The 67,375-nt window shown below is 42.9% G+C and overlaps 2 protein-coding genes across 2 annotated transcripts in view; one reads left to right on the plus strand and one right to left on the minus strand.

Moving 5' to 3' along the window:
• cunh5orf63 (chromosome unknown C5orf63 homolog) overlaps positions 1-22,307 on the plus strand; it is a 23,180-nt gene extending 873 nt beyond the window's left edge. The window contains exons 2-4 of the mRNA XM_056265547.1: positions 84-157; positions 21,924-21,980; positions 22,083-22,307. Of these exons, the coding sequence (XP_056121522.1) occupies positions 86-157; positions 21,924-21,980; positions 22,083-22,253 (300 nt within the window). The 5' untranslated portion in view covers positions 84-85 and the 3' untranslated portion in view covers positions 22,254-22,307. The remainder of the gene's footprint in view (positions 1-83; positions 158-21,923; positions 21,981-22,082) is intronic.
• Positions 22,308-35,067: 12,760 nt separating this feature from the next.
• Positions 35,068-56,849, minus strand: lmnb1 (lamin B1). The gene is made up of 12 exons (XM_056265546.1): positions 56,761-56,849; positions 56,088-56,456; positions 47,527-47,683; positions 43,094-43,219; positions 41,099-41,269; positions 40,821-40,946; positions 39,895-40,115; positions 35,933-36,158; positions 35,715-35,819; positions 35,483-35,602; positions 35,278-35,379; positions 35,068-35,172 (listed from the first exon to the last, which is right to left on the minus strand). The coding sequence occupies exons 2-12, from the start codon at positions 56,447-56,449 to the stop codon at positions 35,131-35,133; spliced, it is 1,758 nt and encodes a 585-aa protein (XP_056121521.1). The 5' UTR covers positions 56,450-56,456; positions 56,761-56,849; the 3' UTR covers positions 35,068-35,130.
• Positions 56,850-67,375: the final 10,526 nt, after the last annotated feature.

Raw genomic sequence — 67,375 nt, forward strand, 5'->3', positions numbered from 1 at the left:
ACCTTTCACCGTTGATGATGAAGCATGCATGTTCTCAGTGATCTCGGGCTGATGATAACACTGTTGATGGGTGTCGTTCACAGTCATGCTGCCCTCCAGTGTCTTCAGACGGCTCTGCACCAGCACTCAGCGGCCCGTCCTCCTGCTCTTCACCAAGGTACAGGTGCTGTCCATCACACACACACACACACACACACATCTGTCACGCTCACACACTGCTCAGAGAAGGTACAGGTGCTGTCCATCACACACACACACACACACACACACATCTGTCACGCTCACACACTGCTCAGAGAAGGTACAGGTGCTGTCCATCACACACACACAAACACATCTGTCACGCTCACACACTGCTCAGAGAAGGTACAGGTGCTGTCCATCACACACACACACACATCTGTCACACACTGCTTAGAGAAGGTACAGGTGCTGTCCATCACACACACACACACACACATCTGTCACGCTCACACACTGCTCAGAGAAGGTACAGGTGCTGTCCATCACACACACACACACACACACACACACATCTGTCACGCTCACACACTGCTCAGAGAAGGTACAGGTGCTGTCCATCACACACACACACACACACACACATCTGTCACGCTCACACACTGCTCAGAGAAGGTACAGGTGCTGTCCATCACACACACACACACACACACACACATCTGTCACGCTCACACACTGCTCAGAGAAGGTACAGGTGCTGTCCATCACACACACACACACACACACACACATCTGTCACGCTCACACACTGCTCAGAGAAGGTACAGGTGCTGTCCATCACACACACACACACACACACACACATCTGTCACGCTCACACACTGCTCAGAGAAGGTACAGGTGCTGTCCATCACACACACACACACACACACACACATCTGTCACGCTCACACACTGCTCAGAGAAGGTACAGGTGCTGTCCATCACACACACACACACACACACACACATCTGTCACGCTCACACACTGCTCAGAGAAGGTACAGGTGCTGTCCATCACACACACACACACACACACACACATCTGTCACGCTCACACACTGCTCAGAGAAGGTACAGGTGCTGTCCATCACACACACACACACATCTGTCACACACTGCTCAGAGAAGGGGTTCGTCCACTCTAATGGCCAACTTTGTTCATGATAACTTGAAAGGAGCATTAAAGCAGAGTTCAGCTCCAGCCCTGATCACACACACCTGACAGATGCCGTCAGTCTTCAGGATTACGAGCACACACTCCTGGCGAGCTGGACTCCAGATGAAGCGGTGCTGCAGTACCAACATGACATCATGACTTTGCGTAAACATACACGCCACTTTCAAGTCAAGTGGCGTGTTATCTATATGCATTTTGAGCTATCCGCGTGTATGTCCACGCCGTTAAACGTCCGAGCGAAACAAAGCAAAATGTAGATCTACATCTGGGGAGCGATATTTTTTTCCTAGGATGGTAGGGGAAGACTCATAAATGAGGTATTAACCCCAGTGACGGGTAGGTTTAGGGACGGGGTTGGGGTAGGTCATATATTTATATATACAGGAATGTAACGTTAAGTCCACGGCGTTGATAAACACGCTGAAAAGCGATTATGCGTGTTGATACCACGCCAAAAATGGAAATACGAATTGGCGTATCATACATACGCCATTTCATGAAATCAGTCTGGCAGGACGGCTTACGCAGGATAACACACCTCAATGCAGAGAACACACTGCTGTCTTTTCAAAGCTGAAGGGAGAGATACAACATTCCCCAGACTCACTTTTTTAAATAACTTCAGATCCAAAAATCATTTGTATCAGTAGAAGAAATGGCAGAAGAGAGACCAGATAATTAAAGGAACAGAAGCAGATATTTAGGATGTCTGTAACCAGAGAGTTGATGGATGGACCCCATCGACAGTATTGCTTTCCTCCTGTGGAAGTCAATGGTTTATTCCAACATTATTCCAGATATCTTCTATTGTGTTCATCAGAAGAGAGAAACTCATACAGGCTTGAAACAACTTGAGGGCGAGTAAATGAAGACAATTTCATTTTGAAGTGTTCTCCAGATGCACGAGAAACCTCCATGGCAGTGTGTTTGAGCAGCAGTTCCTCATCTGCAGTCCTCGGGACCCTCCTCCTGAAGGCTTTAGATGTCCGACTCGTGTGTGTGTGTGTGTGTGTGTGTGTGTGTGTGTGTGAGTGAGTGTGTGCTGCATAGGAGACACGTAGAGCGCTCTGGGGGACCGCAGTGTAGGAACCCTGCTGACAACGCTCACGTAGAGTGGATCGGATGGAGGATCTTGAACCTACTGCGTTTTGGAAGGAAGAGATTGGTACAATATCCAGAATGAATGGTAAAGAAACGTGCGTCCAGGACTTGTCTCTGTTGTTCTCCCGCCTGCATGTTTGAGGATCCAGCAGAAGCCGGGAGTTCAGACAGGCTGTGAGGGACAGAGATACAGCAAGCTCATCGGATCATACTGTTGTTTTGAAACTTATTGTTCAATTGTCTTTCCGAAAAGAAAAAGAAAACTTTCTGTATAAGTTAAAAATGACGTGCATAAAAAACTGCTGGATGGAAATGGCAAGATCCACAAAAATCCTTAAAATTTGCATAGAAAAACTTTGATGAATTTCACAGACATTCACAGAATAAACTCCTCTGGGCATAAGACTGACCGCGGGCCGATCTCAGCACCTGAAATGCCTGAGCGAAGTGTGTGTCAGTGTTTGAGTGTAGTGTAGTGTGAAGTGTGTGTCAGTGTTTGAGTGTAATGTGAAGTGTGTGTCAGTGTTTGAGTGTAATGTGAAGTGTGTGTCAGTGATTGAGTGTAATGTGAAGTGTGTGTCAGTGTTTGAGTGTAATGTGAAGTGTGTGTCAGTGTTTGAGTGTAATGTGAAGTGTGTGTCAGTGTTTGAGTGTAGTGTGAAGTGTGTGTCAGTGTTTGAGTGTAATGTGAAGTGTGTGTCAGTGTTTGAGTGTAGTGTGAAGTGTGTGTCAGTGTTTGAGTGTAATGTGAAGTGTGTGTCAGTGTTTGAGTGTAGTGTGAAGTGTGTGTCAGTGTTTGAGTGTAATGTGAAGTGTGTGTCAGTGTTTGAGTGTAATGTGAAGTGTGTGTCAGTGTTTGAGTGTAATGTGAAGTGTGTGTCAGTGATTGAGTGTAATGTGAAGTGTGTGTCAGTGTTTGAGTGTAATGTGAAGTGTGTGTCAGTGTTTGAGTGTAATGTGAAGTGTGTGTCGGTGTTTGAGTGTAGTGTGAAGTGTTTGTCAGTGTTTGAGTGTAGTGTGAAGTGTGTGTCAGTGTTTGAGTGTAGTGTGAAGTGTGTGTCAGTGTTTGAGTGTAGTGTGAAGTGTGTGTCAGTGTTTGAGTGTAGTGTGAGGTGTGTGTCAGTGTTTGAGTGTAGTGTGAAGTGTGTGTCAGTGTTTGAGTGTAGTGTACTGTGTGTCAGTGTTTGAGTGTAATGTGAAGTGTGTGTCAGTGTTTGAGTGTAATGTGAAGTGTGTGTCAGTGTTTGAGTGTAGTGTGAAGTGTGTGTCAGTGTTTGAGTGTAGTGTGAAGTGTGTGTCAGTGTTTGAGTGTAATGTGAAGTGTGTGTCAGTGTTGTGTCGGTGTTTGAGTGTAGTGTGAAGTGTGTGTCGGTGTTTGAGTGTAATGTGAAGTGTGTGTCAGTGTTTGAGTCTAATGTGAAGTGTGTGTCAGTGTTTGAGTCTAGTGTAGTGTGAAGTGTGTGTCAGTGTTTGAGTAGTGTGAGGTGTGTGTCAGTGTTTGAGTGTAGTGTGTGTCAGTGTTTGAGTGTAGTGTGAAGTGTGTGTCAGTGTTTGAGTAGTGTGAGGTGTGTGTCAGTGTTTGAGTGTAATGTGAAGTGTGTGTCAGTGTTTGAGTGTAGTGTGAAGTGTTTGTCAGTGTTTGAGTGTAGTGTGAAGTGTGTGTCAGTGTTTGAGTGTAGTGTGAAGTGTGTGTCAGTGTTTGAGTGTAGTGTGAAGTGTGTGTCAGTGTTTGAGTGTAGTGTGAGGTGTGTGTCAGTGTTTGAGTGTAGTGTGAATTGTGTGTCAGTGTTTGAGTGTAGTGTGAAGTGTGTGTCAGTGTTTGAGTGTAGTGTGAGGTGTTTGTCAGTGTTTGAGTGTAGTGTGAAGTGTGTGTCAGTGTTTGAGTGTAGTGTGAGGTGTGTGTCAGTGTTTGAGTGTAGTGTGAGGTGTGTGTCAGTGTTTGAGTGTAGTGTGAGGTGTGTGTCAGTGTTTGAGTGTAGTGTGAAGTGTGTGTCAGTGTTTGAGTGTAGTGTGAAGTGTGTGTCAGTGTTTGAGTGTAGTGTGAAGTGTGTGTCAGTGTTTGAGTGTAGTGTGAGGTGTGTGTCAGTGTTTGAGTGTAGTGTGAAGTGTGTGCCGGTGTTTGAGTGTAATGTGAAGTGTGTGTCAGTGTTTGAGTGTAATGTAAAGTGTGTGTCAGTGTTTGAGTGTAGTGTGAGGTGTGTGACGGTGTTTGAGTGTAGTTTGAAGTGTGTGTCAGTGTTTGAGTAGTTTGAAGTGTGTGTCAGTGTTTGAGTCTAGTGTAGTGTGAAGTGTGTGTCAGTGTTTGAGTGTAATGTGAGGTGTGTGTCAGTGTTTGAGTGTAATGTGAAGTGTGTGTCAGTGTTTGAGTGTAGTGTGAAGTGTGTGTCAGTGTTTGAGTGTAGTGTGAGGTGTGTGTCAGTGTTTGAGTGTAATGTGAAGTGTGTGTCAGTGTTTGAGTGTAGTGTGAAGTGTGTGTCAGTGTTTGAGTGTAGTGTGAGGTGTGTGTCAGTGTTTGAGTGTAGTGTAGTGTGAAGTGTGTGTCGGTGTTTGAGTGTAGTGTAGTGTGAAGTGTGTGTCGGTGTTTGAGTGTAATGTGAAGTGTGTGTCAGTGTTTGAGTGTAGTTTGAAGTGTGTGTCAGTGTTTGAGTGTAGTGTGAGGTGTGTGTCAGTGTTTGAGTGTAGTGTAGTGTGAAGTGTGTGTCGGTGTTTGAGTGTAGTGTGAAGTGTGTGTCGGTGTTTGAGTGTAATGTGAAGTGTGTGTCAGTGTTTGAGTGTAGTTTGAAGTGTGTGTCAGTGTTTGAGTGTAATGTGAGGTGTGTGACGGTGTTTGAGTGTAGTTTGAAGTGTGTGTCAGTGTTTGAGTAGTTTGAAGTGTGTGTCAGTGTTTGAGTGTAATGTGAGGTGTGTGTCAGTGTTTGAGTGTAATGTGAGGTGTGTGACGGTGTTTGAGTGTAGTTTGAAGTGTCAAGTCAAGTCAAGTCACATTTATTTATATAGCGCTTTTCACAATACAGATTGCATCAAAGCAGCTTCACAGTGATAACATGAAAGTAGTACAACACAGTTCAATAATATTGTTGAATATTAAATATCCCCAACTAAGCAAGCCAAAAGCAAGGCGACAGTGGCAAGGAACCAAAACTCCATCAGATTGGATGGAGAAAAAAACCTTGGGAGAACCCAGGCTAGTCAGGGGCCAGTTCTCCTCTGGCTAACAATCATAGGGTTTTAAAGAAGCTTTACAGTAAGTCCATATCAGAGAGTACCTGGAAAAAATACATTTAGTTAATCATGTAATATTTAGGGGATAACATATCGCCGGCGTTGAGTCGTCTCTTCGCAGGCGTTGAGTCGTCTCTTCACAGGCGTTGGTCTTCTCATCACAGGCGTTGAGGCATCCGAAATCCCCGTGAGAGGCAGGATACCAAACTGGAGCCTACGAACGCCATTTTTCTCGGGACAAGCGTCCCGAGATAACAGCAGAAAGGCAGATGGGAAATAATTAGCATAGCTGATGTTCATAATGATTTCCATTACACGGGAGTAGGTGTTAGAAAACCATAATCTCACAACTCTCCGTAACCCAAACTCTCCGCAACCATACGGACCGACCCGTTTGTCTATAAGGCTGTCGAGCCCCACTGGTGCGTTAAGCAGTTTCAGTGGCAAACGGTTCCGTATGGCATAGCAGAGGACTAAAAGGTAAGCATTATGTGAATTAAGTGTGTGTCAGTGTTTGAGTAGTTTGAAGTGTGTGTCAGTGTTTGAGTGTAATGTGAGGTGTGTGTCAGTGTTTGAGTGTAGTGTGAGGTGTGTGACGGTGTTTGAGTCTAATGTGAGGTGTGTGTCAGTGTTTGAGTGTAGTGTGAGGTGTGTGTCAGTGTTTGAGTGTAGTGTGAAGTGTGTGTCAGTGTTTGAGTGTAGTGTGAAGTCGGTGTTTGAGTGTAATGTGAAGTGTGTGTCAGTGTTTGAGTGTAATGTGAAGTGTGTGTCAGTGTTTGACTGTAATGTGAAGTGTGTGTCAGTGTTTGAGTGTAGTGTGAGGTGTGTGTCGGTGTTTGAGTGTAATGTGAAGTGTGTGTCAGTGTGTAGTGTGAAGTGTGTGTCAGTGTTTGAGTGTAGTGTGAAGTGTGTGTCAGTGTTTGAGTGTATTGTGAGGTGTGTGTCAGTGTTTGAGTGTAATGTGAAGTGTGTGTCAGTGTTTGAGTCTAATGTGAAGTGTGTGTCAGTGTTTGAGTCTAGTGTAGTGTGAAGTGTGTGTCAGTGTTTGAGTGTAGTGTGAGGTGTGTGTCAGTGTTTGAGTGTAGTGTGAAGTGTGTGTCTGTGTTTGAGTGTAATGTGAAGTGTGTGTCAGTGTTTGAGTGTAGTTTGAAGTGTGTGTCAATGTTTGAGTAGTTTGAAGTGTGTGTCAGTGTTTGAGTGTAATGTGAAGTGTGTGTCAGTGTTTGAGTGTAGTGTGAAGTGTGTGTCAGTGTTTGAGTGTAATGTGAAGTGTGTGACAGTGTTTGAGTGTAATGTGAAGTGTGTGTCAGTGTTTGAGTGTAGTGTGAGGTGTGTGTCAGTGTTTGAGTGTAATGTGAAGTGTGTGTCAGTGTTTGAGTGTAGTGTGAAGTGTGTGTCAGTGTTTGAGTGTAGTGTGAGGTGTGTGTCAGTGTTTGAGTGTAGTGTAGTGTGAAGTGTGTGTCAGTGTTTGAGTGTAGTGTGAGGTGTGTGTCAGTGTTTGAGTGTAGTGTGAAGTGTGTGTCAGTGTTTGAGTGTAGTGTGAGGTGTGTGTCAGTGTTTGAGTGTAGTGTGAAGTGTGTGTCAGTGTTTGAGTGTAGTGTGAGGTGTGTGACGGTGTTTGAGTGTAGTGTGAAGTGTGTGTCAGTGTCTGAGGTGTGTGTCAGTGTTTGAGTGTAGTGTGTGTCAGTGTTTGAGTGTAGTGTGAAGTGTGTGTCAGTGTTTGAGTGTAGTTTGAAGTGTGTGTCAGTGTTTGGGTAGTTTGAAGTGTGTGTCAGTGTTTGAGTGTAATGTGAGGTGTGTGTCAGTGTTTGAGTGTAGTGTGAGGTGTGTGACGTGTTTGAGTCTAATGTGAGGTGTGTGTCAGTGTTTGAGTGTAGTGTGAGGTGTGTGACGGTGTTTGAGTGTAGTTTGAAGTGTGTGTCAGTGTTTGAGTAGTTTGAAGTGTGTGTCAGTGTTTGAGTCTAGTGTGAGGTGTGTGTCAGTGTTTGAGTGTAGTGTGAAGTGTGTGTCGGTGTTTGAGTGTAATGTGAAGTGTGTGTTAGTGTTTGAGTCTAATGTGAAGTGTGTGTCAGTGTTTGAGTAGTGTGAAGTGTGTGTCAGTGTTTGAGTGTAGTGTGAGGTGTGTGTCAGTGTTTGAGTGTAGTGTGAGGTGTGTGACGTGTTTGAGTCTAATGTGAAGTGTGTGTCAGTGTTTGAGTGTAGTGTGAAGTGTGTGTCAGTGTTTGAGTGTAGTGTGAAGTGTGTGTCAGTGTTTGAGTGTAGTGTGAGGTGTGTGTCAGTGTTTGAGTGTAGTGTGAGGTGTGTGTCAGTGTTTGAGTGTAGTGTGAAGTGTGTGTCAGTGTTTGAGTGTAGTGTGAGGTGTGTGTCAGTGTTTGAGTGTAGTGTGAGGTGTGTGACGTGTTTGAGTCTAATGTGAGGTGTGTGTCAGTGTTTGAGTGTAGTGTGAGGTGTGTGACGGTGTTTGAGTGTAGTGTGAGGTGTGTGACGTGTTTGAGTCTAATGTGAAGTGTGTGTCAGTGTTTGAGTCTAATGTGAAGTGTGTGTCAGTGTTTGAGTGTAGTGTGAAGTGTGTGTCAGTGTTTGAGTGTAGTGTGAGGTGTGTGTCAGTGTTTGAGTGTAGTGTGAAGTGTGTGTCAGTGTTTGAGTGTAGTGTGAGGTGTGTGTCAGTGTTTGAGTGTAGTGTGAGGTGTGTGACGTGTTTGAGTCTAATGTGAGGTGTGTGTCAGTGTTTGAGTGTAGTGTGAGGTGTGTGACGGTGTTTGAGTGTAGTGTGAAGTGTGTCGGTGTTTGAGTGTAGTGTGAAGTGTGTGTCAGTGTTTGAGTGTAGTGTGAAGTGTGTCAGTGAGTGTAGTGTGAAGTGTGTGTCAGTGTTTGAGTGTAGTGTGAAGTGTGGTGTGTGTTTTTTTAGTGTAGTGTGAGGTGTGTGACGGTGTTTGAGTGTAGTGTGAGGTGTGTGTCGGTGTTTGAGTGTAGTGTGAAGTGTGTGTCGGTGTTTGAGTGTAGTGTGAAGTGTTTGAGTGTAGTGTGAAGTGTGTGTCGGTGTTTGAGTGTAGTGTGAAGTGTGTGTCAGTGTTTGAGTGTAGTGTGAGGTGTGTGACGGTGTTTGATTGTAATGTGAAGTGTGTGTCAGTGTTTGAGTGTAGTGTGTGTCAGTGTTTGAGTGTAGTGTGAGGTGTGTGTCAGTGTTTGAGTGTAGTGTGAGGTGTGTGTCAGTGTTTGAGTGTAGTGTGAAGTGTGTGTCAGTGTTTGAGTGTAGTGTGAGGTGTGTGTCAGTGTTTGAGTGTAGTGTGAAGTGTGTGTCAGTGTTTGAGTGTAGTGTGAGGTGTGTGTCAGTGTTTGAGTGTAGTGTGAGGTGTGTGTCAGTGTTTGAGTGTAGTGTGAAGTGTGTGTCAGTGTTTGAGTGTAGTGTGAGGTGTGTGTCAGTGTTTGAGTGTAGTGTGAGGTGTGTGACGGTGTTTGAGTGTAGTGTGAGGTGTGTGTCGGTGTTTGAGTGAAGTGTGTGTCAGTGTTTGAGTGTAGTGTGAAGTGTGTGTCAGTGTTTGAGTGTAGTGTGAAGTGTGTGTCAGTGTTTGAGTGTAGTGTGAGGTGTGTGTCAGTGTTTGAGTGTAGTGTGAGGTGTGTGACGTGTTTGAGTCTAATGTGAGGTGTGTGTCAGTGTTTGAGTGTAGTGTGAGGTGTGTGTCAGTGTTTGAGTGTAGTGTGAGGTGTGTGACGTGTTTGAGTCTAATGTGAAGTGTGTGTCAGTGTTTGAGTCTAATGTGAAGTGTGTGTCAGTGTTTGAGTGTAGTGTGAAGTGTGTGTCAGTGTTTGAGTGTAGTGTGAGGTGTGTGTCAGTGTTTGAGTGTAGTGTGAAGTGTGTGTCAGTGTTTGAGTGTAGTGTGAGGTGTGTGTCAGTGTTTGAGTGTAGTGTGAGGTGTGTGACGTGTTTGAGTCTAATGTGAGGTGTGTGTCAGTGTTTGAGTGTAGTGTGAGGTGTGTGACGGTGTTTGAGTGTAGTGTGAAGTGTGTGTCGGTGTTTGAGTGTAGTGTGAAGTGTGTGTCAGTGTTTGAGTGTAGTGTGAAGTGTGTCAGTGAGTGTAGTGTGAAGTGTGTGTCAGTGTTTGAGTGTAGTGTGAAGTGTGGTGTGTGTTTTTTTAGTGTAGTGTGAGGTGTGTGACGGTGTTTGAGTGTAGTGTGAGGTGTGTGTCGGTGTTTGAGTGTAGTGTGAAGTGTGTGTCGGTGTTTGAGTGTAGTGTGAAGTGTTTGAGTGTAGTGTGAAGTGTGTGTCGGTGTTTGAGTGTAGTGTGAAGTGTGTGTCAGTGTTTGAGTGTAGTGTGAGGTGTGTGACGGTGTTTGATTGTAATGTGAAGTGTGTGTCAGTGTTTGAGTGTAGTGTGTGTCAGTGTTTGAGTGTAGTGTGAGGTGTGTGTCAGTGTTTGAGTGTAGTGTGAGGTGTGTGTCAGTGTTTGAGTGTAGTGTGAAGTGTGTGTCAGTGTTTGAGTGTAGTGTGAGGTGTGTGTCAGTGTTTGAGTGTAGTGTGAAGTGTGTGTCAGTGTTTGAGTGTAGTGTGAGGTGTGTGTCAGTGTTTGAGTGTAGTGTGAGGTGTGTGACGGTGTTTGAGTGTAGTGTGAGGTGTGTGTCGGTGTTTGAGTGAAGTGTGTGTCAGTGTTTGAGTGTAGTGTGAAGTGTGTGTCAGTGTTTGAGTGTAGTGTGAGGTGTGTGACGGTGTTTGATTGTAATGTGAAGTGTGTGTCAGTGTTTGAGTGTAGTGTGTGTCAGTGTTTGAGTGTAGTGTGAGGTGTGTGTCAGTGTTTGAGTGTAGTGTGAGGTGTGTGTCAGTGTTTGAGTGTAGTGTGAAGTGTGTGTCAGTGTTTGAGTGTAGTGTGAGGTGTGTGTCAGTGTTTGAGTGTAGTGTGAAGTGTGTGTCAGTGTTTGAGTGTAGTGTGAGGTGTGTGTCAGTGTTTGAGTGTAGTGTGAGGTGTGTGTCAGTGTTTGAGTGTAGTGTGAAGTGTGTGTCAGTGTTTGAGTGTAGTGTGAGGTGTGTGTCAGTGTTTGAGTGTAGTGTGAGGTGTGTGACGGTGTTTGAGTGTAGTGTGAGGTGTGTGTCGGTGTTTGAGTGAAGTGTGTGTCAGTGTTTGAGTGTAGTGTGAAGTGTGTGTCAGTGTTTGAGTGTAGTGTGAAGTGTGTGTCAGTGTTTGAGTGTAGTGTGAGGTGTGTGTCAGTGTTTGAGTGTAGTGTGAGGTGTGTGACGTGTTTGAGTCTAATGTGAGGTGTGTGTCAGTGTTTGAGTGTAGTGTGAGGTGTGTGTCAGTGTTTGAGTGTAGTGTGAGGTGTGTGACGTGTTTGAGTCTAATGTGAAGTGTGTGTCAGTGTTTGAGTCTAATGTGAAGTGTGTGTCAGTGTTTGAGTGTAGTGTGAAGTGTGTGTCAGTGTTTGAGTGTAGTGTGAGGTGTGTGTCAGTGTTTGAGTGTAGTGTGAAGTGTGTGTCAGTGTTTGAGTGTAGTGTGAGGTGTGTGTCAGTGTTTGAGTGTAGTGTGAGGTGTGTGACGTGTTTGAGTCTAATGTGAGGTGTGTGTCAGTGTTTGAGTGTAGTGTGAGGTGTGTGACGGTGTTTGAGTGTAGTGTGAAGTGTGTGTCGGTGTTTGAGTGTAGTGTGAAGTGTGTGTCAGTGTTTGAGTGTAGTGTGAAGTGTGTCAGTGAGTGTAGTGTGAAGTGTGTGTCAGTGTTTGAGTTTAGTGTGAAGTGTGGTGTGTGTTTTTTTAGTGTAGTGTGAGGTGTGTGACGGTGTTTGAGTGTAGTGTGAGGTGTGTGTCGGTGTTTGAGTGTAGTGTGAAGTGTGTGTCGGTGTTTGAGTGTAGTGTGAAGTGTTTGAGTGTAGTGTGAAGTGTGTGTCGGTGTTTGAGTGTAGTGTGAAGTGTGTGTCAGTGTTTGAGTGTAGTGTGAGGTGTGTGACGGTGTTTGATTGTAATGTGAAGTGTGTGTCAGTGTTTGAGTGTAGTGTGTGTCAGTGTTTGAGTGTAGTGTGAGGTGTGTGTCAGTGTTTGAGTGTAGTGTGAGGTGTGTGTCAGTGTTTGAGTGTAGTGTGAAGTGTGTGTCAGTGTTTGAGTGTAGTGTGAGGTGTGTGTCAGTGTTTGAGTGTAGTGTGAAGTGTGTGTCAGTGTTTGAGTGTAGTGTGAGGTGTGTGTCAGTGTTTGAGTGTAGTGTGAGGTGTGTGACGGTGTTTGAGTGTAGTGTGAGGTGTGTGTCGGTGTTTGAGTGAAGTGTGTGTCAGTGTTTGAGTGTAGTGTGAAGTGTGTGTCAGTGTTTGAGTGTAGTGTGAAGTGTGTGTCAGTGTTTGAGTGTAGTGTGAAGTGTGTGTCAGTGTTTGAGTGTAGTGTGAGGTGTGTGTCAGTGTTTGAGTGTAGTGTGAAGTGTGTGCCGGTGTTTGAGTGTAATGTGAAGTGTGTGTCAGTGTTTGAGTGTAATGTAAAGTGTGTGTCAGTGTTTGAGTGTAGTGTGAGGTGTGTGACGGTGTTTGAGTGTAGTTTGAAGTGTGTGTCAGTGTTTGAGTAGTTTGAAGTGTGTGTCAGTGTTTGAGTCTAGTGTAGTGTGAAGTGTGTGTCAGTGTTTGAGTGTAATGTGAGGTGTGTGTCAGTGTTTGAGTGTAATGTGAAGTGTGTGTCAGTGTTTGAGTGTAGTGTGAAGTGTGTGTCAGTGTTTGAGTGTAGTGTGAGGTGTGTGTCAGTGTTTGAGTGTAATGTGAAGTGTGTGTCAGTGTTTGAGTGTAGTGTGAAGTGTGTGTCAGTGTTTGAGTGTAGTGTGAGGTGTGTGTCAGTGTTTGAGTGTAGTGTAGTGTGAAGTGTGTGTCGGTGTTTGAGTGTAGTGTAGTGTGAAGTGTGTGTCGGTGTTTGAGTGTAATGTGAAGTGTGTGTCAGTGTTTGAGTGTAGTTTGAAGTGTGTGTCAGTGTTTGAGTGTAGTGTGAGGTGTGTGTCAGTGTTTGAGTGTAGTGTAGTGTGAAGTGTGTGTCGGTGTTTGAGTGTAGTGTGAAGTGTGTGTCGGTGTTTGAGTGTAATGTGAAGTGTGTGTCAGTGTTTGAGTGTAGTTTGAAGTGTGTGTCAGTGTTTGAGTGTAATGTGAGGTGTGTGACGGTGTTTGAGTGTAGTTTGAAGTGTGTGTCAGTGTTTGAGTAGTTTGAAGTGTGTGTCAGTGTTTGAGTGTAATGTGAGGTGTGTGTCAGTGTTTGAGTAGTTTGAAGTGTGTGTCAGTGTTTGAGTGTAATGTGAGGTGTGTGACGGTGTTTGAGTGTAGTTTGAAGTGTCAAGTCAAGTCAAGTCACATTTATTTATATAGCGCTTTTCACAATACAGATTGCATCAAAGCAGCTTCACAGTGATAACATGAAAGTAGTACAACACAGTTCAATAATATTGTTGAATATTAAATATCCCCAACTAAGCAAGCCAAAAGCAAGGCGACAGTGGCAAGGAACCAAAACTCCATCAGATTGGATGGAGAAAAAAACCTTGGGAGAACCCAGGCTAGTCAGGGGCCAGTTCTCCTCTGGCTAACAATCATAGGGTTTTAAAGAAGCTTTACAGTAAGTCCATATCAGAGAGTACCTGGAAAAAATACATTTAGTTAATCATGTAATATTTAGGGGATAACATATCGCCGGCGTTGAGTCGTCTCTTCGCAGGCGTTGAGTCGTCTCTTCACAGGCGTTGGTCTTCTCATCACAGGCGTTGAGGCATCCGAAATCCCCGTGAGAGGCAGGATACCAAACTGGAGCCTACGAACGCCATTTTTCTCGGGACAAGCGTCCCGAGATAACAGCAGAAAGGCAGATGGGAAATAATTAGCATAGCTGATGTTCATAATGATTTCCATTACACGGGAGTAGGTGTTAGAAAACCATAATCTCACAACTCTCCGTAACCCAAACTCTCCGCAACCATACGGACCGACCCGTTTGTCTATAAGGCTGTCGAGCCCCACTGGTGCGTTAAGCAGTTTCAGTGGCAAACGGTTCCGTATGGCATAGCAGAGGACTAAAAGGTAAGCATTATGTGAATTAAGTGTGTGTCAGTGTTTGAGTAGTTTGAAGTGTGTGTCAGTGTTTGAGTGTAATGTGAGGTGTGTGTCAGTGTTTGAGTGTAGTGTGAGGTGTGTGACGGTGTTTGAGTCTAATGTGAGGTGTGTGTCAGTGTTTGAGTGTAGTGTGAGGTGTGTGTCAGTGTTTGAGTGTAGTGTGAAGTGTGTGTCAGTGTTTGAGTGTAGTGTGAAGTCGGTGTTTGAGTGTAATGTGAAGTGTGTGTCAGTGTTTGAGTGTAATGTGAAGTGTGTGTCAGTGTTTGACTGTAATGTGAAGTGTGTGTCAGTGTTTGAGTGTAGTGTGAGGTGTGTGTCGGTGTTTGAGTGTAATGTGAAGTGTGTGTCAGTGTGTAGTGTGAAGTGTGTGTCAGTGTTTGAGTGTAGTGTGAAGTGTGTGTCAGTGTTTGAGTGTATTGTGAGGTGTGTGTCAGTGTTTGAGTGTAATGTGAAGTGTGTGTCAGTGTTTGAGTCTAATGTGAAGTGTGTGTCAGTGTTTGAGTCTAGTGTAGTGTGAAGTGTGTGTCAGTGTTTGAGTGTAGTGTGAGGTGTGTGTCAGTGTTTGAGTGTAGTGTGAAGTGTGTGTCTGTGTTTGAGTGTAATGTGAAGTGTGTGTCAGTGTTTGAGTGTAGTTTGAAGTGTGTGTCAATGTTTGAGTAGTTTGAAGTGTGTGTCAGTGTTTGAGTGTAATGTGAAGTGTGTGTCAGTGTTTGAGTGTAGTGTGAAGTGTGTGTCAGTGTTTGAGTGTAATGTGAAGTGTGTGACAGTGTTTGAGTGTAATGTGAAGTGTGTGTCAGTGTTTGAGTGTAGTGTGAGGTGTGTGTCAGTGTTTGAGTGTAATGTGAAGTGTGTGTCAGTGTTTGAGTGTAGTGTGAAGTGTGTGTCAGTGTTTGAGTGTAGTGTGAGGTGTGTGTCAGTGTTTGAGTGTAGTGTAGTGTGAAGTGTGTGTCAGTGTTTGAGTGTAGTGTGAGGTGTGTGTCAGTGTTTGAGTGTAGTGTGAAGTGTGTGTCAGTGTTTGAGTGTAGTGTGAGGTGTGTGTCAGTGTTTGAGTGTAGTGTGAAGTGTGTGTCAGTGTTTGAGTGTAGTGTGAGGTGTGTGACGGTGTTTGAGTGTAGTGTGAAGTGTGTGTCAGTGTCTGAGGTGTGTGTCAGTGTTTGAGTGTAGTGTGTGTCAGTGTTTGAGTGTAGTGTGAAGTGTGTGTCAGTGTTTGAGTGTAGTTTGAAGTGTGTGTCAGTGTTTGGGTAGTTTGAAGTGTGTGTCAGTGTTTGAGTGTAATGTGAGGTGTGTGTCAGTGTTTGAGTGTAGTGTGAGGTGTGTGACGTGTTTGAGTCTAATGTGAGGTGTGTGTCAGTGTTTGAGTGTAGTGTGAGGTGTGTGACGGTGTTTGAGTGTAGTGTGAAGTGTGTGTCAGTGTCTGAGGTGTGTGTCAGTGTTTGAGTGTAGTGTGTGTCAGTGTTTGAGTGTAGTGTGAAGTGTGTGTCAGTGTTTGAGTGTAGTTTGAAGTGTGTGTCAGTGTTTGGGTAGTTTGAAGTGTGTGTCAGTGTTTGAGTGTAATGTGAGGTGTGTGTCAGTGTTTGAGTGTAGTGTGAGGTGTGTGACGTGTTTGAGTCTAATGTGAGGTGTGTGTCAGTGTTTGAGTGTAGTGTGAGGTGTGTGACGGTGTTTGAGTGTAGTGTGAAGTGTGTGTCGGTGTTTGAGTGTAGTGTGAAGTGTGTGTCAGTGTTTGAGTGTAGTGTGAAGTGTGTCAGTGAGTGTAGTGTGAAGTGTGTGTCAGTGTTTGAGTGTAGTGTGAAGTGTGGTGTGTGTTTTTTTAGTGTAGTGTGAGGTGTGTGACGGTGTTTGAGTGTAGTGTGAGGTGTGTGTCGGTGTTTGAGTGTAGTGTGAAGTGTGTGTCGGTGTTTGAGTGTAGTGTGAAGTGTTTGAGTGTAGTGTGAAGTGTGTGTCGGTGTTTGAGTGTAGTGTGAAGTGTGTGTCAGTGTTTGAGTGTAGTGTGAGGTGTGTGACGGTGTTTGATTGTAATGTGAAGTGTGTGTCAGTGTTTGAGTGTAGTGTGTGTCAGTGTTTGAGTGTAGTGTGAGGTGTGTGTCAGTGTTTGAGTGTAGTGTGAGGTGTGTGTCAGTGTTTGAGTGTAGTGTGAAGTGTGTGTCAGTGTTTGAGTGTAGTGTGAGGTGTGTGTCAGTGTTTGAGTGTAGTGTGAAGTGTGTGTCAGTGTTTGAGTGTAGTGTGAGGTGTGTGTCAGTGTTTGAGTGTAGTGTGAGGTGTGTGTCAGTGTTTGAGTGTAGTGTGAAGTGTGTGTCAGTGTTTGAGTGTAGTGTGAGGTGTGTGTCAGTGTTTGAGTGTAGTGTGAGGTGTGTGACGGTGTTTGAGTGTAGTGTGAGGTGTGTGTCGGTGTTTGAGTGAAGTGTGTGTCAGTGTTTGAGTGTAGTGTGAAGTGTGTGTCAGTGTTTGAGTGTAGTGTGAAGTGTGTGTCAGTGTTTGAGTGTAGTGTGAGGTGTGTGTCAGTGTTTGAGTGTAGTGTGAGGTGTGTGACGTGTTTGAGTCTAATGTGAGGTGTGTGTCAGTGTTTGAGTGTAGTGTGAGGTGTGTGTCAGTGTTTGAGTGTAGTGTGAGGTGTGTGACGTGTTTGAGTCTAATGTGAAGTGTGTGTCAGTGTTTGAGTCTAATGTGAAGTGTGTGTCAGTGTTTGAGTGTAGTGTGAAGTGTGTGTCAGTGTTTGAGTGTAGTGTGAGGTGTGTGTCAGTGTTTGAGTGTAGTGTGAAGTGTGTGTCAGTGTTTGAGTGTAGTGTGAGGTGTGTGTCAGTGTTTGAGTGTAGTGTGAGGTGTGTGACGTGTTTGAGTCTAATGTGAGGTGTGTGTCAGTGTTTGAGTGTAGTGTGAGGTGTGTGACGGTGTTTGAGTGTAGTGTGAAGTGTGTGTCGGTGTTTGAGTGTAGTGTGAAGTGTGTGTCAGTGTTTGAGTGTAGTGTGAAGTGTGTCAGTGAGTGTAGTGTGAAGTGTGTGTCAGTGTTTGAGTGTAGTGTGAAGTGTGGTGTGTGTTTTTTTAGTGTAGTGTGAGGTGTGTGACGGTGTTTGAGTGTAGTGTGAGGTGTGTGTCGGTGTTTGAGTGTAGTGTGAAGTGTGTGTCGGTGTTTGAGTGTAGTGTGAAGTGTTTGAGTGTAGTGTGAAGTGTGTGTCGGTGTTTGAGTGTAGTGTGAAGTGTGTGTCAGTGTTTGAGTGTAGTGTGAGGTGTGTGACGGTGTTTGATTGTAATGTGAAGTGTGTGTCAGTGTTTGAGTGTAGTGTGTGTCAGTGTTTGAGTGTAGTGTGAGGTGTGTGTCAGTGTTTGAGTGTAGTGTGAGGTGTGTGTCAGTGTTTGAGTGTAGTGTGAAGTGTGTGTCAGTGTTTGAGTGTAGTGTGAGGTGTGTGTCAGTGTTTGAGTGTAGTGTGAAGTGTGTGTCAGTGTTTGAGTGTAGTGTGAGGTGTGTGTCAGTGTTTGAGTGTAGTGTGAGGTGTGTGACGGTGTTTGAGTGTAGTGTGAGGTGTGTGTCGGTGTTTGAGTGAAGTGTGTGTCAGTGTTTGAGTGTAGTGTGAAGTGTGTGTCAGTGTTTGAGTGTAGTGTGAGGTGTGTGACGGTGTTTGATTGTAATGTGAAGTGTGTGTCAGTGTTTGAGTGTAGTGTGTGTCAGTGTTTGAGTGTAGTGTGAGGTGTGTGTCAGTGTTTGAGTGTAGTGTGAGGTGTGTGTCAGTGTTTGAGTGTAGTGTGAAGTGTGTGTCAGTGTTTGAGTGTAGTGTGAGGTGTGTGTCAGTGTTTGAGTGTAGTGTGAAGTGTGTGTCAGTGTTTGAGTGTAGTGTGAGGTGTGTGTCAGTGTTTGAGTGTAGTGTGAGGTGTGTGTCAGTGTTTGAGTGTAGTGTGAAGTGTGTGTCAGTGTTTGAGTGTAGTGTGAGGTGTGTGTCAGTGTTTGAGTGTAGTGTGAGGTGTGTGACGGTGTTTGAGTGTAGTGTGAGGTGTGTGTCGGTGTTTGAGTGAAGTGTGTGTCAGTGTTTGAGTGTAGTGTGAAGTGTGTGTCAGTGTTTGAGTGTAGTGTGAAGTGTGTGTCAGTGTTTGAGTGTAGTGTGAGGTGTGTGTCAGTGTTTGAGTGTAGTGTGAGGTGTGTGACGTGTTTGAGTCTAATGTGAGGTGTGTGTCAGTGTTTGAGTGTAGTGTGAGGTGTGTGTCAGTGTTTGAGTGTAGTGTGAGGTGTGTGACGTGTTTGAGTCTAATGTGAAGTGTGTGTCAGTGTTTGAGTCTAATGTGAAGTGTGTGTCAGTGTTTGAGTGTAGTGTGAAGTGTGTGTCAGTGTTTGAGTGTAGTGTGAGGTGTGTGTCAGTGTTTGAGTGTAGTGTGAAGTGTGTGTCAGTGTTTGAGTGTAGTGTGAGGTGTGTGTCAGTGTTTGAGTGTAGTGTGAGGTGTGTGACGTGTTTGAGTCTAATGTGAGGTGTGTGTCAGTGTTTGAGTGTAGTGTGAGGTGTGTGACGGTGTTTGAGTGTAGTGTGAAGTGTGTGTCGGTGTTTGAGTGTAGTGTGAAGTGTGTGTCAGTGTTTGAGTGTAGTGTGAAGTGTGTCAGTGAGTGTAGTGTGAAGTGTGTGTCAGTGTTTGAGTTTAGTGTGAAGTGTGGTGTGTGTTTTTTTAGTGTAGTGTGAGGTGTGTGACGGTGTTTGAGTGTAGTGTGAGGTGTGTGTCGGTGTTTGAGTGTAGTGTGAAGTGTGTGTCGGTGTTTGAGTGTAGTGTGAAGTGTTTGAGTGTAGTGTGAAGTGTGTGTCGGTGTTTGAGTGTAGTGTGAAGTGTGTGTCAGTGTTTGAGTGTAGTGTGAGGTGTGTGACGGTGTTTGATTGTAATGTGAAGTGTGTGTCAGTGTTTGAGTGTAGTGTGTGTCAGTGTTTGAGTGTAGTGTGAGGTGTGTGTCAGTGTTTGAGTGTAGTGTGAGGTGTGTGTCAGTGTTTGAGTGTAGTGTGAAGTGTGTGTCAGTGTTTGAGTGTAGTGTGAGGTGTGTGTCAGTGTTTGAGTGTAGTGTGAAGTGTGTGTCAGTGTTTGAGTGTAGTGTGAGGTGTGTGTCAGTGTTTGAGTGTAGTGTGAGGTGTGTGACGGTGTTTGAGTGTAGTGTGAGGTGTGTGTCGGTGTTTGAGTGAAGTGTGTGTCAGTGTTTGAGTGTAGTGTGAAGTGTGTGTCAGTGTTTGAGTGTAGTGTGAAGTGTGTGTCAGTGTTTGAGTGTAGTGTGAAGTGTGTGTCAGTGTTTGAGTGTAGTGTGAGGTGTGTGTCAGTGTTTGAGTGTAGTGTGAAGTGTGTGCCGGTGTTTGAGTGTAATGTGAAGTGTGTGTCAGTGTTTGAGTGTAATGTAAAGTGTGTGTCAGTGTTTGAGTGTAGTGTGAGGTGTGTGACGGTGTTTGAGTGTAGTGTGAGGTGTGTGTCGGTGTTTGAGTGAAGTGTGTGTCAGTGTTTGAGTGTAGTGTGAAGTGTGTGTCAGTGTTTGAGTGTAGTGTGAGGTGTGTGTCAGTGTTTGAGTGTAGTGTGAGGTGTGTGTCAGTGTTTGAGTGTAGTGTGAAGTGTGTGTCAGTGTTTGAGTGTAGTGTGAGGTGTGTGTCAGTGTTTGAGTGTAGTGTGAAGTGTGTGTCAGTGTTTGAGTGTAATGTGAAGTGTGTGTCAGTGTTTGAGTGTAGTGTGAAGTGTGTATCAGTGTTTGAGTGTAGTGTGAAGTGTGTGTCAGTGTTTGAGTGTAGTGTGAGGTGTGTGTCAGTGTTTGAGTGTAATGTGAAGTGTGTATCAGTGTTTGAGTGTAGTGTGAAGTGTGTGTCAGTGTTTGAGTGTAGTGTGAAGTGTGTGTCAGTGTTTGAGTGTAGTGTGAAGTGTGTGTCGGTGTTTGAGTGTAGTGTGAAGTGTGTGTCGGTGTTTGAGTGTAGTGTGAAGTGTGTAGTGTGAAGTGTGTGTCGGTGTTTGAGTGTAGTGTGAAGTGTGTGTCGGTGTTTGAGTGTAGTGTGAGGTGTGTGTCAGTGTTTGAGTGTAGTGTGAGGTGTGTGTCAGTGTTTGAGTGTAGTGTGAAGTGTGTGTCGGTGTTTGAGTGTAGTGTGAAGTATGTGTCGGTGTTTGAGTGTAGTGTGAGGTGTGTGCCAGTGTTTGAGTATAGTGTGAAGTGTGTGTCAGTGTTTGAGTGTAGTGTGAGGTGTGTGTCGGTGTTTGAGTGTAGTGTGAAGTGTGTGTCAGTGTTTGAGTGTAGTGTGTGTCAGTGTTTGAGTGTAGTGTGAAGTGTGTGTCAGTGTTTGAGTGTAGTGTGAGGTGTGTGTCAGTGTTTGAGTGTAGTGTGAGGTGTGTGTCAGTGTTTGAGTGTAGTGTGAGGTGTGTGTCAGTGTTTGAGTGTAGTGTGAGGTGTGTGTCTGTTTGAGTGTAGTGTGAGGTGTGTGTCAGTGTTTGAGTGTAGTGTGAGGTGTGTGTCAGTGTTTGAGTGTAGTGTGAGGTGTGTGTCAGTGTTTGAGTGTAGTGTGAAGTGTGTGTCAGTGTTTGAGTGTAGTGTGACGTGTGTCAGTGTTTGAGTGTAGTGTGAAGTGTGTGTCAGTGTTTGAGTGTAGTGTGAAGTGTGTGTCAGTGTTTGAGTGTAGTGTGAAGTGTGTGTCAGTGTTTGAGTGTAGTGTGAGGTGTGTGTCAGTGTTTGAGTGTAGTGTGAGGTGTGTGTCAGTGTTTGAGTGTAGTGTGAAGTGTGTGTCAGTGTTTGAGTGTAGTGTGAGGTGTGTGTCAGTGTTTGAGTGTAGTGTGAGGTGTGTGTCAGTGTTTGAGTGTAATGTGAAGTGTGTGTCAGTGTTTGAGTGTAGTGTGAGGTGTGTGTCAGTGTTTGAGTGTAGTGTGAGGTGTGTGTCAGTGTTTGAGTGTAGTGTGAGGTGTGTGTCAGTGTTTGAGTGTAGTGTGAGGTGTGTGTCAGTGTTTGAGTGTAGTGTGAGGTGTGTGTCGGTGTTTGAGTGTAGTGTGAGGTGTGTGACGGTGTTTGAGTGTAGTGTGAGGTGTGTGTCAGTGTTTGAGTGTAGTGTGAAGTGTGTGTCAGTGTTTGAGTGTAGTGTGTGTCAGTGTTTGAGTGTAGTGTGAATTGTGTGTCAGTGTTTGAGTGTAGTGTGAGGTGTGTGTCAGTGTTTGAGTGTAGTGTGAGGTGTGTGACGGTGTTTGAGTGTAGTGTGAGGTGTGTGTCAGTGTTTGAGTGTAGTGTGAGGTGTGTGTCAGTGTTTGAGTGTAGTGTGAGGTGTGTGTCGGTGTTTGAGTGTAGTGTGAAGTGTGTGTCAGTGTTTGAGTGTAGTGTGAGGTGTGTGTCGGTGTTTGAGTGTAGTGTGAGGTGTGTGACGGTGTTTGAGTGTAGTGTGAAGTGTGTGTCAGTGTTTGAGTGTAGTGTGAGGTGTGTGTCGGTGTTTGAGTGTAGTGTGAAGTGTGTGTCAGTGTTTGAGTGTAGTGTGAGGTGTGTGTCAGTGTTTGAGTGTAGTGTGAGGTGTGTGTCGGTGTTTGAGTGTAGTGTGAGGTGTGTGACGGTGTTTGAGTGTAGTGTGAGGTGTGTGTCGTGACTGCGCTCTGAGAGCTGCATCTGTTAGTGAGTTTCATCTGTGCTCTAATGCACAAGCCATTTATTATACAGAGATTATTACAGTGGCTTCTACTTTTGCTATTGATATTCAGCACCAGTTTATCAGGAAGTGATGTTTTTGTTCTCTTCGACTCACTGGATGGAAACGCTTCTTTATTCGCAAATGTTTAATGCGATATTCCAATTTTGGCAATAAGTTAAATGGACAGCGATTGTAGAGACTCAAGCCTCGCTCTCATCTGTTACATGCAGTCTAACCTGCCTGAGGTCTGTTGCCTACTTCTGTTGGCCTGACACAAGCTGATCTACTATTTCAGCTGCTGCTTCTTCTTCCAAGACCAAAACAACTATTTAAAAAACCTTCTAGCTATGACCACCAAACTTTCTTTTGTTTGACCTTCGGCCTGCTCTGACTCTGGTTGCTTTTTCTTTTCTAACCGATCAGACCTATGGTTTTCCTAAACCGACAGATCAGAACATCCCATAGACTTTCATTGAAGGAATGAGCCAAAACTGTTCAAACTCCAACTGTCAAAAATTCTGATCTATCTAGCCTAGCAACTAGAACATGCTAGCAACCTTTTACCAATGTGCTAAATCAACTAGCTACTTGGTAAAATAGGTTAGAAAATGCTAAAACAAGCTAGCAATGTGTTCAAACCAAGCGTGCCGCACAAGCGTGTGTGTGTGTGTCTCATGCTGTGAGCTCTGATACTGCTGCACATGTTTGTTAATGTAGGTCTTCCAAACTGCAATAAGTTCACTAACACATGCATGACGTGATCAGATCTCTGTTCTGTGTCCAGGACCCGTGTCCTCTGTGTGACGAAGCGAAGGCAGCCCTCGAGCCGTTTGTACACCGGGTAAGACTGTGTGTAATGTGTGTGTGTCACTCACTCTGTTCACTCGGTGTTCCTCTGCTCTCCTGTCTAATGTGTGTGTGTGTGTGTCCTTCGCTGTTCCAGGTCCAGCTGCAGGAGGTGGACATCACTCTCCCGGAGAACAGAGTCTGGTACGACAGGTACAGATATCACATCCCCGTCTTTCATTTAAATGGACAGTTTCTGATGATGCACCGTGTGAACTCAACACTCCTGGAAAAGCGCCTGGATGAAGCCACTGCAACTGAACAATGATATCTGGAGATGTTATGCAGTTCATTGTAAATAAAGTTTTTGACATTAGTAGTACCTCTCTGATTGTAAAAAGCCTTTGGGTGCCACCCTTTGGACAGCTGTGTCCTGGTAAGGCTGGATATCCCGGCTGCCACGTCATCAAGATTGAGTTCGTCTGTGGGGAGTTGATTGAATGGTTGTGGTTTGCTATTGGCTGATCTCATGTGAGTGACAGGTTATTGCCCCGCCCTCGTCATCAGAGAAGAGATGCTGCAAGAGGAAGTTATTCTGACTCAAGATTACAGAGCACATGAATTTAAAAAAATGCATGGATAAATCATTTATAAGAAACAATCACCATGAAATCAAATTTGACAATTCTTATTTTTTATTGAATATTGCTTAAGTTGAGAGGTTTGGATAAAGGGGTTTAAGTGAAAAATATCTAACCTGTAGAAAAAATCTGCAACAACGTAAACTTTTCATGATGATGCGTTTGATCATCCTTATGCAAACAATCGAGGAGAGTCTCCACATAAAAAACACATTACTGGCAGATCAACGTACAGCTTCAGTTCAAACAGGATTAAATCAAATTAAATTGAATGTGGAGAATTTTTTTCTTTAACTCTTTTTATTGATGCTTTTCTAATCAGAGAGATAATAAGAGAAAGACAATAGTGTTTGATTCGACATATGGACCAAAAAATACAGATGAAATTAAGCAGAGGTAATTCTTACTCTCTGATTCAACAACAAAAAAACAATTAAACAAAAACATACAAAAAAAAAGGATTATAAATGGTTGCTTCCAAACCAGTATTGGGCCAGGGCGGCACTGGCCCGCCCACATTACTCACTGGCCCGCCCAGGCAAGTTTGATAAAAATACATTTTTTATTTTATTTTTATTATTCAAATGTATTTATGAAAATATATTAATATATACCTGATTAATTGTTGACTGCTGTGTGTGTTTAATTTGTTTTCCGAATAAATTTTAACCGGTGAAGCAAGTTGTAGAAAGCCTCTCTCCGGAAAATTATTGGTTGCTATGGTTGCTGGGGGTTCCGACAGGAAAACTCTCAGCGGCGTCGGCGCCACAATAATGGCTAAACTTTCTTTAATGTGCTATTTGAAAAAAAGCGAGAGTCCGAGTCCACCCAGCCCAGTTCTTCCGACTCATTACCCCAGGAGAAGGCTAGTCAGGTGTTGGCGCCGGCCGCTTCTTGCTCCCTCTCTCCCCGTCAGCCTGACGCGGGTTTATCCGCCGATCTAAGTGTGATATTATTATTTTAGCTTACTTTTATTTTCGGGTGAACTGTATTTGCACTGCTGAATAGAATAAAATAGACAGGTTATTGTCTATACTGGTTTGTCCAGCCTTTATTGAGCTCTGTTGGTTGAACATGATGATTTGCCGAATATAAAGGTGTAGCAGCTAACTGTTTTTTCAGTTCGTCTATTAATGTTAATTATTATTGAAGTCATTTTTTTTCTAGGAAAAACTATAGGCCCAGTCACATTTTCACTGGCCCACCCAAAAATACAATTTCTGCCTACGCCACTGTTCCAAACATACTAGTATATTACAAAACAATACAAGTAAGAATAATATTAATGTAGTATGCATATACAGTGTGGTAGCAATATAGATAAAATACAGCAAAAACTAAATATTACAACAACAACAAAACAAAACAAAAACAAAAAAACTTTGCACCTTTTTTAAACTATCACTGCCAGCTGTCAAGAAAACCAAATACTATTTATTTCCCTTTTTTATGTACTCTGTTTCTTAATCAGACAGGGACGAGAGAGTGGACAATAGTAAGGGTAAGGGTCAAAAGCAAAGGAGTAGTTAAGCAAAGGGTAATTTATAAGAAAATTATTATTTTTTAAAGTACAAAAGAAAAGGTTGCCAAATCATGTGAAATTGTTTTGTTCTGCCAATCATTGTAAATCTAATTTTTTTTCTATTCGAATAAACTGCAACAGGTCATGCATCTAAAGAAAGTTGCTTGGTGGAAGAGGATTTTTCCAGTTCATCAGTATAAGCCTTTTGAATGTGGAGGATTTTAACTGTGACAAGATGATTAACAGGACAGTTTAAACGGTGACAGGACGCACAGATCTAAGAGACAGAGCTGTCTGTTACAGACAGTTATGATGAAGTAGTGTCCCAAAGCTTGTCTACTCTTCTGCTACACACTCAAAAGTGTACTTTTCTTCACAAAAACACTACATACTTTTAGGGCAGAGGTGTATAATCCTGCTGTTGGAGATCTGCCTTCCTACAGAGTTCATCTCCATCTCCATCCTTGATCAAACACACCTGAAGCAGCGAATGAAGATCTCCAGGAGCAGTGCAGGTGTGTGGGATCAGGACAGGTAGATCTCCCGGAGCAGTGCAGGCGTGTGGGATCAGGACAGGTAGATCTCCAGGAGCAGTGCAGGTGTGTGGGATCAGGACAGGTAGATCTCCCGGAGCAGTGCAGGCGTGTGGGATCAGGACAGGTAGATCTCCCGGAGCAGTGCAGGCGTGTGGGATCAGGACAGGTAGATCTCCGGGAGCAGTGCAGGCGTGTGGGATCAGGACAGGTAGATCTCCGGGAGCAGTGCAGGCGTGTGGGATCAGGACAGGTAGATCTCCAGGAGCAGTGCAGGCGTGTGGGATCAGGACAGGTAGATCTCCGGGAGCAGTGCAGGCTTGTGGGATCAGGACAGGTAGATCTCCAGGAGCAGTGCAGGTGTGTGGGATCAGGACAGGTAGATCTCCCGGAGCAGTGCAGGTGTGTGGGATCAGGACAGGTAGATCTCCAGGAGCAGTGCAGGTGTGTGGGATCAGGACAGGTAGATCTCCCGGAGCAGTGCAGGCGTGTGGGATCAGGACAGGTAGATCTCCCGGAGCAGTGCAGGCGTGTGGGATCAGGACAGGTAGATCTCCGGGAGCAGTGCAGGCGTGTGGGATCAGGACAGGTAGATCTCCGGGAGCAGTGCAGGCGTGTGGGATCAGGACAGGTAGATCTCCAGGAGCAGTGCAGGCGTGTGGGATCAGGACAGGTAGATCTCCGGGAGCAGTGCAGGCTTGTGGGATCAGGACAGGTAGATCTCCAGGAGCAGTGCAGGTGTGTGGGATCAGGACAGGTAGATCTCCCGGAGCAGTGCAGGTGTGTGGGATCAGGACAGGTAGATCTCCAGGAGCAGTGCAGGTGTGTGGGATCAGGACAGGTAGATCTCCAGGAGCAGTGCAGGCGTGTGGGATCAGGACAGGTAGATCTCCAGGAGCAGTGCAGGTGTGTGGGATCAGGACAGGTAGATCTCCAATAGCAGTGCAGGTGTGTGGGATCAGGACAGGTAGATCTCCAATAGCAGTGCAGGTGTGTGGGATCAGGACAGGTAGATCTCCGGGAGCAGTGCAGGTAGATCTCCCGGAGCAGTGCAGGCGTGTGGGATCAGGACAGGTAGATCTCCGGGAACAGTGCAGGCGTGTGGGATCAGGACAGGTAGATCTCCGGGAGCAGTGCAGGTGTGTGGGATCAGGACAGGTAGATCTCCAGGAGCAGTGCAGGTGTGTGGGATCAGGACAGGTAGATCTCCGGGAGCAGTGCAGGCGTGTGGGATCAGGACAGGTAGATCTCCAGGAGCAGTGCAGGTGTGTGGGATCAGGACAGGTAGATCTCCTGGAGCAGTGCAGGTGTGTGGGATCAGGACAGGTAGATCTCCAGGAGCAGTGCAGGTGTGTGGGATCAGGACAGGTAGATCTCCAGGAGCAGTGCAGGCGTGTGGGATCAGGACAGGTAGATCTCCAGGAGCAGTGCAGGTGTGTGGGATCAGGACAGGTAGATCTCCAATAGCAGTGCAGGTGTGTGGGATCAGGACAGGTAGATCTCCAATAGCAGTGCAGGTGTGTGGGATCAGGACAGGTAGATCTCCGGGAGCAGTGCAGGTAGATCTCCCGGAGCAGTGCAGGCGTGTGGGATCAGGACAGGTAGATCTCCGGGAACAGTGCAGGTGTGTGGGATCAGGACAGGTACATCTCCGGGAGCAGTGCAGGTGTGTGGGATCAGGACAGGTAGATCTCCAGAACCAGTGCAGGTGTGTGGGATCAGGACAGGTAGATCTCCCGGAGCAGTGCAGGTGTGTGGGATCAGGACAGGTAGATCTCCGGGAGCAGTGCAGGCGTGTGGGATCAGGACAGGTAGATCTCCAGGAGCAGTGCAGGTGTGTGGGATCAGGACAGGTAGATCTCCTGGAGCAGTGCAGGTGTGTGGGATCAGGACAGGTAGATCTCCAGGAGCAGTGCAGGTGTGTGGGATCAGGACAGGTAGATCTCCGGGAGCAGTGCAGGCGTGTGGGATCAGGACAGGTAGATCTCCCGGAGCAGTGCAGGTGTGTGGGATCAGGACAGGTAGATCTCCAGGAGCAGTGCAGGTGTGTGGAATCAGGACAGGTAGATCTCCGGGAGCATTGCAGGCGTGTGGGATCAGGACAGGTAGATCTCCCGGAGCAGTGCAGGTGTGTGGGATCAGGACAGGTAGATCTCCAGGAGCAGTGCAGGTGTGTGGGATCAGGACAGGTAGATCTCCAGGAGCAGTGCAGGTGTGTGGGATCAGGACAGGTAGATCTCCGGGAGCAGTGCAGGTGTGTGGGATCTGGACAGGTAGATCTCCGGAAGCAGTGCAGGCGTGTGGGATCAGGACAAGTAGATCTCCCGGAGCAGTGCAGGTGTGCACTGCTCCAGGAGTAGTGCAGGTGTGTGGGATCAGGACAGGTAGATCTCCAGGAGCAGTGCAGGTATGTGGGATCAGGACAGGTAGATCTCCAATAGCAGTGCAGGTGTGTGGGATCAGGACAGGTAGATCTCCAATAGCAGTGCAGGTGTGTGGGATCAGGACAGGTAGATCTCCAGGAGCAGTGCAGGTGTGTGGGATCAGGACAGGTAGATCTCCAATAGCAGTGCAGGTGTGTGAGATCAGGACAGGTAGATCTCCTGGAGCAGTGCAGGTGTGTGGGATCAGGACAGGTAGATCTCCAGGAGCAGTGCAGGTGTGTGGGATCAGGACAGGTAGATCTCCAGGAGCAGTGCAGGTGTGTGGGATCAGGACAGGTAGATCTCCAGGAGCAGTGCAGGCGTGTGGGATCAGGACAGGTAGATCTCCAGGAGCAGTGCAGGCGCGTGGGATCAGGGCAGATCAGGACAGGTAGATCTCCGGGAGCAGTGCAGGTGTGTGGGATCAGGACAGGTAGATCTCCAATAGCAGTGCAGGCGTGTGGGATCAGGACAGGTAGATCTCCAGGAGCAGTGCAGGTGTGTGGGATCAGGACAGGTAGATCTCCAAGAGCAGTGCAGGTGTGTGGGATCAGGACAGGTAGATCTCCAGGAGCAGTGCAGGTGTGTGGGATCAGGACAGGTAGATCTCCAGGAGCAGTGCAGGTGTGTGGGATCAGGACAGGTAGATCTCCAGGAGCAGTGCAGGTGTGTGGGATCAGGACAGGGAGATCTCCAATAGCAGTGCAGGTGTGTGGGATCAGGACAGGTAGATCTCCAGGAGCAGTGCAGGTGTGTGGGATCAGGACAGGTAGATCTCCAGGAGCAGTGCAGGTGTGTGGGATCAGGACAGGTAGATCTCCAGGAGCAGTGCAGGTGTGTGGGATCAGGACAGGTAGATCTCCAGGAGCAGTGCAGGTGTGTGGGACCCTTTTGTACATGTTGTATATGTTAACATCTGCTCAGTTATACTACTGTTCTGGGAGCAAACACCGTCACCAACACCAAAACAATTGCGAAAATTATAATTTTTTTGCTGGGAGCAAAAAAACCCAGGTCCACCATCAGATCTGGATACGGCCCGGATCCGGCTGATTACAGTAAACCTCGGAATAAACAGAAAGGCTAATATTAGCGTAGATTCCATTCTTCTTATGATGTAACGAGTACATCGGGTGTTATAGGAAGTGTTCCCGGTTCCGGCTGACCTAATCTATGCAGCCTAATAATCATTTAACTGATTTGAATAATAGGAATGTATAATGTGCTATGTGTATGCCAGGTTGAAGAGATGTGTTTTTAATCTAGATTTAAACTGACAGAGTGTGTCTGCTTCCCGGACAATGTTAGGAAGACTGTTCCAGAGTTTTGGTGCTAAATAGGAAAAGGATCTACCGCCAGAAGTCGATTTTGATATTCTAGGTATTATCAACTGGCCGGAATTTTGAGATCGCAATAGGTGTGAAGGACTATAATGCGTTAAGAGCTCGCTCAAGTACTGGGGAGCTAAACCATTTAGTGCTTTGTAAGTAATCAGCAACATTTTGAAATATATACAGTACAATGTTTAATAGGGAGCCAATGCAGTGTTGACAGAACCGGGCTAATATGGTCATACTTCCTGGTTCTAGTAAGAACTCTAGCGGCTGCTTTTTGGACCAGCTGTAGTTTGTTTATTAAGCGTGCAGGGCAACCACCCATAAGAGCATTACAACAATCTAGCCTTGATGTCATGAATGCATGAACTAACTGTTCCGCATTTTTAATTGAAAGCATATGTTGTAATTTAGAGATTTTTTCAAGATGGAAAAATGCGGTTTTACAGATACTAGACACGTGACTTTCAAATGAAAGATTGGTATCAAAGAGCACACCCAGATTCCTAACCGACGATGAAGACTTGACAGAGCAGCCATCAAGTGTTAGACAGTATACTAGGTTATTACGTGTGGAAGTTTTTTGTCCAATAATTAGAATCTCTGTTTTTTTCAGAATTTATTAGTAGGAAATTACTAGTCATCCAATAAATTTTTAACAACAGTTAATTTTGTGAATTTGTTAGATTCGTCGGGGCGCCAAGAGATAAAGAGCTGAGTTTCATCAGTGTAACAGTGAAAACTAATGCCATGCTTCCTAATGATATCTCCTAAGGGTAGCATGTACAGAGTGAACAGCAGCGGTCAAGTCAAGTCAAATCATCTTCATTTATATAGCGCTTTTAACAATGAATTGTTTCAAAGCAGCTTTACAGAGATAAACATATAATTTAAGGTAACAGATTGTTTTGGCGTTATAGCGGTTCTTGAATAATGTTACTTCCAGCTAAAGTTAACTTTGATTGATTCACCTCCGTCGAAATGATCAGACTTTAAACGCGAACCTGTGATTAACGCTGACGGCGTTCACATGCTCATTCAGAATTCTATAGTTATGTGCTTTTTAAAATATGTGCGCAGGTTTGTAATTCATACAACCCAGCCTAAACAAACTACTTTTCTTGCCTATAAATTTTGATACAGAATTTTGTTTTATTTTATCACTTCGGGGTACGCGAGCCGGAATTCACAGCGCTTTATCTGTAGAGTGGGAAAGGGATCCTCCATAGGGAGAGGATAGTGGATACTTCAGCACTGCATTGTCATCGGGTCCAGGCGAATCTCCTTCGTCAGATCTGGACACGGCCTGGATCCGGCAGGCTGCGGGAAAACCTCGGGATAAACAAAGACACTAATATTAGCGTAGATGCCATTCTTCTTATGATGTAGCGAGTACATCAAGATTTTTGGGAAGTGTTCCCAGTTCCGGCTGACCTAATCTATGCAGCCTAACATTGAATTTATAGAAGTCTATAATGTATTATGTGTATGCTAGGTCAAAGAGATGTGTTTTTAGTCTAGCTTTGAACTGACAGAGTGTGTCTGCTTCCCGGACAATGGTAGGAAGACTGTTCCAAAGTTTTGGTGCTAAATAGGAAAAGGATCTGCCGCCTGCAGTCGATTTAGATATTCTAGGTATTATCAACTGGCCGGAATTTTGAGATCGCAATAGACGTGAAGGACTATAATGCGTTAAGAGCTCGCTCAAGTACTGCGGAGCTAAACCATTTAGTGCTTTGTAGGTAATCAACAATATTTTAAAATTTATACGATGTTTAATAGGGAGCCAATGCAGTGTTGACAGAACCGGGCTAATATGGTCATATTTCCTGGTTCTGGTAAGAACTCGAGCTGCGGCGTTTTGAACTAGCTGTAGTTTGTTTATTAAGCGTGCAGGGCAACCACCCAGTAGAGCATTACAATAATCTAGCCTTGAGGTCATGAACGCATGGACTAATTGTTCCGCATTTCCCAATAAGAGCATATGGCGTAATTTAGATATATTTTTAAGATGGAAAAATGCAGTTTTACAGATACTAGACACGTGGCTTTCAAAAGAAAGGTTGGTATCAAATAGCACACCCAGGTTCCTAACCGACGACGAAGACTTGACAGAGCAGCCATTAAGTGTTAGACAATATTCTGGGTTATTACGTGTGGAAGTTTTTTGTCCAATAATTAGAATCTCTGTCTTTTCAGAATTTAGTAGTAGGAAATTACTAGTCATCCAATTTTTTATATCAGCTATGCATTCCGTTAATTTTGTGAATTGGTAAGTTTCGTTGGGTTTTGAAGAAATATACAGCTGAGTATCATCGGCATAACAGTGAAAGCTAACCCCATGTTTCCTAATGATATCTCCTAATGGTAGCATGTACAGAGTGAACAGCAGCGGTCCTAGTACTGAGCCTTGTGGTACGCCATACTGAACTTGTGATCGATAAGACATCTCTTCATTTACTGCTACAAACTGACAAACTGACTAGCGGTCCTAGTACTGAGCCTTGTGGTACGCCATACTGAACTTGTGACCGATAAGACATCTCTTCATTTACTGCTACAAACTGAAAACGGTCAGATAAGTATGATTTAAACCATGCTAATGCAATTCCACTAATGCCAACATAATTTTCGAGTCTATTTAAAAGAATGTTGTCGTCAATAGTATCAAATGCAGCACTAAGATCGAGTAACACTAATAGAGAGATACAACCACGATCGGATGATAAGAGCAAATCATTTGTGACTCTGATGAGAGCTGTCTCGGTACTATGGTACGGTCTAAATCCGGACTGAAAATCCTCGCAGATATCATTTCTTTCTAAAAAGGAACACAGTTGTGAGGATACTGCTTTTTCTAGTATCTTTGACAGAAAAGGTAGATTCGAGATCGGGCTGTAATTGACTAATTCTCTTGGATCAAGTTGGGTTTTTTTAACAAGCGGTTTAATCATAGCCAGCTTAAAAGTTTATGGTACATATCCTAATGACAAAGATGAATTAATTATATTGAGAAGAGGATCTTTGACCTCTGGAAGCATTTCTTTCAGTAGCTTAGTCGGTATAAGGTCTAACAAACATGTTGTTGATTTAGATGATTTAACGAGTTTAGACAATTCTTCCTCTCCTATTGCAACGAATGAATGGAATTGTTCCTCAGGGAGACTACAATGCACTCCCTGATGCGATACTGTAGTAGATAGTTGCATAGTTATAATTTTCTCTCTATATTCTATCTCTCTAATAAAAATATTGTAAGTAAAGAAGTTCATAAAGAATCTTCAGAAGTTGAAGCTTTATTTCTTGTTAATTTAGCCACTGTATCAAATAAACACCTAGGGTTGTGTTTGTTTTCATCTAATAGAGTCGAAAAGTAAGCAGATCTAGTAGTTTTTAAAGGGACAATGTGTAGGAATTTCTCCCATCTAGCGGTGAAAATGTATTTTGCATTCAAACGAATTGTGCTCTCCAGCGCCTCGCATTTTCAAATGCGCGTTGCATCTACGGTAGCCATTATGTACCAAAAAGCTATGACAGGATGTCTTCTAATAGCACTTCGTCGAGTTTTCCTTCGGGTGAACAGGTTTGTTATTTCAAACAAACAGCAACTTGACACAACGAACAAACGAATGTTACAGTATGAATTACTGACTGTGAAAAACATGAACTATTGTAATAAGTATGCCTTCATTATTCGTTATATTTTCTGAAGTATGTGCATTGTTAGATATCATCATCAACTTTTAACTATAAATGTTCATCTGTCTATAAAATAAAGTACACAACCAAACAATGAAAAAAAGCTTGTAATTAAGACTGTAACGTTGACTTACCTGTCGAGAAGAAAGCAGGCAACTTCAGCGTCTCTTTTGAAATCTTTCTCCTGCATTAGCTCTATCCACCTGGAAAAAGCTATCCTGACATTAACTCGTGTTTTTTGTAATCTTCGGTCACGTTTCCTTTTACGATCTATTTTGGACTTTTCTGGCGACGAGGATTTGCAATGCAGCCTTTTAAACTTGCCGGGGCAGTGACAAGCGCCTCTCACTGCTCTGCTCCTCCGCTTCTGCTGCTTTCAGTTACATGACACTGGCTCTGAAAGAAAACGTGCTGTGGAAACGCGTTGGCCTAGTACTTTTTGTCCCTCTCTGCTATTATAGTTTTTCAAGATGGCGGAACTACATGGAAGCCTCCGTGGACCTACCCGTCCCATGTATATAAAGATAATAAATTCTTTGTTTACGAGGATAATGTATTTTGTATTTTCTATGTCTATGTATTTTATGCATTTGTACTTACTTATCTAATGTATTTTTTATCTATTTGTCTTTTTTATGTATCATGCACCTTATGCAGAGGCTCCGCAATTTCGTTGTACCTTGTGTACAATGACAATAAAGTATAAAGTATAAGTCAGATAATTGGCAGAGGTATTTGTACAATATTGAGGACATATTTCTGAATAAACATATTGATTTTAAATAATAAAATACATAAAAAGGTACACATTGTCCCTTTAAGGCCTCTCTGTATGCAATCGTGCTTTCTTTCTATGAAATGCGAAATACCTCTATAGTTTGTTTTTCTCCGAGTTGCGCTCCATTTCTCTGGCTGCTCTCTTAGGGGCCTGAGTGTGCTCGTTGTACCACGGCGTTGGACTATTTTCTTTAATCTTCTTTAATTTAAGCGCAAAGGAGCAACTGTGTCTAAAGTGCTGGAAAAGAAAGAGTCAAAAGTTTCTGTCACAATATCGAGTTCTTCTAAGCTATCTGGGATGCTGAGGAGATGAAACTGATCAGGAAGATTATTAATAAAGCAATCTAGTGGCAGAAGGGATAGCATATTTATCTGTGTTAACACATAATCCGTGTAATAACATATTTGTAACACGGAGTCGGCTTTGCAGCCTTAACTAAATGAAGTATACACGAGACTAGATAATGGTCTGAGATGTTATCTAAGACTATCTGCAGCCAGTACTAACTCTGATTGAAAGTAAGCAAATTCTTTGATAAAGTCTGTATATGTATACAGTAGCCAGCACAAATCTCAAACGTGATTTATCATTTACACTAGATAGTGTTACATTAAGCACCAACATTTCAAAAGAATTATATTTGAAACTAGATTTCTCAGTAAATCTGAAGAGATTACTATAAATTACAGCAACACCTCCCCCTTTGCCTTTCAGACGAGGCTCATGTTTATAACTGTAATCTTGGGGGAAGGACTCATTTAAAGTAATGTAATCGTTTGGTTTTAGTCAGGTTTCTGTCAAACAAAACGTCAAGGTTATAGTCTGTAATCAATCTTAACAATAAGTGCTTTTGAAGGATTGAATATTCAGCAACCCGACCTTTATCATTTGCTCATCTGTATTATATCTATTTTTTATTTGTTAAACATCTATTACATTTTTACCCTTAAATGGGTTTGGGTGTTTTTTGTTTTTCCTAATTCGGGATTTTTTTTTTGAAAGTTGAGGTAATTATGAGTAGTAATGTAATTACCATAATTACGAGATTTAAAATTGTCAAAAGTGTTCATGTCCTCGTAATTCCAGCTTGTAAGCGGAGACTTTTCTGACAGCTCCTACTTGCACCACCTGACCGCTGCAGATTCATCTAGGCGTTGATAGTGGTGCCATAGAAATGCCCAGTCACAGAACAGCTCACAACAGAGTGTCACGTCATCGAGACTGCTTAGTTTTACTTGTTCATTTCACAGATGATTGCAATTACCGTAATGAAAGAGAACACCCTGAAAATACATTCAATCAACACTTTATTCAATCATTTGAAATATAAAGGCTGCAGCAAAACAAAAAGCATGCAAGTGACAATTCTTAAAAGGTTAAATCAACGTATGTGTAAGGCTAGTGTTTGTTAGATAATACAGACAAAAGCAGTACAAATACAACTTCAGCATCTTAGCTCTGGCAACCTTGACAACCTGATCTGTAAAAAAACCTTTAAAAAAAAAATACAGTACTGAATCTTGAGGTTTAATAGCTTGCACACTGTGATAACTGATCATATCAGCAGCCAGTGTTTTCAGGGTCCACTGGACACACTCCTCTATGGAGGAGACGAGCTGCACCCGAGTGAAAGGAACGCGTCAGACACAAAACTGCAGCGCTTTGAGACTAGGATGGTACATCATATCCCATAAACACCCATAACCTCACATACAAAAAACATTCACTGATCCTACATTGGAGGAAAAAAAAGTCACTTCTCATAAAAAAATAATGTGACAAAAATAAAGACTTGGAATTGTTCAGTTGACAGGTTAGTCGAGCTGAAGAGACGTTTAGGCCCTGTGATCGTGTAGTGAATTACTTTCAAACAGCTGCTTTAAATACAAATGAAAAACTTCAACATTATTCAAACTACCATGCAAATGCGTCTACGGTCTGTAATAACTTTACTAAAACTATTAGCCATTATAAAAAACTGTCTATAAAAAGACCTAAAATGCCATCTTATAAAATATAAACATGATAAAAAAGAAAAAAGGGTTAGTCACAGAATCTGATGTGGACGAGTTCAGAAAAGCTTCCTCAAACAACTCACACATGAAAAGAAAAGCATTTGGTTCATTCAATTTAAGCTGAAACATCACAAAAACAAACTGAAGTGAGAGATTTTACAAGTGAAAAAAATAAAATAATTAAATCTCACTCAGAAACTCGATCACACAGGAAGCTTTATGGTGCTTAAACTGGCAGCTCTGATTGGCTGAAGAGTTGATCACATGACCAAACAGCCTCTCTTGGCAGCACGTGGATCTCCCTGTGAAAACATAGTGGAACACTGAGCAGAACCTCACACACACACACGCACGCACTCGATGACGAGGAGGTAATGGATGAAGCTGATGTGTGCTTGATATCAGACCTGCTGGTGAAAGAAGCGCTCCTCGATGACGTCAGCGTCCTTCTCCTCCTCCTCTTCCTCCTCCACTGCGCTGTTGAACACTGTGCTCCTCACAGCCACTTCCTGTAGGGACAGGGACACTTCAGAACACACCGCGTCCTGTACTGCCAGCGATGAACAATGCCTGCTGTAGTAAGAGCTAGGCTGTAGTCATTCTAAACCTCACCTCTCCGTCTGGGCTCAGCAGAAGCACTTTAATGTCCTCGCCGCTCCCCCATGAACTCTGGCTCTTCCAGATCAGGTCAGCAGGAGGACTGGAGCTCACGCCCGCATCACACGCCCAGATCTGACCAGACCAAAACAAGACCCAACAGAGAGTGTGTGAAGGCACATGCTGATATCCCCCACTCAGGTGACAGGGCTTTACTCATGATTACATCTATAAAGATGATGCGTACCGTCACTTTCTGTCCAGCCTTCAGGGTGTATTTAGCAGTGAATTTATACACTGCAGAAACATCACCGACAGTTCGAATCAGCTGAAATCCTGCCATGGGTTGATCCTGAAATATTAAAATCAAAAATTACATTCAATTTACTTGCCACCAACTTAAAAAATTTAGAGGCATCAAAGTTAATTTGGAGTCCTGAATGAGTTTGTGTGAGTCGAACGCACCTGCTCAGAGTTGTTGTGCAAGCGCATGAACTTCCCGTCCACGTCCAGCTCATCGATGCAGATGTTTCCAGTGGCAGATGCCGAGTGAGCGATGCGAACGCTGCTGCTAGCCTCGGACTCCTCCATGTCCACACGCTTCCGCTTCCCGCGTGTGGTGCGAACACTGCGGCTGGAGGACGCCCGCGACACCGTCACGCGAGACGAGGGGCTGGGAGACAGCTTCAACCTGACACCGGAGACATGCTGTTAGCATGAACCCACCATCCGCCATTAGGCTCAAGCTAATCAACATCCATGCAGACGAACAAGAGCTTCTGCCAAGATAAGAGCGAGGATGGCCAATGCAGCGGTGACAGAAACAGCGGTTCAGAAGAGTCTCTGACGGTGGGAATCACACCATACAGAAATTCTGCCATAATCTATGTATTGCTAATCAATCCTACAATGATACATGACCATATCGGTAGATGAAAACAAAATGCCCGTAAAAAGGGTGAAGTTAAAATCCAAACTGTTAGAAAACAGCACAACAAGTTTGTCTGCAAATTAAATTTAACATTTCAAGTATATTAAACATGTTATGATTATTCTTTTAAAAAGCTTAAACTTGTCTTTGTGTGTAAACTGACATATTTAACTGCTTATTGGCTTCATTTTAATTAATAGTTAAAAATTTACCAACCTCTTTTATTTAAACATGGGAACATCTGTGTTTACCAGCTTCCTTAAAATAACCCTGGGAATACTGTTGTCAAAGGTAATGACTTGAACATTAAGAAATGTGACGACACCAGCATTTCCCCTAGCATTCTGATTGGCCATTGTAGCCAATCACAGACATGCGTGTTGAGCGTGTGAACACAATGACCAGCGCTTCCAGTACATGTTGTAAATAAGGCTGACGCTCTTCGCCGAGTGCGTGCACAGATACACACGGGAGCGTTAGAAAGCAGGATCTTCAGGATATTAGGGTATCTGCAGAGACGCCTGCTTTCTAACGCTCCCGTGTGTATCTGTGCAAGCACTCGGCGAAGAGCGCCAAAGCGGATCATTTACAGCATGTTTGTCTCATCAATGGTATAAAAGCCGAAGTGCTATCTATTTTACTCGCATGTTAAAAACCTTTTACTTAGGCTAGTTAACTTCGGTTTTATTCACAGCAAAAGCACAGCTACGACCACTTCACTGACCAGATCTGTGTTCATCACTGCAACACAACAGACTGTCAACACGGCTCGCATGCAGGAGATCCGGCGATGCATCCGAGGTGTAGAGGGAGCTTATTGAAGTTTCCTGGTTCATGTATGGTACTGTATGTTCATTTAGTCACACGGTTTAAATGAAGCTTCTTGAATCTTAAGGCCAATTCACAGCAAACCGACAGACGCAGACAATCACCAGAGAACAGAACATCACTTTTCAGACCTTTCTCGACCCGAAAAGGGCCGATTCAGCAGGTTAGACCAGCGAACACTGCTCCGACAGACACACTGATGCGACACACCCCACGGAGGGTCTGTTGCCTTCTGTCGATTGCAGTGTGACTGTAGGCCAGGGTACCCCCAGGATCCTCCAACTTAAATTCAAGGCTTTTTAAGACCTTTTTATTACCATTTCAAATGAAATTCAATGCCAACTTCGTACCCATTCCGACAGAAGTATGAGGGGAAAATCTCAAATCTGTATACATTTTAAACCCTAGAAACGAATTATGTACAAGGCTACTTGAATTAAATAAAACATTTTACTTAAATTATCAGTCATATTTAATACATACGCAACAGCATTGTAGCGCGCACGTGTATGTAGGCCAGTGTTAATTTTGGCAGCCATTTTTGATTTACGAAAATGCTTATTGGTCTTAATCACATTTGAGTCATCCTGTTTTTTATAGTTGTAGTTGACGAAAAGTCTTTGCATTTTTTGTCAACTTTTAGTCAAACTGCAGTTACTTTACAGGTAGTTATTTTATATGTAGTCTTTAGACAGAAAATGTCATAATTATTCTCTCTAGGCCAATTCAATGGGCTTTATGCAAAGCTTCACTACTTCCTGAACTTCAGCCAGCCCTTTGTTTCCTGTCTGTTATTATTGGACAAACTGATTAGTCCAGGTGTGCCTGATTATTGTTACTGAGGCCAGGCACACCTGAATTAATCAGTTTGTCCAATAATGACAGACAGGAAACAAAGGGCTGGCTGAAGTTCAGGAAGTAGTGAAGCTGTGCATAAAGCCAATTAAGCTTATGAGAAATTATTGACATTGCACTCTTTAGCAGTAGCACTTGTGCAGTTCTACATAATTTGGTTCTCCAATGTTTTAGAGTGCCGTACCCCCTGGTGCAGTCACACCTTTTCTATTAAGGGACAAGATTTGCCCCCTTTAATACATTTTTCCATTTCATTTTTTTCCTTTGTAATACCTTAAAAAAAATATAAAAAAATAATAATGCTTTAAATAAAACAATTTTCATTAAATTTGCAATGTTAAAAAACATTAAAATCGCCAGTAGGTGGCAGTACCTCACTATCTTTATGAGTGAGTCTTTGAGTCATTCATTCATTGAATCTCACGATTCGTTCAAAGCCACATATTTCGTTGCAAAACAGAGCAAGCCTGACAATGCTGTTTTCAATGTAGTACATCACTTAATGTTACCCTTTTTTCTTTTCTTATTTACTGTTGTATAAAATCAATGTCACGTTTGAAATCGTGTGGATATTCGGGAAACATTGCATTCTTGCTCGTATGAACACTGCTGGATATCAGCCTGCATTTTGATCGCAGATTTAGTCGCACAAACAGCGCAAGCGGCTCGTGACAGAACACAGACCGACTGAATGACACTTGAATTTAAGTAGAAAATCTTAAATAAAGATCGCTGAACTCCAGCTTGTCTGTGTTTTCAGATCATCCGCGCTTCTTCAGCAGTGTAGAGAGAACGCGCGCGCATGGTTGCCAGATACTATTGAAAAGACCGGGTAGAAAATATGTTCTTTTAACAGAAAAGCTCTTATTTGGGGTTTAAATTCTGTCATTTGTGGCCACAGCGGATTCAACTAGGCTATCTTGTTCTGTACCTCACTTGCCTAGTAACCATAGTAACGGTGCGCAAGCTATCGCTTTTTCTGCTATGACGTGGAGCGCGAGGGTGCACTCAACGCTGCATACATTTTGAATTAGCCTACTTTAGTAACAGTTAATTTTGTTACGGTATGAACTTAATCCTAGCAAAGGCAAAAAATATATAAGACCTTTGTAACGAAATCCAAGACTTTGTATACTAAATTCAAGGCTTTTAAGGCCTTAATTTGAGATGATCAAATTCAAGACTTTTTCAAGGCTTTTAAGACCCGCGGGTACCCTGGTAGGCGGATTTGCACTGTTCAGCAAACCGGTCTGGTTAAAACTAAAACATTTTCTCATGCTTTCAGATTTGCAGATGTATGCATGTGAGGAAATATCATATATTGTTTAAAAAGACTCAGCACATTACACCAGGGATGGAAATTAGCCAAATGCAGGTGATTGTGTTGTGGCTGGTAAACTCGCTTCACCTAGCGGCCACCGTGGCGGGTAAATAAAAGTAGCATGCTGTTTCACCCGGACACTTTTAGAGGAGGCACACCTTGAGACTTTACCCTATGAAATAAACGGCTTAAGTATTGTAGATCTTGTAGTATTCATTTTCACATGCAGTTACACATTGTCGGTTAAAAACAAGAAAGTGGCTGGTAAAAACGTTGAGTGGCTGGTCGATTTTGGAATCCACCAGCCACAGTGGCAGGTGGACAAAAAAGTTAAATTTCCATCCCTGCGTTACACCCAGGAGCGTTCTCGTGCTGTTAACGGCCACATGATCTGGGGGCTCATGCTGACTGACTGCTCTTGATGACTCTGAGGGGTTTTAACATTCATTACTGTTGCCCATGCATCTGCATGAGCAGTGCTGGCGTATTCACCTCTCCTCCTCTCCCTCCAGCATCTTCCTGTAAGCGTTGATCTCCATGTCCAGCGCCAGCTTGACGTCCAGGAGCTGCTCGTAGTCGTCCAGCTGCTGCTGCATCTTGGCCCTGATCTCAGCGATCTCGCGCTCCTTCTCGGCCAGTAACCGGCGGCTCACGTCTTTCTCTCGGCTCAGAGCCGCTTCCAGCTCACTGATGTGATCCTGCCACGCACGCGCCTGTTAAAGACACACAGCAAGGTAATCAAAACTAACAAACATCAAATAGGAACTTGATTAGGATTACTTGAAGGAAGAGTTCACCCAAAATGAAAAATCCATTATCATTTACTCAACCTTCTGACTGGCAGTTCTGTTTGGTTTCCACAGAAAAAAGTCAGTGAAAACCAAATGCTGGTAACCAAACAGTTTCGGTTCACATTGACTTCTGTTGTATTTTTTGACCCTACAACGGAAGTCAATGGGAATCAAAACTGGTAACCAACATTCTTTCCTATACACGTTTGTCCATAGAAACGTGTTATTCACTACTGTAAAGTGGCACTGGCAGACAATCAAATTTGTAGTTTTATTATTTTCATTATCAATTAGTTGTTGCAGCTCTGACTATAATACACCCAAAGAGTAATTTAAATCATGTTCAGTTTCACTTCAACAGCACAGCGTGTGCAAACTCTGTAACAGCGTGTTAAGTATAGCTAGAGTAACAGTGCGGATCTCTCAGTAATCAGAAACGTCACTTCTTGAAGACTGTCCGACAGGATTAAACGAAATCGAGTTTAGAGAGTGAATAAGCACTATAACAAGAGAACACAAGGTATAATGAGCAACAACAATTAGGAGGAATTTGACAGTTCAATCGTGTGGGAAAGTGCAGAGGATATATATCAGAGGAAGCTGGTGTGGTGGGGTCAAGACGCATACCTCTTTCTGCAGGTTAGTGAGCTGAGCGGCCAGACTCTCGACTCTCAGCGTGGACTCGCGCAGCTCCTCACGGGCCAAACTGGCTGAAGAGCTGTTCATCTCGGACGACAGACGCACGTTCTCCAGCTGAAACACACTCACAACTTTCAGAGAAATGCAAAGAGGAACTAAACAAGCTTTCAGAGGAAGTCAGAAACTTGAGGAAACGCTTCTTCACACATGCAGAAATGTGACACGAGACATCCGCTTGGACGTGCTATTGAAACGCCTGCGATCACCTTGGCCACGTAAGTCTGCTCCATCTCCTCCTTGTAGAGTTTGATCTGGTCGTCGTGTTGCCGTCTCATGTCTGCAAATGCCTGAGCCAGTTTAAAGTCGAACTCCATCTGCCGGCCCGAGTCCACCTCCACCAGACGGGTCTCGTGTCTGTGGCGCGTGTCCTTGATCTCCTGTCAACAATCACACAACTATCAGCTGCAGTTCAAAGCACTTCACTGGGAAATATTCTGTTCAGTTAATAGATGAAGATAACTGATTATGCTCTCTTCCCTGTGACCATTTCAAAAATGAAACCGCATGTCTGCAAACATTTCTCATGTATAAATATGAAGTCTATTAGCAGCTAAAACTTCATTAGCTAAAATGAAGTATAACCGGGCCTTAAAGGGAGTCATTCCATACTCTGTTGCAAGTACCGTATTTTCCACACTATACGGCGCACCGGATTATAAGGCGCACCTTCAATGAATGACCTATTTTAGAACATTTTTCATATATAGGGCGCACCGGATTATAAGGCGCATAAAATACTGCAGTCAAACGTTTGACTGGGTTTGCGTTATGCATCCACTAGATGTGCTAAAGGGAATGTCAACAAAACAGTCAGATAAAGTCAAACTTTAAGCGTTCTGACAACTCAGTTCACTCCCATGGTAACCTTGTTTAAACGTTAAAGGAGAACTCCGGTCAATTTTAACATTGAGCTCATTTTTTGTAAATTTGGAGTGCTGTCAAATATTTTGCAAGTGACGAAAAGCGCTCTGTAGTAGTTTGTCTGTTTAGAGCTACTGTAGAAACATGGGGGCGCAAAGTGGCTATTTTAATGCAAGGGGACCCGCGGTGTGTGTAGATAGAAATGGCTCATTCCAAGGTAATAAAAACATAATGGTTCATTATACAAGGTCTTTATACACCACTGAAAACATTTGTGTATTTTATTGCATTTCTGTCAACAGATCCTCAAATATTACACAATGCACCTTTAAAAAAAATAATAATAATAAAGTTGAATTTCTATACCTCTGTGTGTTGAACTGATGATTAATCCATTACAAAATACTATTATAAACTAGATTTTCACCTAGTCGCCTTTGGCTTGCTTAGTTGGGGACAATAGTATTGTTCTGCCTGCATTGACACCATTATACGAGAACTGAGCTGGACGATGACATCACTGCTTTCTCCAGAGCAGCTATAATATATATATATGAACTAAATTAATAACTTTTTTACAACAAAAATGAACCATCACAGAACTTAAGCTGGACTGTGCGCTATTTTCTTCTAGAAACAAACTTTGTTGCATGGTGCTTTATAATGTTTTTGTGCCTTTTGTGAGGCTTAACAATAACAATACTATACGCACAATATCAGATTTGGATCGGCCCTGTTTGACCTATACCCGACGAAGAATGGCGGTATCTGAGCATCGGATCGGCGCATTGGTATTTGTTGTTGCTTTATTAAAGCCATCTACTGCCAGAGAGTGAACCTGCAATGTCATTCAGCCCATTTGAACGATTTAATGCTTGTTTGCTCAGACCAATTTGCATGTCAAACATAGGTGTCTTTTGGCAAAATGTTTTGTTGCAGCCAATTTCCATGAACAAAATTTAGATGACTTTTTATTAATCTAATAGAATGTGTGGGAATCCTAATATGGCGGTGCGGTGGATTCATTTATGATTTCATGAGCAATCCAGTTCTTCATTATAGATCTGTCACTTAATCGGTGCGAAACAGACGTCCAGCTGAAGAGAGACCGGACCTCAACTTAAGGTTTTCTTTCCTCCACTGATATACGAGTGCCCAGTCTTGGGCTTGTGTCTTTCACTAATGAAGCTCTAAATGTAGGACTTCCGTGTGTTGTATTTATCGAGTTCACAGTGTGCTCCATCTTCCAAATCATAAGGAATACACATGCTCACCGAGGACAGATTAGACGGTTTGTGAATCTTTCAGGTGTTGGTCACCTTCAGACCTATGACACTGACCTCCTCAAACATGTTCTTCCTGAAGTGCAGCTCCTCCATGAGGCTCTGGCAGCGGTTCTCCAGATCCACGCGCAGCAGAGTTTCATCCGACAGCTGCTTCTTAGCCGAGCCCAGCCCGCCCTCCAGCTGAACACACACACACACATTACGCTGGCAATGTCAATGGAAACATGTATGCTGGAAACATCATGAAACAATAGACCTTCTGAAGTGCAAACGATTCACATGTGTTTACATGCGCTGAAGTTGTTCAGAAAAAATGTATAATGCACATGCTCAGTGGCCATGCTCAGATCCAATGAAACGCATACATCTGACCTTTTACGGCACTACCAGTTTCCTGTTTTTACACTTTTTGCCTGTAAGAAATACAAGAACGGTTTCAATGTTATTTTAAGATGGGGTAGAATAAAACGAACGGCAAAACTCTGTACCCCTGTTCAGGATCCACTGGCCTACGTTCATATTCATTTCCTATTGATACGATTATTTCAGTTCTACATCACACTTTTCAGTCCAAACTGAAATTCAGTGGGATCGATTTGGGGTGTTTGCATTGAAGGATTTTCAGTCAGATTGAGCCATCAATCTGATTATAGACAGATTATTTGGGTGCATGTAAACGTAGCTATTAGGGATGCTAACGATTAATCGATGATCCATTAATTGTCAATTTAATCAACAAAATGTACCAATCATCTATTAAACAAGGTCAATGTGTAAATTTGCGTGCATTAGCAGCCTTTTGTTTTGTGGATTGTGTAGGCATATATATACGGTTCATCTCATACAGAATGCATTTGGTTAAGAATTAACGTGGTATAAACATGACCATCTTCAGCGCCTGCAACTCAAACAGCAATGCACGACTAATAAGGACTATGATTGGGAATGTCATATTACATAACATTATAAATAGGGCTGTCAACTTTAGTCGTTTTGTCGACTAATCGGTCGATGCCGTCTTGGTCGACTGACATTCTTATTGGTCGACCAGTTGCATTTTTTTTTTTTTTTTACCAATAGAAAGAAATTTTCCATGATTTACTCCTTGATAATTATTCCTTTATAAGCAGTTAAATATTACTGTATTCTAAATAAATCCCCAACTTTAAATGCTTTAATTTAGGCTATTTTGTAACAGCGCCAGAGTTTAGCGCACACACACAGAACACTCGGTTCACACCTGTGGCTGCGCTGCTGCTTCGTGCTCAGTAAGGGATATAGGTAGTTCAGCTTTCATTCAGTTAGAACGCTACTTGTTTCGGTTTTTATGTTTTTATAAACTATATGTTTTTATCTCGATGCGGCGTGGACGCACTTGGAAAAAAAAGAGCGCATCGCACCCATAGACTGTATAAAGGTCTCACCGCGACCGCGTTGCTTCCATCATGAGCGCGTACACCGCGCAAAAGACGTGAGCAGTCCCTTTAACGGCTTTATCATGCTGACTCAATAGATTGTGTTTTCTTGATATGTTTTTGTTTTTATTTGTACACTTGACGCATTTGAAAATAGCCTAAATAATGTAACAAAACGAAAATAAACCTATATGCGGTCCTACAATAAAGCCTATTATTATTAGGATTGTTTTTTAGGCTCTTTGGGTTTTTGTGTGTGTTTGTTTTAAAACGCCTAAGTTAGATCGGCTGGACAAAAGTTAACCCATAGCTTTGAAAGTAAAGAAGAACATACAGCCTGTATAAACGAGTGCTTTTGTTAGGATTTTTCATTGTGGCAGATAGCAGTTATATTTTTTGTAGCGTGTGGTGTGGTCAGTTGCGCGATTGTGACTGTTACTATAGACCTAGGACAGTGCTCCTCACTTTTTGCAGTTAAAAGCAGTTAATTTTCAAAGAATTGTATTATTATTATAGTTTTATGTATTTTTGATGTTTTTTCGTTGTTGTTTTATAAATGCTCTATGACAATTGTTAAAAAATGTTCAATCAAAACATCGCATTTTTTTTGTAATTTTTTTATTTTTTTAGTCGACTAATCGTTGTGCAGGACAAGACTTTGGGCGACTAAGGATTTCTTTGGTTGACTACAGCCCTAATTATAAAGAGAACACTATTATAATAAATTGTGAATTATTTGGGTATCACAACAGGATTTAGTTTAAGTTCACTTGTGCATTCGCATCATTTTGTGAAGATATCATTTGTAATATGTTTATTTTGTATACATCCGATTAATCTCATATAGGATGCGTTTCGTGTAGTTAAATAACGCGCTAGCAAAGTGCTCCAGTTTACCGGTGCTCACTCTTCAGCACGCGCAGCTCTAACAGCAATGCACGACTAATAATAACTACAGGGTTCTTGCAGGTTTCAGTTTGTTACATTTAAGACCTTTTTAAGACCTTTTAAGACCATTATGTGTAAAGTTTAAGACCAACACGACACATAAATAGAAACATTAGAATGATCCCAGAAATTCTTAAACATATTTTAAGTTTGTAAAATACACACACTGACTGATGTCTATGGAAGCGGCAATAATAATCCTTTCCATTCTAATAAGACGACACGTTTTATTCATATCAGATACACATTGTGTAAATAGCTTTACATTTTAAACTATTCTTCTCCCAGTTCTCCGGCCACTTTCATGTATTTCGTGAGAAGTTGAGGAATTGACGTGTTGTAAACTAACATGGCGCCGCCCATCGCACAAACAGCTGATTTGTGCTGACACCTTCATAACGATCAACTAACGCGATCGTTATGAAGGTGTTTAAACAACAAAACACATCCACTTGCACATATTTGACAATCGGAATATCAGTGTTTCATGTTATAGCTAATACATTTGTGAATATTTTGAATAGAAAAGGGAAAATGACATCAAAGCAGATCATCATTCATTCAGCACTGTTGTGGTTGCGCTGTGTCACGTGACAAGCAATGACGCGTCATCATGGAAACATTAAAGTGACAGGTTCTAAATAACGGTCGCCTAGAAAAACTCACGCTGGGGGATCAGTTCGAATATTTTAAATTTACGTGTGAAAGGGTTAAATACAAAAACAACAAACAAAAATAAACACAAATTAACAATGGTAAATTATTTAATGTATTTATTCTTTTTAGTAAACTGTTGTTTTTTTGTTAGAAACTCACGCTTACGGATGACGTGGTCGTTGAGCGCCCTCAGGCGACCGTTATGATTACATTCAAATGACTACACAATTTACAGATGATTAACGAATATTTTTAAATCATCCACCAAATTATCATCTCTTTCTTGCAGTTTAATGAGTAAACAACGAACATCAAGACATACGGTCCGCTAATGGTGTTAATTAGATCTCTCTTGATGAAGTCCGCTATACCAAATCTTGCTATATAAGCGATCTTGTTCGGTCCGCACGTAAACGTTTTCGCAATGCTCGAGCGCCTTCACACCCAATGTCCCTAGCTGTATTATCTTCTTGCATATTTTTCAGCGAGCTTCATATCTATTGCTAGGGACAGCTTGTAACCAGCTGCAAAACTCACCCTTATCGAGCCAAGTCATGTTAAACACACACTTCCCCTGTCCCCATGATATTTGAAAACTACGCGCTCGACGACAGCCCCGACTTCCCCGACCTCGACGTTGCAACTTGTCTTGCACGAATTCGGCGGGCAGGTAGCTAGTGAACCAACTTCCTTCACTTTATTGGCGGCGCGGGTTACATACCGCCACCTACTTTACAGGAGTTATACCTGCAGTGATCACGCAATGGGATTATCACATGGGATTATCATCATCACGTAGCCTACTAGAAAACAAAACAACCAACATTTTATTTTCGGCGGACAACGCTTGACCACAATTAACAAAATTAACGAAGGTAAGAATTTTAAGACTTGGGTAAATTAAATTTAAGACCTAAACTTGTGTTTTTTAGACTTTTTAAGGCCTTAAATTTCACTTTCTGAATTTAAGTCTTTTTTAGACTTTTTAAGACTCCGCGGGAACCCTGTAACTATGACTGGGACTGTCCCATTACATAACATTCATGAGAACAATATTGTAATAAATTGTTGTGAATTCATTGGGTGTAGTTGGCGTGTTTCAGTGTGCTGGTCCAGGGAGAGCGCCTCCAGAACAGGAGTTACATTAACTAGCACTCACCTGAAGCGGCACGTTGGTGACGCGTTGTATTAGTCGTTATATTTCATTATTAAATAAGTAATTTAATTAAATGATCAATTACATCGATTCATTTTACAATCCTAATGAGGAACATGTCGTTTTGAGCATTTGCACACCCTGTCATGCTGTTGGCTATATGCCGCTGCAGAATTAAGGCTAACAATTAATTGATCATTAATTTACACAAGGATTGATCATTGGGATGTGTGTATACTGCCACCCCTAGCAGCTATAGAGCCCTTGTCCTCCATGCTGCATGCATGCGTGCGTGTGTGCGCCTCATGTACCTCCTGTACGTGGATCTGCAGGTCTGTGAAGGCGTTCTCCAGGGTCTTCCTCTCGGACGCCGCAGTGTTCAGCGCCGCGTCTCGAGAGTTCAGCAGGGCTTCAACCTCCTTCAGCCGGGCCTGAGCGCCAGAGAGGTCCGCGTCCTTCTTAGCACATCTGTGACAAACACACACACCATCAGAGGCTGGGACCGTTTCGTGTGCCAGGCGACTGCTCTGCTGAGAACTACTGTGTGTACTTATCAAGTGCATGGAAGCCGGAGGGTGGAGAAATCAACTTCCTGCGGTTTTGAAATCATGGATGATCAATCATCAATGATTGAATCAAAATCATTGGGATTTTATTATGATAACACACAGCCGAAGCTCCTACACAACAGCGTTGTGCAAAATTAATCAATCAATACATCAGGATTCTTATTACATTAAAGTGATTGTATTTTTAATTTCTGTTATATAAAGAAGTCTGGCTCTGTGCTTGGGTCTGCTCTGGAGCCCCTGGAGTTGGTTGTGGAGAGAAGAATGTTAAACAAACTATTCGACATCATGGACAACACTTCACATACGCTGCACAACCTGCTGGTTGGGCAGAGGAGTGGATTCAGCTGGAGACTCCGACAACTCCGCTGTAGCAAGAATCGTTACAGGAAGTCATTCCTACCTACTAGGGCTGGGCGATATGTAAAAAATATTTTATCGATAATCGCCTTAAAAAATATCGCGATATCCGATTATATCGTCTACCCAAGCCCCGCCCCCTATGCGCCCCGCTGGAGACAACACATGCGGAATACACGTTAACACAAGTCATGTTGAGTTTGGCTGCACTTTATCTAATGATAGCCTGCGATTTAGTTGGTTTAATTTAATGATTGAAAAGTTAAAGGTTTTACTTTGGTTAGTTTGAGCATAAACGAGCATAAAACATTAGCTTTGCTTGTTATGTTAGTGTTGCTAATAATTTCCTCACTGTTCTTATTGCATCTGTGTTTGAAATGAATTTCGTTTTGCGAGGAGAAATGTTAAATAGGCCTACAACTGAACAATTTGGTGATTGTAAAAATGGTGAATGCATGTTGATGTTAGCTAGGTGTCTTGTCTTGTCTATTGGTTTTTCACAAGGTCCTATTTTCTCCTTTTTTTTGGCGGTATCGCCTGATTTAATAATAAGTTTAATTTCCTATGTGCGCCGTTTTTAAACTTGTATTTTCAAACTATAATATATTTGTTATTTGTCTAAAATTAGGAATTAAAAACGAATTGTCGTTCTGAATGAGCAAAAACGTTTTGTTTTTTCCTCCTTTTTGGTTTTAGTTCCAAGTTCACCTTAAGCCGTTTAAGAAATAAAAATGACTGCTTTATTTATTTAGAAACAGAAGTAATTAAACAAAACAAACAAAAAAAATCCCCAAATATAATTTATTCATTTATTTAATCTAAAGCAAAGTAGGCCTATATATATCCCAATATAGCCTACGGAGATGCCAACATCGCTCCGAACGCGTGCATGAGATAGCCTATTCAAACGCAATTTCTTCATCCGTTTGCAATAACAACATTTTTATTTTAATTACAATGTTTGTGCTTTTTGATTAGGCCTATTTATTATGTGCAACATTTAAATTAATATTCAGAAACGGGTGAAGTTAGCCAACTTCTACCATTTGTTTTTCTGATGAACTTTTATCAGCCTGCAAACCAAAATAAAATAGGCCTAGGCTATTTGATTATATGAAGAAAAATGTTTAACAAAATTACGAAAGTAAGAACAAATGATGTTTGACAGGGAACGCATCTCAAGGTCGCACAGACTCATGTTGCAGTTGGAGCAGTCAGTGCCGAACAACAGGCAAATAAAATATTAAGCTAATTAAAAGTTACAAAAGTTCAATTAGTGATTCTTTTTCTTTTGTTCTTTGATCAACATTAATGGTGGCAGCGAGTATAGGCGGTCAGTGGACTGATTCCATAGACATAGGCCTACTGTTTTACTTTCTCAACCGTTAAGACAAAACCGGATGTTTACGGGGATATTTGAACTTGAAAAGAGGTGTGTAGCCTACCTACTGAAGTCTTTCCATGGTTGAAACAATAATTCTTCTGATGTTTATTCATGTTTATTTGATGCTATAAATTAACTAGAAGTATAATTGTGAGATATAATTCTGTGTATTTGTCCGTGCACTATGTGAGAGGCGGCTCTTTGCGTGAGTGCGCAGCTCAGAAAACAGCGCGCATGCAGACGTGTTCTCTTTCGCCTTGCGCTTTAAGAATGCTATCAAGAATCGATTTTCTATTCTTAATCCTACTAACTAGCCTATAAAAAAATATTTCATTCATGTTATTGCATGATGATGTGAATAAATATGTTTAACTATAGGGCTATGTGAAATATAGGCCTAAGCCGATGTCATTTTTTTGATATTGACGATTATCGTCTGGAAACAGACTGTTAAATCGACATCGCGATACTTGCGAGACATCGTCGATATACGATAATATCGTCATATCGCCCAGCCCTAGTACCATAACAATATACAACAATTCTACTCTGGGCAGGGAGAGGGGACTGAATGACACGTGAATGATAAAGCTAAAATTGCACATCCTGGCGCACTATCGCACTTGTGCATATATCTTATATTATATGTTAGTTATGTAAATATGTCTTGTTTTTGTATTCTGTGTTAATTATGCTGCTGCAACACTGCAATTTCCCTTCGGGGATGAATAAAGTTTTTCTATCCATCTAATTTGCTTGTCAAAAAAAGTGGAAAAGTGGAACAACCCAAATCATGAGACTTCAGCAGATCCAGTCTGAACGCATCACGAGACCGCCGGCAACACTCGGCTCATACACACATCAGGCATGTGATCGGGTAAAGACCAAAAAAAAAAACTACCCACAAAGCCATATGGCAGGCAGAGGTTATTATTAGAACAATTTTATCCAAATTTAAAAAGGTATAAATATAATCTCCTTATTACTGCAATACTAATGTACTGTTTTATAAGTTATAAGTGACCTAAACTTGCAGCTCTTGCGGCCCACGGGCTGCACTGCCGGGCACAGCTCCTTCTGTAGTGCTGGGTTACTTTGGGGAGTACAGCACACAGCGGTTAACTCTTAAAACTAACTCTAAACTCTTTAAACCAAGACCAAAAGCAGCAAACAAACCGCTTGCAGTCCTCTCCATTGCTTTGGTCTTATTCATCTAGCTTGTCTTCAGTCTTCTTGGTGAAATGGAGTTACGTGATGTTTTTCCAGGGCAAGTTTTTTAAATTATTAAAGGCAGGTTTTAGTCCAGAAGCCCTGCAGAACCACCCTAACTTTCTATATGTCCTAACAAGTAGTCAAGGAAATAATGGCGAATCTTAAACCCTCCTTGTGTCCTAACGATGTAATCCATCCCCGATACTGGAAACAAATATTACTCTGTGGGTCCGACTGCCACTGTTTACCCGTGCTAAAGAAACCCTCACTCAAGGCAACTGTCCTAGCAAACTTTAGCCCAATGTCAACTTTACCTTTTATTTCTACGGTGTTGGAAACAACTTAAACACAGATTGAAATTGAAAAATTGAAAAAGATTTAAGACCCGACAGTACTGAAACTGCCCCATTAGGAGTTCTCAATGATATTTTAATTGCCACAGATTCAGGTAACTCTCGCTTCAGTCATGTTAAGGCCAATTTATACTTCTGCGTCGGGTGCGCGCAGTACGTACGGCGTAGCATACGCACAGACGCGTACCATACGCCGTACCCTTCGCCGTAACCTGACGCGCACCTCCTCAAAAATGTAACTACACGTCGCGACGACGCGGACCGCAAGATCTGTGATTGGTGGGCTTGGTAGCATCGCGTTTCCTCCTATGCATTTCCGGCGTGTTCTTCTGCACCGCCCGCCATTTTTAAATTCTAAGTACAGCGAAACTGTTAAAAAAACAAAAAATTTACCTTTTCCACCTCGATAAGCTCCAACTCCAACATGATCTGCTCTCTTTCAGTCGGCATTGCTTGTAGTAACCTAAACTCAAAACAGCCGCGAGGAATCTTCTTCTTCTTGCCGCGAGGAATCTAAACACAGTGGAACATTAAAACCCTCCGCCGCCAACTAGCGTTTCGGCGCTGTACTGCAGAGCAACGCAGACCTAAACGCAGAAGTATAAATGCTCATGACGGCGTTGCCTACGTGCGTAGCCCACGCCGTACACTACGGCGTACACTCGACGCAGAAGTATAAATTGGCCTTTAGACCTATCCTCTTCCTGCGATAGAGTTGATCACAAGATTCTGATCTCCAGATTAATATCTTGTGTGGGTTTGGGAGGAACGGTTTTAAAGCGGTTTAAGTCATTAACCAAGAGAATATTCTCAGTTAAAATAGGAGCCGTGGTTTCTCTGCTGAAACCCTGGCCTGTGGACGCCACAGGGTCCTTTCGCCTGCTCTCTCCCGCTTCATATGCTTCCCCTGTGTTCTGCTCTTAGGAAACACAGGGTTTGTTTCATTGCTACGCTGACGAGACGCAACTCTACCTGCCCGTGGCTCGCACAGAGTGCTCTAACTCCATATTCGCCTGTTTGGATGAGGTTAAATGTTGGCTTTCTATAAATGTCCTTTTTTAGCTGCAGATTAACAGAGGTAATTGTTTTTGGCCCCTCTTTTTCTCCAGGAAGTAACCAGATCGACCTTGGATATCTACAACCTTTTGTTTCTTCTGTTGTGTGGAGTTTGACAATTCCCTTAAGTTTAATAAACACATTAGCTCTGCGATTGGTTCTAGTCTCTTTCATCTCCGCTTGCTTGCTAAATTAAGCCGTTTCTATCCGAGAAGTCTCTGGAAGCTGCAATCCATGCTTTTATTACGACTAGGCTGTTTTATTGCAACTCCATCTACTATGGTATATCGAAGTCAAATTTCTCGTTTACAAGTGGTTCAAATTGCAGCTGCACAATTTCTGAAAGGATGTAAAACGTACGAATGTCACTCCCCTTCTGAAAGATTCACACTGGTTGCCAGTTAATTATAGAGCGGAGTTTAAAATCCTATTACTGGTCTATAAATCTCCACAGTCAAACGGCGAGCTCTCGGTCTACTTCACTACACCACTATAATCCCTCAAGAAGCCTACGGTCTGAAGATCAACACTTACTCCAAATCCCCAGAACTGGCTGAAGGGTCGGGGTGAAGGAGCCTTCTCTGAGGCTCGTCCCACTTCAGGGAAAAGCCTTCTAAACCACATTAGGACTGCTTCTACCTTTCTGCATAAGCTAACGAAAAAATAAGTTGCCTTTTTTGTTCTTCTGTTTCCTTTTATCTGTCGTCTTATGGTCTTTTATTTTGTATTGTACAGCACCTTGTGGCTGTCATTGAATGTGCTTAAGAAATAAACAACTGATCTAACAGTGAGAGCGCAGCTTGATTTGGCCTTTGTGGCTGGAGATCAGAGGCTGTTGGTGCGGTCAGCTCATTGGTAGCGCTGGCTCTCACTGGCCCCACAGCTAGGGGTCAAGATGCAGGTTACAATACATGTTGAGCAAATGTCCCTCTAATGAAGAGATTTAACATGGCTCATCCAGTGTGGGTTAGGGCTGTCAAAATTGCTCAAAAATGACGTTCGAATATTCCCTCTAAAAAAAAAACACATATATTCGAACTATTCGAATATCTGGTTGCGCATTTTGTCAATGACGCGCATTACGTTAATAACAGGACAAATTAATACAAAGAGACACAACTACTTGTATAGGTAGTTTATTTAAGTTTAAACATATTTGACAACGTATTAACTTACACAAAACCAAGTAAATCAACTAATGGCCAAGACCGCAGACCTTACTCTCGCAGGCACTCTTTCTCTGTCTCTCTCTTGCCCTCACGCTCTCTGCGCATAACGGTTTAAATGAACAACAATAAACAAATGTTGAGTGCTGATCAAGAGTTTTGTGCAAGCAATTTAAGGTTGCGACTCTTGTCCTAAATATAGCAGGCTTCATTCGGTGATTGAAACAAATATTATTAACATTAATTTAAGTTTTACAGTCTATAGAACCGACATTGAACGCTCCGTGCGAGCTGTGTTGTGGTAAACTGCTGCTAGCCTGCTACTATGGCTATTTCGAGGGCGTCTGGCCACGCCCCCATTGGCGGGCTCTGACGTGTCTGATGTAATGCTAGCTCATTGGCGCACACGTTGGAGGCGCCCGTGCCATTGGATGTGCAGTTGACGCAGCACAGCCAATGCGTGAGCCAGACACTCACTGTGCTATCTGTCTGTGCAGCTGGAAAATGCGTTTTACATTTTAAGCTTCAGAATTTTGCCACTCGCAAAGCAGACAGCCGCGCCTCTGCTACCGCGGGCGTGTTTTTCCACATGATTCGAATATTAATTTTCACCTTCGAATTTCTGTTTTTTAAAACTATTCGAATATATATATTCGAATTTAGAATATTCGTTGACAGCCCTAGTGTGGGTGTCCTGAAGCCTGATGAACAGTGTGTGCTGACAGGTCTTCAACCTCTCCTCTCTGTGCTAGTGTTGACTAGGCGCGGTCTGTTCTCCGGAGGAACGTCTCACACACAGCCGAGAGCGTCTGGAGGACACCAGCTCGCACTTCGGGAGTTCCTGTTACTCCTCACTCTCAACATGTGCTACACGCACCTGATGTGCTTCAGTCCAGAGAAGAGGTTAGACACAAAGAGCCGCTTCACTGGGAGACTGGTAGAGCAGCTGGGGAACGTCCACCTCCTCCAGCTGCTACACGCCACCGAGACGCTTCAGTCGCGGCACTGAGGGAAACACTGTTAACACACAACTGCTGCTCCTGTCAATCAGACCACATGCCCATCACAGCACTGATGGACACACAAGAAACTCAACCAAACACTGGTGCAGCCCAGACAGCTGTACACTACTGCACTACACACACATTTTTTTTTTTTAAAAAGCCTTGGTGAACATAGCGGGTTTTTATTTCTCATCTCCATAAATATATCTAGTAGCCTAGTAAAGCTAATGCAAGGGCTAGAAATCAATTAATCCTTTGCTGTTACATCCTCGTCATCATCATCATAGAGAGCACAGTTCATGGTTGCATAGCAACGACAGACGCCACGGGAGCGCAAGCGCTTGTGGAAAGGAGAAAGCGGCGCGGCCGTGCTTTTCCATTCACGTGCTTTTACAACCCCCCCAATCCCCCCGCCCGACGGCAAACCCCACCTTAACTAACAAGGGTTTCCTGCAGAAAATTGACACTCCTACACAAGAGGAGCACATGACGCCTGTAACTGACTCACCACGACCATCACAACACTGCTGCTAGTGAGAGACCACTTATTCAACACACAGACACAAAATACAAGAAACTAGAATTAAAGAGTGAAAGAGTGAGCCGATAGGCCTCTGTGACCCTGATGAAAATCCTACAATGCATGCAGGAAAATATACACTAATTATAAAAATACCGACACAAATTCGATAAGCATTTAAAACCCGGTTCCTTTCCTGTCTGGTCCAAGCTAACATCCAGCGACCGCCGTCACACTGGCGCTCTGGGCTAGAGCCACTGTTGGCCGATGCGTCAGCCCGAGATCGCCAGCACACACACACACACGGCGGGTGCATAGCTTACTGATTTACTCTTAATTACTTCGTTTTATCACAAGAAATGAGAATCATTGTCTATCATTTTACAAACAAAGATGGAGTTGGTGATAAAGAACAGAAAAGGCACGTCATATTGTCAAAAAAAAAGAAAGGCACGTTCCAGAGACGACGAGAGCTGAATCTTGCGGTCCATACATTAATGATAGTGAAAAAACATAGCATCAAATCTTCTTGTTTAATAAGTTAAGTCAGTGTTTTCAACTGCTTTTGATTTTCCCAGATGACTGGTTATTGTGCAGTGTTCGAACCTATTAAAGATGTATTATATATAATATATTTAAAAATGTGTTATAGCGTTGTCATCAGCGACGCACAATATCATCAGCACGAAACCGGAATCGGCCAACAAACGCTTAATGTAATAATCGGAATGATACGAAAAAACGATGCCTATATGCCTAGCTGATAAGATAAATTGATTTTATAACATCAACAAAGATTAATAAATACTGTAACAAATGTATTGCTCATTGCTAGTTCATGTCAGTTAATGCATTAACTACTGTTTAATAAATGAACCTTATTGTAAAGTGTTACCTTTTGATGTTTAGGTAAAAATTAATGAAATTAAATAGTCTAATGTTAATAAAATTATACACAAAAAAAAAAAAAAAAAAGTTTTAAAAAACGAGTAATTTTTGGTCAAGTACATCCAGAATTAATGGTTTTTGCCAAGAAATTCTCCTTTTGGTGCATCTCAAAGTACAGGTCAATGCGATCTGACCCCAGAGACACCCTGACCAGACACAACCTCCCGTGCCCAGTGTTGTTTTTAACAAACAAAGTTTCTACAATTGTTTGTGTATTTGTAAGCAAATATTCCCATGCCCATAAAACACAAATATATAGTTACAGAGAAATGAGATTGAAGTGTGAATGAAGTGTCTCACGTGTGCTGCAGCTGCTCGTGCGCGCTCCCGATCTGGCCCAGCTCGATCTGCAGCCTCGCGCGCTCCCGCGCCGTGTGGTCCAGCGCCGTGCGCGCGTCCGCCAGCTCTGTCTCGTAGAGCGTCTTGACCCCGCAGATCTCGCGTGCACGCTCCTCCTCGCGCGCGCGGATCTGCAGCTGCAGCGCGCTGTTCTCGGTCTCCAGGCCGCGCACCGTGTCGATGTACACCGCCAGCCGGTCGTTGAGCTGCTGCAGGTCCTCCTTCTCCCGCAGCCTGGAGATCCGCGCGGGGCTCAGAGGAGTCGCGCTGCCGCTGCGGGGCAACGGCTGCGGCCCGGCCGGGGTACACGCCGCGCTCGCCATTCTTCAGCTGCAATTACCACACAACAAGAGTCCGCGTGAAAGATCAATGTCTGGTCACTCCTCGGCTAAGCGAGCAGAAGAACATGTTCAACTTGAGTTACAAACACCCGATCAACGCTAATGAATATGAGCATGACAAAAACGGTTTTACTGTTAAGTTACCTTCTGAATGAAAGTATAGAAAGAACGCTCCGAGCGAACAGGGTGTAACTCTACAAGAGCTGCTTTAAACACGGCAGTGTCCTAGATCGACATCACTGTAAAATATGTAATAATAAAAATATATATATGTGTGTGTGTGAGCGTCTTACCGTGAGCCCGGTCGCGTGAAAGAATGAACTGGCCTAATATGGCCGCTCATCAGAACCACGCTGACACGTGACCACGGACACCCAATCAGCAACCGCTACGTCATCAAGGGTTCAACGGTGCAGTTGAGACCAAATTTAAACTGCACAAAAACGCGCTGAAAGTAACATCACTTGCACGTGCTCGTCCTTCCAGTTATAACGACTGTAAACAACGCAACAATCAATAAACATTTCTAGTCTGACTTTTCTTTTGTGATCATACTTGAACAGCAAATCAAATATTCATGATCAGACGATACACACAATTATGACTGACACTTCGCTGTTTGTTTCAGATTTAAATGATTATTTTCTACTTTAGTATTAGTTTTTCGCAATTGCTAATACACTGAACCCCATTCTCTGAACCAAATTCTCACTATAGCCTAAACCAATTTGTCGAATAAATCACTCTTTCTGCAAAACCAAAACAAGTTAAGACAGTTAGACTATCTGCAAATCTCATGCACTCTTTTTGCAAAACTCAAAACACAAGAGGCAAAAGTTAAACACAAATAAAGCACAGTTGACATCATTTACACACAACTATTCAAAATTGTACGCTCTTGTTTCTAATGTTGTGATTAAACCAACTATAAAATATGAGCCAGTTCAGGTGCACTGAATGATGATACGAACAACAGTCTGAGAGGGAGAAGAGGAGGAGTGCCTATGCCAGGTGGTGGATGATGGGGACGAGGAAGAGCAGGTGTAGAGAGTGTAATCAAGGCTGGATCTGTCAGACTAGGGGGATTTCTCTTCGCCAGGCGAGAGTGGATGAAGTCCTCAGGCCAGAGCCAGCAGGAGGACGGGATGCTGAAGCAGAATCAATCTCTCATTGACCTAGATTTTACCGTTGCACAACTTACAGTATTTGAGTGTATACTGTAACATGCTTTTCATTAAGAGTTTGGGCTTTTGCATTTGGACTGCAGTATTTTTACAGTAGGCTATGCAAGAGCTGTATATACAGACATTCAGTAGCCTACAATTCAATATTCAGTACAATACTATTCTTGCAGGACATACAGTACACAATATATTGATTGACAAAAACCGGCCTTACTCATGTCTTACTCAATTGAAATTACTATAGTTTATGTAATTGAAAAAAAATTACTTTATACATGTTCTCCATTTTTTTATGTAGTGTCTAATAAATGATCTGTAATGCTTATATTATTGACTCGTGTGTCTGAAAGCATTCTTTGATTTTGAGTACAGGTTAAACGGTTTTGAAGCGATTGTTTGAATTTGCCAGAAAGAGTCAAGGGTTTTGTGAGTTTAGTTTGAAAATTTGGATTTGCTTTTTTATGTTGTGAGAAAATGGGTGAAGGTTTCAAGAAATGTGCTAAGAAGCAATGCTAAGAAATGCTAAGAAGAAATTGTGAAAAACTGTAATCAAGGCTTATGACAACAACTGAGACAGATCACTGTGCGTGTCGGTTTCTGGGAAAATAATTCCCCCCCCCCCCCCCCCCCCCCCCCCCCCGAGCTTCTCAGATTCATTATCAGTTTGTAAAGCTTTTGAAATGGTAAATACTCAATGTACACTATTGCCAAAAGTTTTGGGACGTCTGCCTTTACATGCACATGAACTTTAATGACATCCCATCAGGGTTTAATATGGAGTTGTTCCACCATTTGCAGCTTCAACTCTCCTGGGAAGGCTTTCCACAAGCTTTAGGAGTGTGTTTATGGGAATTTTACCATTCTTCTAGAAGCGCATTTGAGAGGTCAGGCACTGATGTTGGACGAGAAGGCCTTGCTTACAGTCTCCGCTCTAATTCATCCCAAAGCTGTTCTATCTAAGCTGGGGGGGTGGATTGGGGGGTTAGGCTCATGCTGTAAGAGGTAGGCTCATGCTGTTGGGGGGTTAGGTACTCTACGTGTTAAGTGTATTATTTACATTGCAATACCCATAAATGAAAACAAAACTTAATTTATTAATATTTTTTTATTTGTAATTTTATTACAACAAAACATCAGTTTTTAACACTGGTACGACTACATAACACTACAAACTCACTTAAAACATTTTATTCCCAGTTCATTCCTTGAGCATCAATAACTGTGTCTATCTTGTAAACATAAGTACAGTATGTTGTGTAAACATGAATATGTGCTCACATTTTTTTTTGAAGTGTTGTAATTGTATGTGGCAGATTTAGCTGCTCTCAATGCCCTCTTGAAGGAGTGTATTTTGAAACCAAACCGGTGTGGTTTATTTTGCAGGATAGGAGAGAGCAAATAGTGCTGTTCCGTCATGCTCATGCGATTTTCTGCGCTACCAACATTGCCATCTTCAATTCGGCTTGCATCACGTTTTCTGCCTCTGTCTGTCCTTTCGTGATGAAGGATGAGATCGCCTGTGTGCCCTTACTTGCCTCTTCTGCGCGATGGTGCCGCTGTGTTTTAATGTGCTGGCTAATGTCATTTTTCCCGCCGTGGCCTACATTAAAATCAATGCGACACACCTTACAAAAAGCGTGGAGGTTGTCGATATGACTTGGTAAGATGCATGTAAATTGTTGCATCCAACATTGTTGAAATTTACAATTGTACTTCAATTTCTTTGCGGGAAAATTGAACCGCCTTCAATGCCATCATGTCTATCGGCTCGCTTTCGGGTTAAACTTTCCGCGACTGCGCAACTGGGTTATAGGTTGCCAGGTTGAGGTGACAAACTGGTTGAAATCGTAAATGGTGTGTGGATTGTGTGAATATAATGCATTTAATACAATCTGGCAACATTAGACAAAAAATATTGGTCCGGTTATTCATAAAGGAGTTTGGGTCATGCAAATCACGGGAGTTTCCCGGGAGAAATAACAAACCGGGAGGGGTCCGGGAGATAGGGCTAAAAAACAGGAGAAACCCGGGAGAAACGGGAGTGTTGACAGGTATGCCCTCCTCCACTAAACAACCCCACACCATAATCCCCCTCCACCAAACAACCCCACACCATAACCCCCCCTCCACCAAACAACCCCACACCATAATCCCCCCTCCACCAAACAACCCCACACCATAATCCCCCCTCCACTAAACAACCCCACACCATAATCCCCCTCCACCAAACAACCCCACACCATAACCCCCCCTCCACCAAACAACCCCACACCATAATCCCCCTCCACCAAACAACCCCACACCATAATCCCCCCTCCACCAAACAACCCCACACCATAATCCCCCCTCCACCAAACAACCCCACACCATAATCCCCCCTCCACCAAACAACCCCACACCATAATCCCCCCTCCACCAAACAACCCCACACCATAATCCCCCCTCCACCAAACAACCCCACACCATAATCCCCCCTCCACCAAACAACCCCACACCATAATCCCCCTCCACCAAACAACCCCACACCATAATCCCCCCTCCACTAAACAACCCCACACCATAATCCCCCTCCACCAAACAACCCCACACCATAATCCCCCTCCACCAAACAACCCCACACCATAATCCCCCCTCCACTAAACAACCCCACACCATAATCCCCCTCCACCAAACAACCCCACACCATAATCCCCCCTCCACCAAACAACCCCACACCATAATCCCCCCTCCACTAAACAACCCCACACCATAATCCCCCTCCACCAAACAACCCCACACCATAATCCCCCCTCCACTAAACAACCCCACACCATAATCCCCCTCCACCAAACAACCCCACACCATAACCCCCCCTCCACCAAACAACCCCACACCATAATCCCCCTCCACCAAACAACCCCACACCATAATCCCCCCTCCACCAAACAACCCCACACCATAATCCCCCCTCCACCAAACAACCCCACACCATAATCCCCCCTCCACCAAACAACCCCACACCATAATCCCCCCTCCACTAAACAACCCCACACCATAATCCCCCTCCACCAAACAACCCCACACCATAACCCCCCCTCCACCAAACAACCCCACACCATAATCCCCCTCCACCAAACAACCCCACACCATAATCCCCCCTCCACCAAACAACCCCACACCATAATCCCCCCTCCACCAAACAACCCCACACCATAATCCCCCCTCCACCAAACAACCCCACACCATAATCCCCCCTCCACCAAACAACCCCACACCATAATCCCCCCTCCACCAAACAACCCCACACCATAATCCCCCTCCACCAAACAACCCCACACCATAATCCCCCTCCACCAAACAACCCCACACCATAATCCCCCCTCCACTAAACAACCCCACACCATAATCCCCCTCCACCAAACAACCCCACACCATAATCCCCCTCCACCAAACAACCCCACACCATAATCCCCCCTCCACTAAACAACCCCACACCATAATCCCCCTCCACCAAACAACCCCACACCATAATCCCCCCTCCACTAAACAACCCCACACCATAATCCCCCTCCACCAAACAACCCCACACCATAATCCCCCCTCCACCAAACAACCCCACACCATAATCCCCCCTCCACCAACCTTTAGACTTGGCACAGTGCATCAGGCAAGTACCGTTCTTCTGGCAACCGCCAAACCCAGACTCGTCCATCGTATTGCCAGACAGAGAAGTGTGATCAATTCACTTCAATTCAATTCAAATTTATTTGTATAGCGCTTTTCACAATACATATTGTTTCAAAGCAGCTTTACAGAAAGTGCATTTCAGAAATGTACATAGAAAAATACAGTTAGTTAATCATCATGTATTAATTTAGGGCATAACATATCGCCGGCGTTGAGTCGTCTCTTCACAGGCGTCGAGTCGTCTCATCGCAGGTGTTGGGGCATCTGAAGTCTCCGTGAGAGGCTGGATACAAACTGGAGCTGACGAACCCTATTCACCTCAGGACTAGCGTCCCGAGATAACAGCAGAAAAGTAGAAATAATTAGCATAGCTACTGTTCATAATATTAATGCATTCAATCTGATTTAACAGTGGTGTAAAAGGTAAGCATTATGTGAATGCTTGGCTGAAGAGATGCGTCTTTAATCTAGTTTTGAACTGGGAGAGCGAGTCTGAGCAACGAACAGTATCAGGAAGGCTATTCCAGAGTTTAGGAGCTAAATGTGAGAACGCCCTCCCTCCTTTGGTGGACTTAGATATCCTAGGAATGACCAGAAGCCTTGAATTTAGGGATCTTAAAGAACGCGATGGATTGTAGGGCGATAGAAGGTCCATTAAATACACAGGAGCTAAACCATTTAGGGCTTTATAGGTCAGTAGTAGTACTTTGTAATTGATAAGGAACTTAATAGGTAACCAGTGTAGAGATGATAAAATTGGTGTTATATGATCATATTTTCTTGACCTAGTAAGAACTCTAGCGGCTGCATTTTGCACTAACTGTAGCTTGTTTATTGAGGATGCAGGACAACCAGCTAATAAAGCATTACAGTAATCTAGTCTCGAGGTCATGAATGCATGAACTAACTTTTCTGCATCAGAAACAGATAGCATGTTACGTAATTTAGCAATGTTTCTAAGGTGGAAAAAGGCCGTTCTTGTAACATATGAAATATGACTTTCGAAAGACAAGTTGTGGTCTAGTATAACACCCAGGTCTTTTACTGTAGTGGATAAAGTAACAGGACAACCTTCTAAATTAAAGTTGTATTGTAAGAGATTTTGTGGGTAGTTTTTTGGACCAATAAGTAATATCTAAGTATCTAATATCTAATATAAGTTAGTGTTTTCATCTGGTCGTGATGAAATATATAATTGAGTGTCATCAGCATAGCAGTCAAGTCAAGTCATCTTTATTTATATAGCGCTTTTAACAATGGAGATTGTTTCAAAGCAGCTTTACAGAGATAAACATACAATTTACGGTAACAGAGATTGTTTTGGCTTTATAGCGATTTTTGAATAATGTTATTTCCGGCTAAAGTTGGTTTTGATTGATTCACTTCCAGCAAAATTATCATTTGTTATTACATTAGGGGCCACTAAGACGACGGCGTTCTCTCTAAACAGACTTTAAATGCGAACCTGTGACCTGATGGCGTTCACATGCGCATTAAAAATTGATTCTATAGTTATATTCGTTTGAATATGTGTGCGCAGGTTTGTAATTTCCCAACAAACCATGCCTAAACAAACTACTTGTCTTGCTTATAAATTTGATAGAGAAATTTATTTTATCACTTCGGGGTACGCGAACCGGATTTTCAACAACGCTTTATCTGTAGAGTGGGAAAGGGAGAGGATAGTTGATACTTCAGCACTGCATTGTCATCGGGTCCAGGCGAATCTCCTCCGTCAGATCTGGATACGGCCTGGATCCGGCAGGCTGCAGGAAAACCTCGGGATAAACAAAGACACTAAAGGTAGCGTAGATGCCATTCTTCTTATGATGTAACGAGTACATCAAGATTTAAGGGAAGTGTTCCCAGTTCCGGTTGACCTAATCTATGCAGCCTAACATTGAATTATTGAAGTCTATAATGTATTATGTGTATGCTAGGTCAAAGAGATGTGTTTTTAGTCTAGCTTTGAACTGACAGAGTGTGTCTGCTTCCCGGACAATAGTAGGAAGACTGTTCCAAAGTTTTGGTGCTAAATAGGAAAAGGATCTACCGACAGCAGTCGATTCTAGGTATTATCAACTGGCCGGAATTTTGAGATCGCAATAGACGTGAAGGACTATAATGTTTTAAAAGTTCACTCAAGTACTGCGGAGCTAAGCCATTTAGTGCTTTGTAAGTAATCAACAATATTTTAAAATTTATACGATGTTTAATAGGCAGCCAATGCAGTGTTGACAGAACCGGGCTAATATGGTCATATTTCCTGGTTCTGGTAAGAACTCGAGCTGCTGCGTTTTGAACTAGCTGTAGTTTATTTATTAAGTGTGCAGGGCAACCACCCACTAGAGCATTACAATAATCTAGCCTTGATGTCATGAACGCATGAACTAATTGTTCTGCATTTGTTAATGAGAGCATATGGCGTAATTTAGATATGTTTTTAAGATGGAAAAATGCGGTTTTACAGATACTAGACACGTGACTTTCAAATGAGAGATTGGTATCAAATAGCACACCCAGGTTCCTAACCGACGACGAAGACTTAACAGAGCAGCCATCAAGTGTTAGACAGTATTCTAGGTTACGTGTGGAAGTTTTTTGTCCAATAATTAGAATCTCTGTTTTTTCAGAATTTAGTAGTAGGAAATTACTAGTCATCCAATTTTTTATATCGGCTATGCATTCCGTTAATTTTGTGAATTGGTAAGTTTCGTCGGGGCATGAAGAAATATACAGCTGAGTATCATCGGCATAACAGTGAAAGCTAACTCCATGTTCCCTAATGATATCTCCTAATGGTAGCATGTACAGAGTGAACAGCAACGGTCCTAGTACTGAGCCTTGTGGTACGCCATACTGAACTTGTGATCGATAAGACATATCTTCATTTATTGCTACAAACTGATGACGGTCAGATAAGTATGATTTAAACCATGCTAGTGCAATTCCACTAATGCCAACATAATTTTCGAGTCTATTTAAAAGAATGTTGTGGTCAATAGTATCAAATGCAGCACTAAGATCAAGTAACACTAATAGAGAGATACAACCACGATCGGATGATAAGAGCAAATCATTTGTGACTCTGATGAGAGCGGTCTCAGTACTATGGTACGGTCTAAATCCGGACTGAAAATCCTCGCAGATATCATTTCTTTCTAGAAAGGAGCACAGTTGTGAGGATACTGCTTTTTCTAATATCTTTGACAGAAAAGGCAGATTCGAGATCGGCCTGTAATTGACTAATTTTGTATGATCAAGTTGCGTTTTTTTAACAAGTGGTTTTATCATAGCCAGCTTAAAGGTTTTTGGTACGTATCCTAGAGACAAAGACGAATTAATGATAGTAAGAAGAGGATCTATGACCTCTGGAAACATCTCTTTCAGTAGCTTAGTCGGTATAGGATCTAACATACATGTTGTCGATTTAGATGATTTAACGAGTTTAGAAAATTTGTCCTCTCCTATGGCAACAAATGAATCAAATTTTTCCTCAGGGAGACTACAATGCACTCCCTGATGCGATACTGTGGTAGACGGTTGCATAGTTATAATTTTGTCCCTGATATTATCAATCTTATAAGTAAAGAAGTTCATAAAGTCATCACTGCTGTGTTGCTTGGACACTTCTAGGGTTGAAGCTTTCTTTTTCGTTAGTTTAGCTACTGTTTCAAATAAATACCTAGGATTATGTTTATTTTCTTCTAATAGGGTTGAAAAATAAGCAGATCTAGCAGCTTTTAAAGCCTCTCTGTAAGCAATCGAGCTCTCTTTCCATGAAATGCGAAATACCTCTAGTTTAGTTTTCTTCCAGTTGTGCTCCATTTTTCTGGCTGCTCTCTTAAGGGCCTGGGTGTGCTCGTTGTACCACGGTGTTGGACTATTTTCTTTAATCTTCTTTAAGCGCAATGGAGCAACTGCGTCTAAAGTGCTGGAAAAGAGAGAGTTAAAAGTTTCTGTTGCAATATCGAGTTCTTCTAAGCTATCTGGGATGCTGAGATGATGAAACTGATTTGGAAGATTATTGATAAAGCAATCTTTAGCGGCAGAAGTGATAGGTCTAACGTATTTTTAACACGGAGTCGGCTTTGCAGCCTTGGCTAAATGTAATTTACATGAGACTAGATAATGATCTGAGATGTCATCGCTCTCCTGCAGAATTTCAACGGCATCAATATCTATTCCATGTGATAATATTAGATCTAGAGTATGATTACGACAATGAGTAGGTCCCGACACGTGTTGTCTAACTCCAATTGAGTTTACAATATCTTTAAATGCCAATCCCAATGCATCTTTTTCATTATCTACATGTATATTAAAATCACCAACAATTAGTACTTTATCTGCAGCCAATACTAATTCTGATAGAAAGTCCGCAAATTCTTTGATAAAATCTTTATGGTGCCCTGGTGGCCTGTACACAGTAGCCAGCAGAATTCTCAAATGTGATTTATCGTTTACACTATATATTTTTACATTAAGAACCAACACTTCAAAAGAAGTATATTTAAAACTAGATTTCTTAGTGGTTTTGAAAATATTACTATAAATTACAGCAACACCTCCCCCTTTGGCTTTCAGACGAGGTTCATGTTTATAACTGTAATCTTGTGGGGTTGACTCATTTAAAGTAATATAATCATTTGGTTTTAACCAGGTTTCTGTCAAACAGCACATCTAGTTTATAATCTGAAATGTGAGTGATTTTGGAGTAAGGGATCGAATATTCAGCAACCCAAGCTTTATCATTTGCTCATCTGTATTATATCTGTTTTTTATTTGTTGAACATCAATTACATTTTTAACCTGACGTTTTTTGGATTTCCAAATTCGGGGAACAGACACAGTCTCTATATGATGATATCTAGGTGAAAGGGCTCTATGTGATGGGATTTATCTGACCTTGGAGACGTGAGGCCGCTAGCAGACGGTCGGTTTAGCCAGGCTGTCTGCTTCCTGACCTGAGCCCCAGATTGTCATGTTTTAGCTCTAAGACTATGAGCCAAATTAATAGAGAGAAGAGCAGCACCAGCCCAGGAGGGATGGATACCATCTCTTTTCAACAGATCAGGCTTGCCCCAAAAACTTTTCCAATTGTCTATGAATTCTACATAATTTTGCGGACACCACTCAGACAGCCAACGATTCAGTGAAGCCAATCTACTTACTATCTCATCACTCCTGCGAACAGGAAGGGGGCCAGAGCAAATTACAGTGCCTGACATCATACTTGCGAGTTCACACACCTCTTTAATATTAACTTTGGTGATCTCCGACTGGCGGAGTCGAACATCATTAGTGCCGACATGAATAATGATCTTAGAGAATTTACGATTAGCATTAGCCAGCACTTTTAAATTTGCTTTGATGTCAGGCGCTCTGGCTCCCGGCAAACATGTGACTATGGTGGCTGGTGTCTCTATTTTCACGTTCCGTGTGATCGAATCACCAATTACCAGGGCACAATCAACAGAATTCTCAGTGGGTGTTTCACTGAGTGGGGCAAATCGATTTGTTATGGGAATCGGAACGGAAGAGTGGTTCTTTGATCCGCGATCCGCGACTAGAACGATCTCTGACAGTCACCCATCTGCCCTGCTGCACGAGCTCTACTTCAGCCGGAACCGAATCATGTAAAGAGTTCACTATGCTAGGCGCATCCAAAACACTATCTAAAGATCTAGCATTCTTACCATCCTCAATTAAAGTTTGGATGCGTGTCTCTAGTTCTGAAATCTTCTCCGTCAGCCTGACTGTCTCCTTGCATTTATCACATATAAATGCCAGGAGACAGACACATATAAACACAGTGGAAATTAATTCCATGTTTTCTTATAATATTACCAAGTGGCAGCATATATATTGAGAATACCAGAGGGCCTAGCACAGATCCTTGCGGCACTCCATAGTCTACTGACGTTATCTTCGATTTTTCCCCATTTAAACAGACAAAATGGTAACGGTCTGATAAGTACGATCTAAACCAGCTTAATGCCTGTCCCTGAACACCAGTGTAGTTTTGTCGTCGATCCAAGAGTGTTTTATGATCGAT

Source organism: Rhinichthys klamathensis, unplaced genomic scaffold (genome assembly GCF_029890125.1).
Source record: "Rhinichthys klamathensis goyatoka isolate OS25496 unplaced genomic scaffold, OSU_Roscu_1.1 h1tg000236l_1, whole genome shotgun sequence".
In the NCBI taxonomy this organism is placed as follows: domain Eukaryota; kingdom Metazoa; phylum Chordata; class Actinopteri; order Cypriniformes; family Leuciscidae; genus Rhinichthys; species Rhinichthys klamathensis.

Coding starts and splice junctions, on each gene's coding strand:
- lmnb1 (XM_056265546.1), bottom strand. CDS start 56,449: ATGGCGAGCGCGGCGTGTACCCCGGCCGGGCCGCAGCCGTTGCCCCGC. Junction 47,684..56,087: donor CACGAGCAGCTGCAGCACAC/GTGAGACACTTC, acceptor TGTTTGTCACAG/ATGTGCTAAGAAGGACGCGG. Junction 40,947..41,098: donor AGCAGACTTACGTGGCCAAG/GTGATCGCAGGC, acceptor AGTGTGTTTCAG/CTGGAGAACGTGCGTCTGTC.